At 39.7% G+C, this 66,719-nt stretch overlaps 13 protein-coding genes across 17 annotated transcripts; 6 read left to right on the forward strand and 7 right to left on the reverse strand.

The window, feature by feature from the left end:
- Positions 998-4,785, forward strand: LOC109707520 (wall-associated receptor kinase 3-like). Its single transcript, XM_020228840.1, has 3 exons — positions 998-2,058; positions 2,495-2,656; positions 3,435-4,785. Exons 1-3 carry the CDS (start codon positions 1,074-1,076, stop codon positions 4,592-4,594), a joined length of 2,307 nt encoding a protein of 768 aa, XP_020084429.1. The 5' UTR covers positions 998-1,073; the 3' UTR covers positions 4,595-4,785.
- Positions 5,407-6,715, forward strand: LOC109707878. The gene is made up of 3 exons (XM_020229402.1): positions 5,407-5,418; positions 5,748-6,491; positions 6,593-6,715. Exons 2-3 carry the CDS (start codon positions 6,042-6,044, stop codon positions 6,713-6,715), a joined length of 573 nt encoding a protein of 190 aa, XP_020084991.1. The 5' UTR covers positions 5,407-5,418; positions 5,748-6,041.
- On the forward strand, positions 8,014-11,262 carry LOC109707523 (wall-associated receptor kinase 2-like). The gene is made up of 3 exons (XM_020228842.1): positions 8,014-8,631; positions 9,167-9,328; positions 9,990-11,262. Exons 1-3 carry the CDS (start codon positions 8,409-8,411, stop codon positions 11,159-11,161), a joined length of 1,557 nt encoding a protein of 518 aa, XP_020084431.1. The 5' UTR covers positions 8,014-8,408; the 3' UTR covers positions 11,162-11,262.
- On the forward strand, positions 11,774-13,160 carry LOC109707524 (transcription initiation factor TFIID subunit 8-like). The gene has a single exon (XM_020228843.1). The coding sequence runs from the start codon at positions 12,068-12,070 to the stop codon at positions 12,797-12,799; it is 732 nt and encodes a 243-aa protein (XP_020084432.1). The 5' UTR covers positions 11,774-12,067; the 3' UTR covers positions 12,800-13,160.
- LOC109707519 (alpha-glucosidase 2) lies at positions 13,407-24,860 on the reverse strand. Of its 3 annotated transcripts, none has more exons than XM_020228837.1 (23): positions 24,691-24,860; positions 24,236-24,497; positions 24,061-24,129; positions 23,833-23,970; positions 23,612-23,729; positions 22,615-22,697; positions 22,266-22,361; positions 21,613-21,781; positions 21,397-21,539; positions 21,230-21,316; positions 20,866-21,051; positions 20,162-20,329; positions 19,095-19,215; positions 18,949-19,018; positions 18,632-18,719; positions 18,428-18,548; positions 17,427-17,620; positions 17,216-17,324; positions 16,370-16,525; positions 15,541-15,643; positions 15,169-15,342; positions 14,609-14,754; positions 13,407-14,053 (listed from the first exon to the last, which is right to left on the reverse strand). In XM_020228837.1, the coding sequence occupies exons 1-23, from the start codon at positions 24,843-24,845 to the stop codon at positions 13,863-13,865; spliced, it is 3,147 nt and encodes a 1,048-aa protein (XP_020084426.1). In that variant the 5' UTR covers positions 24,846-24,860; the 3' UTR covers positions 13,407-13,862. The 3 variants fall into 3 exon arrangements, with proteins under 3 accessions (XP_020084426.1, XP_020084427.1, XP_020084428.1); XM_020228838.1 differs by having other exon boundaries at positions 13,863-14,053; positions 24,741-24,832; XM_020228839.1 differs by lacking the exons at positions 13,407-14,053; positions 14,609-14,754; positions 15,169-15,342; positions 15,541-15,643 and adding exons at positions 15,744-15,765; positions 15,885-15,938.
- On the reverse strand, positions 26,365-31,768 carry LOC109707879. Its single transcript, XM_020229404.1, has 4 exons — positions 31,681-31,768; positions 31,076-31,098; positions 29,552-30,544; positions 26,365-26,906 (listed from the first exon to the last, which is right to left on the reverse strand). Exons 1-4 carry the CDS (start codon positions 31,766-31,768, stop codon positions 26,571-26,573), a joined length of 1,440 nt encoding a protein of 479 aa, XP_020084993.1. The 3' UTR covers positions 26,365-26,570.
- Positions 31,230-37,051, reverse strand: LOC109707529 (uncharacterized protein At1g51745-like). The gene is made up of 3 exons (XM_020228849.1): positions 36,855-37,051; positions 34,194-35,200; positions 31,230-33,082 (listed from the first exon to the last, which is right to left on the reverse strand). Exons 1-3 carry the CDS (start codon positions 37,049-37,051, stop codon positions 31,944-31,946), a joined length of 2,343 nt encoding a protein of 780 aa, XP_020084438.1. The 3' UTR covers positions 31,230-31,943.
- On the reverse strand, positions 38,846-41,614 carry LOC109708056 (transcription factor EAT1-like). The gene is made up of 3 exons (XM_020229640.1): positions 40,620-41,614; positions 39,287-39,709; positions 38,846-39,178 (listed from the first exon to the last, which is right to left on the reverse strand). The coding sequence occupies exons 1-3, from the start codon at positions 41,517-41,519 to the stop codon at positions 39,077-39,079; spliced, it is 1,425 nt and encodes a 474-aa protein (XP_020085229.1). The 5' UTR covers positions 41,520-41,614; the 3' UTR covers positions 38,846-39,076.
- On the reverse strand, positions 44,848-50,802 carry LOC109708277 (uncharacterized GTP-binding protein YjiA-like). Of its 2 annotated transcripts, none has more exons than XM_020229944.1 (10): positions 50,359-50,802; positions 49,501-49,566; positions 48,957-49,137; positions 47,784-47,980; positions 47,294-47,344; positions 47,126-47,217; positions 46,898-46,962; positions 46,432-46,523; positions 45,964-46,068; positions 44,848-45,482 (listed from the first exon to the last, which is right to left on the reverse strand). In XM_020229944.1, exons 1-10 carry the CDS (start codon positions 50,650-50,652, stop codon positions 45,345-45,347), a joined length of 1,281 nt encoding a protein of 426 aa, XP_020085533.1. In that variant the 5' UTR covers positions 50,653-50,802; the 3' UTR covers positions 44,848-45,344. The 2 variants fall into 2 exon arrangements, with proteins under 2 accessions (XP_020085533.1, XP_020085534.1); XM_020229945.1 differs by having other exon boundaries at positions 48,957-49,036; positions 50,359-50,497.
- LOC109707376 lies at positions 54,293-58,282 on the forward strand. The gene is made up of 4 exons (XM_020228611.1): positions 54,293-55,102; positions 56,463-56,518; positions 56,600-56,792; positions 57,609-58,282. The coding sequence occupies exons 1-4, from the start codon at positions 54,326-54,328 to the stop codon at positions 57,960-57,962; spliced, it is 1,380 nt and encodes a 459-aa protein (XP_020084200.1). The 5' UTR covers positions 54,293-54,325; the 3' UTR covers positions 57,963-58,282.
- On the reverse strand, positions 58,916-61,420 carry LOC109707381 (60S ribosomal protein L13-1-like). Its single transcript, XM_020228615.1, has 5 exons — positions 61,317-61,420; positions 60,584-60,703; positions 60,301-60,434; positions 59,572-59,730; positions 58,916-59,435 (listed from the first exon to the last, which is right to left on the reverse strand). The coding sequence occupies exons 2-5, from the start codon at positions 60,690-60,692 to the stop codon at positions 59,214-59,216; spliced, it is 624 nt and encodes a 207-aa protein (XP_020084204.1). The 5' UTR covers positions 60,693-60,703; positions 61,317-61,420; the 3' UTR covers positions 58,916-59,213.
- On the forward strand, positions 61,585-64,314 carry LOC109707380 (tankyrase-1). Its single transcript, XM_020228614.1, has 2 exons — positions 61,585-61,803; positions 63,315-64,314. The coding sequence occupies exons 1-2, from the start codon at positions 61,646-61,648 to the stop codon at positions 63,886-63,888; spliced, it is 732 nt and encodes a 243-aa protein (XP_020084203.1). The 5' UTR covers positions 61,585-61,645; the 3' UTR covers positions 63,889-64,314.
- On the reverse strand, positions 64,657-66,682 carry LOC109707382 (40S ribosomal protein S3-2-like). Of its 2 annotated transcripts, none has more exons than XM_020228616.1 (4): positions 66,490-66,682; positions 65,856-65,909; positions 65,582-65,713; positions 64,657-65,051 (listed from the first exon to the last, which is right to left on the reverse strand). In XM_020228616.1, the coding sequence occupies exons 1-4, from the start codon at positions 66,505-66,507 to the stop codon at positions 64,881-64,883; spliced, it is 375 nt and encodes a 124-aa protein (XP_020084205.1). In that variant the 5' UTR covers positions 66,508-66,682; the 3' UTR covers positions 64,657-64,880. The 2 variants fall into 2 exon arrangements, with proteins under 2 accessions (XP_020084205.1, XP_020084206.1); XM_020228617.1 differs by lacking the exon at positions 66,490-66,682 and adding an exon at positions 66,348-66,483.

Consider the following 66,719-nt stretch of genomic DNA (forward strand, 5'->3'; position numbering starts at 1 on the left):
TTTATTAATTTTTTTAATCACCTTCACGAAGGAGGTGGACTTCAACCATCCTCTATGGCCTTTCATCTTTCTATTCTTTTAAAAGATGCGCATAAAACAAAACCAAAACCGTGAAGTTTAGCGGTCATGTTTGAATCCAAACTAGCTGGAGATTCGCACATGACTCTACGAAATTTCATATAAATCAGACTCAGCCCTAAATGATATATATATATATATATATAAAATTTAAGGTCATAGGCGTGGGCCAATTGGCCAAGTGGTCCGAAGCTCTAACGCGTGGCCTACCTGGGAGCATGTGTTTCACAGATTCAGAATGGCCTGTAGCTGCGGGCCTCAAGTATAGACTATTGAGTGCATTAGGGAAATAAAAACTAAACTTTAATCAATTTTAACTGTCTCTTTAGTTATATAAACTGTAGATCCGGAGCGAATTCTGAAACAAAATAAAAATAAGGCAAGTAAAAAACAGCTAAAATTAAGCTTTACATTGTGTTTTGTCGACAGGACGGGCATCCATGACGCGAGCCAAATTTCATAAGAGAGAGGGGGAAAAACGACGTCAGAAGAAACAAACAAAGTGAGGACGTCCGCTCCTTAAATGCTGAGTCGACGCTCTTCATTGCTCCTTAACCCATGCCTGCGCCCACAGGAAGAAGGAAAAATTCTAGAATACATCAGGTATATTGATGATGTGGCGTAATAAATCAATCAAATATTTTTCTTTAGAGGTACATATTTCATCATGATTATAAAAAAATATTTTTATTGTACTTTTATTTGAAAAGAAAAAAATAATTATTTTGTTATTGATGACGTAGTGCAAGTGTGACAGTGTAGAATTCCTCACGAAGAAGACCCATACCTGCACCCACACGAAGAAGAATGTCGACCTCTTGATATAATTCTTATTCTTCCTCGCAAGTCTCAATATCTCCCATCGAAGTAGAGAATTAATTTAAGCGCCTTCATTAATCTATGANTCGACCTCTTGATATAATTCTTATTCTTCCTCGCAAGTCTCAATATCTCCCATCGAAGTAGAGAATTAATTTAAGCGCCTTCATTAATCTATGATTGATCGATCGATGCATATTCCACCGTTATTCAACTTCTTGCACCTAGTATGGCTGCTTGTGCCGGCATCATCCTCTTCCCCCGACTCCGTCGATCCATCGGCGCTCGGGATGGACGCCCCCAGCTGCAATTTCGACTTCCCATTCGGCGCCCCAGGCTTCTCCCAATACCGAAAGGGCTTCGAGGTGTCTTGCAACCCCAGCCTTTCGGGGAGCCCCTCGTGGCTCCAAGTCGGCTCGAAGAAGCTGCAGATAATGAACATCTCGATAGCCGAAGGCTACGTGCGCACCGGAATCACCCCATCCACGTGGCAGTGCTCTCGCTCGGGCGAGACGGGAGAGGGCATCAGCCTGGAGGGCACCCCGTTCACCTTCTCCCACACGCGGAACAAGCTGACCGTCGTCAGTTGCGACACCTTCGTCAGCTTTGCGGACCATCGAAATTCTAGCGTCTCCGTCGGCTGTGTCTCCTTCTGCCCCTCGCAGCTGAGCATTACGGATGGCGCCTGCTCTGGTGTCGGCTGCTGTCAGGCCGCGATCCCCGTGGGGCTCAAGAGTTTCGACGCACAATTCTACAGCATCCCGGACGAGATAAAACGGCGGTGGAAACTGAAAGTTAACAACACTCTGCAGCCGATGACGCCCTCCTCGTCCGGTCACCAAAGAAAGGAAGCTCCAAGTATAGTTTTCGAAAACACGACGCCGCTGTGCAGCAAGGTGTTCATCGCGGAGTATGAAAATTTCACCTTCTCGAAGAGGTATCTGGAGATCAGCGGCGACTGGGAGGACGCGCCCCTGTCAATGGTGTTGGATTGGGCGATCGGGAACGAGACGTGTGTGGATGCGAGGCGGAGGAACGCGTCTGACTATGCTTGCATCGACGATAACAGCTCCTGCTACGACTCCCCGGATGGGGTGGGGTATCGCTGCAACTGCAGTGAGGGCTATCAGGGCAACCCTTACGTCGCCGGCGGATGTCAGGGTAAGTCTAGTAACAATAAAAATAAGGTATATATATGATCATTGTCGCATGTTCAGCGTTCGGCGGCGAAGTTCAAAAATTCGAAATTCCACAAAAATTCGTTTGAAAATATTTTGACAATCATTGAACTGATAAACAATCAGCATATAATACTAGAATATATAAAGGTATAAAATCTCTATGCAATACTTTTATTTTTCATCATTTTTAAGATGATAAAAGTGAAAAATGTAAAGAACAATCTACTTAACAATGAATAATGTATACAATAAGTTTTTTAATATATTTTTATAATTTTTTTGGGTGATATCTATCTGCTAGCAAATAATTTGGCCAAATATTCAAACGACTAAGAAGTCTTGAACTATTAACAAATTTTGTAAAAAATTGAAGTCGTGGAACACCTCTAGTTAAGTCAATGTTTATATCTTCTCAGACATTGATGAATGCGCGGATCGAGACAAAAACAACTGCCTGTGGAATTGCAGGAACGAGCCCGGGAAATACCGTTGCATTTGTCCACGCGGACACCGGGGAGATGGAACCAAGTACGGAAGTGGTTGCACCAGGGAAGCCGCAATTACAGAGATTGGCCTAGGTACTCTGCTTTAAGCCCTGCTAACATTAGAGTTTATATGTTTCCCTGGTAACAATTTAGAAATGGATCACAATCTAAGCATATCAGCAACAAATAGCACAAATAGGTTTGCGCTTATTGCCTACTCTGTTTAGCTTCTGATTTTTCACTTTGAAGTCGTAGACAACTTTGGCAAAGTGTTTGACTTAAGAAAGGACTAGGACTATAAATGCAATCGGCGAGTACAGTAGCTTCTAAGCTCAAATGCATCGGCCAAAGTTGTAGAGAGAATTGAAAGATATCCGAGAGTGATTACTATTACTATTTTCTTTGTTGAGAGAGAAAAGTAATATATCATTCGTTTTATTTTTTTTATAAATAAAATTAACTGAAAATATAGAACAATCAGACTTCGAACTTGAAAACATTGTTAGCAGCCATCAAACACTTTATCACTTATATTAGAAAGGACCAATATATTAGAGAGATTTTTAATAGAGAAACTGTTTTATTCAATCTAACAACTTTGGTCAATAATATTTTTGTAGAATCTTCGATCAGATCAGGGCCATAGAGCCTCTGATTTCCTAGAAAAATGAAATGATCTCCAAATCTTTTATATATATATATATATATATATATATATATATNCTATATATATATATATATATATATATATATATATATATAAAATATATATATATATCCAACCACTCCTACAAGTGAACAAGAGAAAAGAAGAGACTGTTGGAATTTTGACATTAATTAACGAAACTTGTAAGTTTTGAATTGTACACAGCGGTTGGGCTGTCGGCTATGATTCTGATCTTCCTGGGAAGCTTGTGGATATACTGGCTGCTGAAGAAGCTGAGGCTCGGAAGACTCAAACGTCAGTACTTCATGCAAAACGGAGGCCTACTATTGCAGCAGCGAATCACATCCGCTCGCAGGGCCACCGCGAGGATCTTCACCATCGAAGAGCTCGAGAGAGCCACCAATGGCTTCAGCAAGGACAGAGTGATCGGCCACGGCGGCTACGGCACGGTATACAAAGGAATACTTCCTAACGACCAGATCATCGCCATTAAGAGATCGAAGCTGGTGGACGAAATCCAGATCGAATCCTTCATAAACGAGGTGGCCATCCTCTCTCAGATCGATCATAAGAACGTGGTTAAGCTACTGGGTTGCTGCTTAGAATCTCAAGTCCCTCTCCTGGTCTACGAGTTCATCTCCAACGGCACACTTTTCCGCCACATTCACGAGAAACCCAACAATGTGATTCCGTGGGAGGCTCGCCTCCGAATCGCAGCAGAGACCGCGACAGCTCTGGCGCATCTTCATTCGAGGGCTTCTGTACCCATCATTCATAGGGACGTTAAGTCAGCTAACATATTGTTGGACGAGAGCTACACCGCAAAGGTGGCGGATTTCGGGGCTTCGAGGTTGGTGCCTTGCGACCGCACGCACGTAACGACGCTAGTGCAGGGGACGCTGGGTTATTTGGACCCCGAATACTTCTACACGAGCCGGTTGACGGAAAGAAGCGACGTTTACAGTTTCGGAGTTGTGCTGGTGGAGCTGCTAACGGCGGAGAAGCCTGTGTCGTTTTGTCGGACGGAGACGGAGACGAACCTGGCCTCGCATTTCGTGATGCTGCTGCAGGGGAAGAGGCTGTGGGAGGTGGCGGACAGTCGGATGGTGGCGGAGGCGGGGGAAACGCAAATGCTGCCGGTGGCTGATCTCGCGAGGAGATGCTTGAGCGTGAAGGGAGAGGAGAGGCCGACGATGGAAGAGGTGGCGGTAGAGCTCGATGCGCTTCTAAGGCTCATGAAGCAGCACTTAGCATTGAGAAGAAGCTTACAGGACGGGGCGAGGCCTCTTGCTAAGCCTTTAGCTATCAATGACAATAATACTATTGACGAGGTTGGTGCAGAGAGAGTCTGTGAAGGAGGATGAGCACGGTGAATGCAATCTAATTAACAAATTAAATATTAAAGTGTATAAAATTGTATGGTGCTGTCAAAGTGAAAGTTGTAAAATGCTTGATTGTCGATTTATTGTAAAAGTGTTGTCTATTATAGAGAAAGGTGCCGTTTCACAAAAATTCTAATAAACTAAATTGTATAAAAGAAATTAGCTGTTGAAAACTTTTCCGGCTACAACCCATTTCATACCAGTCACGTGAACTTCAAATTCTTTTGCTTAACCTTCTTTCCCTCCGTGCTCTTTTATTTTCATTTGAGTTATTTTATCCAATTAAATTAAAAATTTTATTATACTAATTAATCAACAGTTTTGTACAATTTTAATTTGATTAAAAAAGTTCTCTATTATAAATACAGACAGTTTTGTATAATTTTAATTTGATTAAAAAAATTCGCCACCTTTGCAGTGTGTAAGGGGGACATGAGGAACACGAGAGTCCTTCCTCCCCCAAGGGAGAAAGGGGGACAGGAGTATCACGAGAGAGAGAGAGAGAGAGAGAGAGAGAGAGAGTAGAAATCTGTAGTAGGATTGGGAGAGAATAAAAAAATGGTACAAATTTTTTAAAAAAATTCAAGTAGTGTAAAAAATTTTAAAAGTACAAAAAGAAAATCAATGCATCTCCACTACGCTCCCACTTTTCAGTCGCGAAAGCTCCAACTACGGAGGTTCCATCATTGGGATATCCACCCCAAGAGATTTCCTTCCACACGGCTGATTGCAAGTGGATATTATTGGTCCAAAGCGCGTTTTGGAATGAAAAAATTGGACCAAACACCGACTTAATCACAAATAAGGTGACTTTTGATATAGTTATCGTTTTTAAAATTTTTAAGACGTTAATTCAATAGTGATGAATGACAATTTATTTAAATTCTTTTAGGCAACTAAATTAGTTATTTTAAAATTTTTATTTTTATTGTCAAATAAATACCATAAATATATATAAGGATTGCAAGTAATTCACCATTCATTTCTACACTATTTTATAAGTAAATTCTATTTAACGGAATGAATAAAATAGCAACTAATACCAAACAAGGCTAAACATGTAATACTTTGAATTATTAATCACGAATTAATTCCATTTATGCTTGAGATTGACATAATTTTGTTTCTTAATTAGGTCTAAAATTCTTCACCGGAGGCTATTGGTTCTATGTAACATGTGTATGTACAACGGGGTCAGGGCATATGTTTGGAAATTTGACGTCAGAAGAAGCAAACAAAGCGACGACGCCCACTCCTTGACTGCTGAGTCGACGCTCTTCGTCACTCCAGCAAGATCACCAAGATCATATCATATCACACACCACACCCACACCCACACCTTCACGGTATCATTCTTATTCTTCCCCTCACGCGCGTCTCTATATCTACCATCGAAGTGGAGAATTAATTTAAGCGCCTTCATTAATCTATGATCGATCGATCGATGCATATTCCACCGTTATTCATCGTCTTGCAGCTAGTATGGCTGCTTGTGCCGGCATCATCCTCTTCCTCCGACTCCATCGATCCATCGGTGCTCGGGATGGACGCCCCCAGCTGCAATTTCGACTTCCCCTTCGGCGCCCCCGGCTTCTCCCAATACCGAAAGGGCTTCGAGGTGTCCTGCGACCCCAGCCTTACCGGGAGCCCCTCGTGGCTCCAAGTCGGCTCGAAGCAGCTGCAGATAATGAACATCTCGATAGCCGAGGGCTACGTGCGCACCAGAATCACCGCCTCCACATGGCAGTGCTCTCGCCAGGATGTGGCGGGAGCAAACATCAGCCTGGAGGGCACCCCATTCACGTTCTCCCCCACGCGGAACAAGCTGACCGTCATCAGTTGCGACACCTTCGTCAGCTTTGAGGNTGCGATTCAGCATGTAATTTTTTGATTAACCTCTTGTTCCTAAAAAATGATACGAACTAATAATTCTTCGACAAGTTTTGATTTTTCTTATGGGTAATTTCAATTTTTTGAAAGGATTCAGCTGCATTATTCGGAGTTTCATCTATGGAGATAAGAGTAGCTTTTCATGTTATGATACAGTCAATGCTCATCAGGAACAAATATATTAATTCCTTTACAATGTTTTCTGTGATCTAGCTTAAGTTCGGAGGTAGTGAATTGCGACTACTTGTGCGCAAAGAGCTGGCGAAGAGTGATGTCGGAACTGTTGGTACAACCCAAACCATATTAAAAATTCATCAACCAAGAACTCTAACATAATTTAACAGAATCCAGTTTCTCCCAAATTAAGCTACGGATCGAATCAAATGAATCCCTAAAAACTGAGCAAGTACCCACGACCTATTCCAAATTCTATCAAACGAAACCATCATTGCTCACGAAAATCACAAAATTAACGAGATAAGATGAGTATAAGAGAATCGATCTTGCCCAAAACCTAATCCGACAACCCCATCCTTCTCATCAGATCATCAACAACACGCAAGAAGCAGACAATAGGGAGCAGACACAGGGATCACGATCCTGATCTCGGCAAACTCCGATCATGGGAAGCCCTAACCCTAGAGGAGTGGAGTGGAGTGGAAGGGAGGGGAGAGAGAGGGGGAGAATGAGAACCTTGACGATCTCGTCGCTGGGGGCGGCGATCTCGGGGTCGAGGGCGCGGATGGTGCCCTCCTCCTTGCGCTCGAGGGTTAGCAGGGCCTCGGCGAGCTCGGCCTCAACACAGCAGCAGCCCACCTCGTCCTGTTAGGGCTTCTTCATCTTAGGGTCCGAAGGTTCCTGCTAGCGCTTCGTCGCCGCGCTCTATCCCCACCTCGTCCCGCTAAGGCTTCGTCGACCGTGGCGATAGTCGCGACACGATGCTTCACCGGCCGCTGAGGAGGTCGCGGCGTGCGGAGGTTGCGGCTAGGGAGGAGCAGCCGGCGTGCAGAGGTCGCGAAGGTCGCTGCAGCGTGCGGAGGTCACGAAGGGGGCGAAAGGGTTTGGGCGAAAGGGTTTGGGAAAAGTGTTTTGTTCACTTGAGCAGGGAACTAATAAGGATTTTTCTGACAAAATTAAAAAAAATTAAAAAAAATGAACCTTTTGTGACGAATATATAAATTTTCTCGCTAAATATTTCGGGCTCTTTGGCGCCAAGTGAAAAAAATGGCGCGGTAATCAATAGCGGGGAAAAATATTTGCAACAAAAATTTTTATTATTTTTTCTGGCGAAATTATAACTATTGTCACAAAAAATTAATATTTTTGTGGCCATATATCACAAATCGCCACAAATAAATACTGATAATATTTATATTTTTTAAAAAATATGACAAAGGCTCTATTGTGACGAAAAATAATCGCCACAATAAATAATATATACATTTTATGACAATTTATTATATTTCTACATAGATGGCTAACGCATTTACTGCGATTTTCGAGACATCGCCGCTATTTCAATTTTAAATATTCGCAAACAAAATTTGCGGGGAAAAAATAAAAATCCCCACAAAAAATTTACCATTAATGAAGATTTTTAGTTGGTCACAAAAAAGTCTCCACAAAATATTGTATTTCTTGTAGTGGCTGCTGCCAAGCTACGATCCCCGTGGGGCTCAAGAGCTTCGTCGACGTGCAATTCCACAGCGTCACGGACGCGATAAAAGGGTGGTGGAAACTGAAAGTTAACAACACGCTGCAGCCGTTGACGCCCTCCTCATCCGGTCACCAAAGAAAAGGAGCTCCAAGTATAGTTTTTGATCCGCCTGATTTCGAAAACACGACGCCGCTGTGCAGCAAGGTGTTCATCGCGGAGTATGAAAAATTCACGTTCTCAAAGAGCGATATGCTGTTCGGCGCTGCCTGGGACGACACGTCCCTGTCGATGGTGCTGGATTGGGCGATCGGGAACGAGTCGTGTGCGGAGGCGACGCGGAGGAACGCGTCTGACGACTATGCTTGCATCGACGAGAACAGCATCTGCTACGACCCGCCGGGTAGGGCGGGCTATCTCTGCAACTGCAGTGACGGCTATCAGGGCAACCCTTACGTCGCCGGTGGATGCCAGTGTGAGTTTAGTAACAGTAAAATGTTATATGCCTTATTAAGGTATATATATAGGAATATACGAATTAATACAATCAGAGTATATATCTTTATATTCCTAAGTTGTTTTTAATAATGAAACTTCCGAAACCATAAAATGTTTACAAATTCTATAAAATAAATTTTTTATGCAATACTTTTATTTTCACCAATTTCTTAGACAATAAAAAGAGAAAAATGTAATGAACAATCTATTTAACAATGAATAATGTATAAAATATTAAAATATATTGATAGATTCATACATTTTTTTAATATTTTTTTATAATTTTTCGGTTGATACCTATACGCTAGCGAATAATTTGGCCAATTATTCGAACAACCAAAGAGTCTTAAACTATTAATAAATTTTGTAAAAAATTGGAGAAGTTTGTCACCACCTATATATTTTCAAGTTTTCTATCGACAATAAGTTACATAAGAGAGCACTTACAACCATATTCAGCCTTTCGGAGTCGTGGAACACCTCTAGTTAAGTCAAGGTATCTATCTTCTCAGACATTGATGAATGCGCGGATCGAGACAAAAACAACTGCACGTGGAAATGCACGAACAAGCCCGGGGAATACCGCTGCATTTGTCCACCGGGATACAGGGGAGACGGAACCAAGAACGGAAGTGGTTGCACCAAGGACGCCGCAACTACAGAGATTGGCCTAGGTACTCTGCTTTAATCCCCCGCTAACATTAGGGTTTATATGTTTCCCTGGTTCAAGTTAGAAATGATCACAATCTATGCGTGTTAGCAACAATTAATAGCACAAATAGGTTTGCTTTTATTGCCTGCCTTGTTTAGCTTTTGATTTTTCACGTCGAAGTCGTAGACAACTTTGGTACAGAGTTTGACTTAAATAAAGGACTAGGACTGTAGATGCAACTGGAAAATGCATGGGCCAACACTGTAGAGAGAATTCAAAGATATAGGAAAGAGATCATTATTATTGTTTTTAGAGACACAGAAAAGTAGTATGCTTTTCGCTTCAATTATTATTTTTTTAAATAAATTTACTAGAAAATATAAAATAACAGCTCTCAAACTCTTTTTCACCGGCGGCGCTAGGGACGGCAGGTATATCAGGGAGATTTTAATAAAGTAACTGTTTTATTCGGCCTTAACAACTTTGGTCGAACAATATTTTCTTAAAAGCTTCGATTAGATCAAGGATTCAGGGCCATAGAGCCTCTGATTCACTAGAAAAATGAAATGATCTCCAACACTTAGATATATCAAACCACTCGTTCAAGTGAACAAGAGAAAAGAAGAGCCCGTTGGAATTTTGACATTAATTAATGAAACTTGTAACTTTTGTATTGTACACAGCGGTTGGGCTGTCGGCTATGGCTCTGATCTTCATTGGAAGCTTGTGGATATACTGGCTGCTGAAGAAGCTGAGGCTCGGAAGGCTCAAAAGGAAGCACTTCATGCAAAATGGAGGCCTACTATTGCAACAGCGAATCACATCTGCTCGCAGGGCCACCGCGAGGATCTTCACCATTGAAGAGCTCGAGAGAGCCACCAATGGCTTCAACAAGGACAGAGTGATCGGCCACGGCGGCTACGGCACGGTATACAAAGGAATTCTTCCTAACGACCAGATCATCGCCATTAAGAGATCAAAGCTGGTGGACGAATCCCAGATCGAATCGTTCATAAACGAGGTGGCCATTCTCTCTCAGATCAATCATAAAAACGTGGTTAAGCTACTGGGTTGCTGCTTAGAATCTCAAATCCCTCTCTTGGTTTACGAGTTCATCTCCAACGGCACGCTTTTTCACCATATTCATGAGAAATCCAATACAGTGATTCTGTGGGAGACCCGCCTACGAATCGCAACAGAGACGGCAGCAGCTCTTGCTTATCTCCATTCGAGGGCTTCTATACCCATCATTCATAGGGACGTTAAGTCAGCTAATATATTGTTAGACGAGAGCTACACTGCAAAGGTGGCGGATTTTGGGGCGTCGAGGCTGGTGCCTTACGACCGCACGCACGTAACGACGCTAGTGCAGGGGACGCTGGGTTATTTGGACCCCGAATACTTCTACACGAGCCAATTGACGGAAAGAAGCGACGTTTACAGTTTCGGAGTTGTGCTAGTGGAGCTGCTAACGGCGGAGAAGCCGGTATCGTTTTGTCGGTCGGAGACGGAGAGGAATTTGGCCTCGCATTTTGTAATGCTGCTGGAAGGGAAGAGGCTGTGGGAGGTGATGGACGGTCGGATGGTGGCGGAGGCGGGGGAAATGCAAATGCTATCGGTGGCTGATCTCGCGAGGAGATGCTTGAGCGTGAAGGGGGAGGAGAGGCCGACGATGGAAGAGGCGGCAGTGGAGCTCCATGCGCTCCACAGGCTCATGAAGCAGCACCTAGCTTTGAGAAGCAGCTTGAAGGAAGGGGCGAGGCCTCTTGCTAAGCCTTTAACTATCAATGACAATGATACTATTGGCGAGGTTAGCGCGGAGATCCACCTTCTATCGTGCACGGATAGTCTGTGAGGGAGGATGATCGCGCACGGTGAATACGATCAAAGATACTTGATGACAAATAAACATGTAATTTTTTGGATTATTAATCACCATCTTTAATTCTATCTGTACTTGAGGTGATTGGTTTTAAATGCGCTTTAGTTTGTAAGAAGCATACGCTTTCCTCGGTCATTTTGTTGTTGAGGCTTCACCGTACGAGTTAGGATTTGCCTATAGATGTACTGAATTGAAGGCACACCAGCACAATCCTAACCTGATTTGAATAACTATTCATCTAATACCAGAGTTTCTTATAAGGGCTCGGCCGCTTAGATTGGATTCCCATTAAATTAACCTGCAACTTCTATTTCTGCAACTGCGTCCTACGAAAGATTCGACTTAACTCTAAGCCCTCGAGCCTTCCTAGTACACTTAGACTAGACCCGAGCAAAGAGCGGGCTATGCAGGGTCCAAGTATTTTGGGGCCGTGCCCGGAATTTGTTCGACCTATTCTGAGCCTGAAACCAAACCAAAATGATCGGGTTGGCGGAACCATACGGAACTGGATCGCATAGAATGCAAAAATTCTAGTCCGGAACGGATCAACTAATCAAAGAGAAAGGCGCTGAAAACTCAGACCCAGACTGAGCCTAACGCAAGCGGCAGAAACGGATGGACGGGTCGGGCCAGGTTTTTTCTAAGACATATAATCTCAATCCTAATCTTCCACAACCTTAATCCTAATCTACTTAAGATTCCGAGGCTAGCTCTCCCAAAGGCCAAAGGGTGAGGGTCGATGATGATGATCGTCATAAATTGACGGTTGAGATCAAGCCAACATACCATCCTCCCCTAGGGTTTTCCTCTTTTTAAGCTCTTTTCTCCTTGGCTTTGCCACCTCTTTCCTGGTCCCCGTCCATCGAAACCTCGCCATGTATGGCAGCGCCGGCGAACCCTAAAGAGGAGGGGGAGGAGGAGAACTCCTCCTCATCATCATCATCATCATCATCTCGTCCCTTCGCCTCCGCCGTTGCAGCGATCGCCGTCGCCCAAATCTGCGGCGGCGCCGGGTTCACCGCCGCGGAGCCCTGCGCCCTCCGCGCCCTCTCCGACGTCGCGGCGCTCTACATCGAAGCCCTCGCCCGCTCCGCCGCCGGCCACGCCAACGACCGCGGCCGCACCGACTCCAACCTGCTCGACCTCGTCCGCGCCCTGGAGGAGCTCGAGGCGGCGGCATGCGGCGGCTTCCTCGGGGGGTCAGACCCCGCGCGGCTGCTGCTGCGGTCGAGCAAGCTGATGGAGCTCATGGCCTTCGTGCGGGACGCGGACGAGGTCCCATTCGCCAAGCCCATACGGCGCCGCGCCGGGAAAGGAGGAGAGAGACGACGGGCTCCGCCGAGCTTCGTGGAGGCGGGGAAAGAGCCGCCGATGCCGCACGTGCCGCGGTGGCTCCCGTGCTTCCCGGAGTCGTGGGAGGGTTGGGGAAGAAGAGGGGAAAAGGAAATGGCGGCGAAGGAGGAAGAGGAGGAGGAGATGGCGGTGGGGACGGGAATGGATGGGGTGGTGAAGAGGGAAGAATCGGGGGTTGCCGGGGTTTTACCGGAGGAGAGGGCGAGGGTCAGGTTTCGGATCGGGGCTGGTTCTGATCGGCGAAGGCGAGGAAGGTGAAAATGGTGGAGAATAATGGGGTGAATTATTATTATTCGGGAAAATGGATATTTAATGATTTTTAATAATTAAAATTTAAATACAGCTGATTTTTGTTGGGACGGGGATTCGATCCCATGATGTGCGAGCCAAACGGTATCGTGTGCTGGACCTGAGCACCATCTCACCAGCGTAGCGGGAAGACTCGTGGTCTTCAATATTTTTAATTATTGTAATTAGTTGAATGCTTCGTTTACAAGCTCCGCTTCCATTCCCCCAACTGTTAATAACTAAGAAGAAGAAATGCTGGTCTCGCTGGGTATAGTTGTTTTTGTTTTTCCGAAATAAATTTCATGTGTTGTAGATAGCATGATTTGTTGAAGCGCGGACGTCTAATTACGGAGAATCTGTATAATGAAAATTAATAATTAGCAGAAACTATTAGGCTATTTTTTTTTTTCCCTGAATATGCTGTTACATGATCAAGATGTACTCCAAGCTAATCAACCCTACAAACCACAGTGGAAAACAGTGCGTTTGTGAGATCCGAATTCTGCCACTATCAAATATTTCCAATGTTATTCCATCAAAACATAGCAATAGAAGGGAACTCTACCTTACTAAGATCTGACAAAACGAAGCAAACCAAATGGCTGCTAAAGATAATTTACTCACTTTTATAAAAAGCCCGTACGGATGATGAGCTTGTCACTAGTGCTACACCAACATCCAAATTCTACAAGTCTATGCTTCTACAATCCGCACACACGGCTGCATTTCATTAGCAGCTAGTATTTCATGTGTTCAAGGCCATTGCACTCAATTCATTTTAAAAGTGACCATGGAGAAAAAGAGAAGCATGCCACCAACCCCAACAGTATGTTTATAAGCAGGTAAGATGCCAAAATTATGGGCACTGCCTCATAAGACATAGACTACATATTCAAAAGTCACTCTGCTGGACACCTGAATCAACGCCAATATGATGCTTCCGTATTCACGAAGAGTTGCTAAATTTTTAGGCCAGTTATATTTCCATTAATGCAGAACAACACAGAAAGAGCGCAAGGAACAGAGGGCCGGATTATATTTGCTTTACCTCGTATTCATGACAAATTCTCAAAGGAGTGTCCTTAGAAACCGGCCTCTCTTCAGACCACAACTCCAAGTTAACGGTTCCAGTTCCCCAGTGCAACAAACACTTGCTAACCTGACTCAGCTCAAAGCGGTTGATCAAACACACACCTGTGCATTTGTCAACCAGCATCCATTCCCCTGTAAGAGTAGCAAAAAAGCCAAATAAATGATGAGATGAAAAATTAAAATAAAATAAAATAAAATATTACGCATTCATGTACGTAGAAGACATAAAAATAAACCGAAGTACCAAATGCTGTTATTGAAGATAAGTAAAATTGTACGACTTTTTATCTGAACTACAGTGTGTATTCATACTAGGAGCCTGAAACTTTGAAATTTTTTATTTTACCTAACATTACAATATATTTGATTCAACTATTCCACTGTCAGAACTAAACAACATTATTAATATCTTTAACTATATATTCTATAACTTGACTAGATATCCGCAACTTTTGGACATTTTTGCAACTTTCCTGACGGAATTTGTGAGTTCTAACTAAATTTGATGGAACTTTCTATAATCGAAAGAAAGAAAAGGAAATGAGGTGAAATAATTTTTTTTAAAAAAAAAAAAATCAACTGCCACTTTCCTAGTATCCTATATTTTAGCAAAGGTCTGCATGTTTTTGTCTTAAGATGTAATAGCGTCAATCAACCAATCAATTGCACGCAAAATGTATATTTTACCATTAGGACGGAGATCTCCCTCAAATAATTGCTCTCCAGGTTCGGGGGAGATCTCATGCATCAAACCATCAATAGAGGTGAAAGTGACCAAAACTTCAGAGGGGTGTAGAAGGGTGAAAGTTGGGTGCACTCGCAAGCATACCAACCTATTACACACCAAGGAAAAAAATAATAATCATCATTTTATTAGTTTTTTGTACGCTAGAAATAAGAACATTAAGTCTAAAGATAAACATTTAGGCCGTGTTTGGATGTTTGAATAGATATCCAATAATAACTTATTCGGTATGAAGATTTTCTTCTATAATTGGAAGATAGGAGTTAGATTTTTGCTCCTTGAAGAGTTTTGGCATCCATGATTTAGTAGGATAATATAGGATAATATATTACACCTGATTTGTCTTATTTGAAAAAAAAATGACTTGAATGCAATTTATGGCATCCATTTTAAACATTTGATCATACCAATCTACCAAATACTATAAGCTTTTTGAGTAAATTGAAAGAATAGACTGAATAAGATGTTCATTTATAAAAAAGGTACGAATGGTGATATTAACCTTGAGAAACCACCAGAACCAGCTCCAACATTCTGCGCAACAATGCTAGAGTCAATTTGGAGGATCTTTCGGTCATCCTTTGGAATAGATATCTGGCGGCGAATAATCAATCCACCACCAACATCCCCCTCCAAGCAAAGCGATTCTTCCTCTCCTGATTGTTCAAGGTCCCTCCTACAAATTCAATCATCAAGGGATGATTAAAAATGCATTGATTAATTTATAATAGAAAAGGCAGGTAACAGTTTGTCCAGGTTATACAACTAGTGCTGACAATTAACATGCAAAGACAGATAAAAATACAGGAGCACAAGTTCCTATCAAATTAGCTACTTCATCAGTAACATAACAGAAAGGCCAAAAGATCCTTACCCAACAACCTTATACTCCTCAGAGCAACCAGAAGATCGGTATTCTGTTCCACTGTACTCTTCATATCCATCTCTTTCAACTCTGCTATGAAGCCACTGGGTACCTAAACCAAATATTAAAAGAGAAAAGATTTATATTTCAACTACTCTAGAAAGATAAAAACCTATAGATGTAGCAGTATACATAAATCTCTCATGCGAACTTGGTAGCTCCCCTTCTGAAGACCTGCAGCAAATACATCTCACATGAAATTTTATTTGGGATCCTAAAATGATCATGCCTTGGCAAGAAGCCAAGAGAAGATTTGGTATTGTTTCACATATTGTCACATAAAAATGAGATACCTAAAAAGTTGCTGCCAAGGCACATTCACTGACACTCCATAGTCTAGTCCATGTCTACAAAAATGGGACAAAAAGAACTATCAAAGCAGGCTGACAGTTAGGCCTGATTAAATGTTTTACCCACACAGCTAACTGACTCTGATGATTTCAAACAAATTCACCTTCTTTTTTTTCCCGGGGGTTGGGGGGGGGTGGTTTGGAGGAGAGGATGGGGGGGTTTTTAGCCCTAATGATATTGTGACAGCATAAGCTTGTTGTTTAACTACACAGTTTAGCCTACTGTCTGACCTCTTCGTAATATTTAGGCTTTAGTGAATGTCTTTGCAAACTCTTACTTAACTAGTTAACAAAAAGCCCATATCGGTGCTTTACTAGCTTACACTGGCAAAAGGCATCAAAAGTTTCCAGGGGACAAAAAACAAATCTAGACCGTCAAGCAAATGAATAATAAAGATTTTATGAAGGATGAGTGATATGACTTTTACCTGTAGGGATATGCATCATTGAGATAATCCGCCCCCCAATCCACGGTACTATTTTGAGAACCCAGTCACCACTTTTCAGATCGATAGGGATTTTTGACAGCTCAATGCCCTTTACTCCAGAAACTTCATCTACATCTGGGATAGGCTTAGCTGCTTCTGTACATCATTGTAATAGCCTTCTCATATGAGTAGAAAGACATATAAACCACAAGAAAAGAAGAGAAAAAGAACTATAGCCAATACAATTATTCTCATTTTCCGCATTTCTGTCTTCTTTACTTCTGGCGGCATACTAGTATAGAACATGCACACTAATAAAAATGGCAAGGAAATCTTGAGCAAACAAGATATGATTTACTGCCTTGTTAGCACAGCTAATTGACAAATGATATAAAATCCGTCCGACCATTTCGGATGATACTTTTCCCATTTTATATGCTACCTAACCTGATATCGTAGATGCAACGATTTAAGTGCCATGGAATGGGATTGTGCCCAAAATTCCCTAACACGGTATACCATGCTACGTGCCGTATCATGCTGATGCATGTCTGTCACAAAAAAATACCTATGTGTATTGACACACAATAGCATAAAATATTTATTTTCTTTGGCATCAATATATTTTAACTACTTATTATATATTTTAATCAAAACTTTTGCACTTTATTACGATAAATACTAGCTAATTTCAAAGAAAAAAAATTTGAGCCATGGCATGGGCACGGGGATCATATCATGCCAATATATTGTCCGCACAATCCGTGTCGATGGGCACTTGAACCCTTGCTTAGATGTGTGCACATTTGTAAATACAGTATCAAATTGAGAAGAGCGTAAAAGCACCTAAACGTGCTCTGTACTGATTTTCACTTTCTGCTACTAAGTTGGACACTTCAGATTCCGAAGGCACTATGATATGTATTTCATCTCCATCAGTGCCTTGAGAATTGATCTGCAAAAAGAAAGTTCAATACGAAATATACAGTATGCTATCAAAATAAGTGCTATTGAAAGGGAAAGAAAAGAACTAAGCATGGACTGAAAAAATACACACCATGGCACCTCCACCCAGAAGTAAATGCACATGAAGCACACGTTTTGGCCTCTTCCGTAGTCCTTCAGTCTTAGAGACTTTAACTGTCACGACTGAAGAATCTAGTTCAGCAGCATAGTAAGTCAAGAGAAAATCTCCTTTAGTGTACTCATATCCGTCGCCGTCATCCTCAAACAATACACCAGCAGCTTTACCTGGGAAAAGAAGCAGATGCTAATATAGTTCATGGCAGAAATATGGTTTGTAGCCGCACACACAAAAAAAAAACACCAAGATATTTTGCACTAAAATTGAGAAAGATTTCAACACTATGAGTGAGTGCAAAATTATTTGGTACTTGTTGACGACATCTGTCTCTCTGTTTCATATAGAACTACAATATATATATCCTTCAAAACTATACCCAAAGAAGACCAAGTAGCTGGGAATTAACCAAGGGGGTTAAAACAAATTTTACCAACAAATATGCATCCTTTAAGACTAAACCATCAATGCACATCGGCACAAAATGATGTTGAAAAGAAACATGCTATTACTTATTTATTCCAAAGACAACTATACAGCAGTGGAGTCATTTATACAGCAAACTAAAGAAGACAGTCACTTTAGACCACTGTCATATGCTTATTGCACTTTAAGCATAGCCGCCAAACATCTAATGCATGACTTTAGACCACTGTTCATGCTTATTACACTTTAAGCATAGCCACCACAGGTTTAATGTATGATGGGGCATTAATGTCAAGAAATAATACTGAGTAGCATCGAATCCACATTATTGTTGCACATGGTTTATGGTATCATCTAAATGTGTGCATGTATATTTAAGAAACACTCCTGAACCACTTTCAGTGAAAAATTACAGGGAATGCATTTATGCTGACGTCGATGGGCTAACAGATGTATATATGCAGATATTTTCTTTGTCAAGGCTACCAAGTAAAGAAAAGCCTTTATAGTTCAAACCAAACAATAGAAATACAAAAAATAACAGAAGTTACCATCTTTATCTAAAGCAACAAAAAGTGACAAGTCGTCCTCTGCTTTTGCTTCACCAACGTGTTGAATTGGAGGCCCTATGGGAAGTATTGACCCACCTTGTAGAAACAAAGTTGGCAAGTCCTGAGAAATATTTTAAGAAATATTAAAACAAAGAAATCAACAGTAAAGGAGTAAGACCTTGTAGTATATGTGAATTAACTTACAGGATGTGAATCACCAAAATCAAAAGGTAACCAGATTCCTTTTGGCAAGATGTGCGACAATTCATGTGCACTTTGATCAGGACCAGTGCTGTCAATTACACTCAACAATGTCAATAAGAAGAGCAAATGATGGTGAAAACATATTATTGTGCATTCCTCAACTACCATTTTTTCTGTTTATATTTGCCCATAAAAGGATCAAAATACATAAATTCTCAAATATGTTAATCTGCCCAAGAATCAACAGATAGTTGATATCCCAAACATTCATGAAACAAAGATGATCATTTTTTGACCCAAAAAAGAGTAAGGTATACCTAGAACATATCAGAAGTGGCCCCAGTAAAAATGAATTCTCAACTGTCCTCAACCTTGAATCTTGTGGATCTGCACAAACCAGCAAGGCGTCAATACATAATTCGTCATGCTCTCCTAACATTGGATCAAACTTGTAGAAGTTTACCAGCAAAAAAAGTTGGAGCAGCAACAGGAGTTCCATTCATATGAGACATATAAAAAAGTGTATATATGTGAGGAAGCAAGCGATAACGCCTCAACAATGCCAGACGGCATACTTCTTCACACTGCGGAATAAACCTAGGATTAGAGTTGACCAAAAGAAAACATTTTAGAAGATAAATGCTTACCCCCTTCTTTTATCACACTCACTAGGTAATTCTGGATATGTATGTCATCTATTTCTCAAAAGATTCATTTTCCTAAATTTAGAGATAATATGAAACCTAATCAAAATAATTTTAAGAAGTTTCAAATGCAAGCTAAACATATTTTGCACAGGCTTGCCATTTTTTGGCCTAATGAAAAATTCAAGTTTTTTAACTTGATCATAAGAATGTTTAACATACCAATGAATGCATCACTTGTAACATAAATTGTGGTGACTAGAGTACTACCAATCGAAATTCATTTGAAATGGACTAGATCTCCATCATGTAGCATTGGCAGGAAATGAAAGACAGATTTATTTTCAAATGTTTAAACAAATACATGCGTCATGCAGGTCTTGATCTGGTAAAGAATACAAAGTACCTAAAAACATGATTTGACCTAAAATAATTATTCAAAGGCATGTTCAATGGTGAAGGTTTCTACTCTCAAATGAAATGGCATCTATAATTGAAATAATAGTTCATTATTAGCATGATTTTACTATTAGATGCATCTCAGAAAAAGAGGAATGATAATATCAGCTTGTAAGTATCAGCATATTCATAGTATGCACTGAAGAACAAAAGTTACCTGACTTTTTGTGCTTATCTTTGGATAACAGATTGATCTTGAAATTACTAGATTAAAAAGCAGGCATTCTCTAGGATTTGAAATTCTGTCCAAAGATGTACTCACAGTTCTGGAGTCAAAAGTTTTCAAAAATGTTGCAGGATAGAATTGAAAGTGGAAAATCATTGGGCTATTTATGCTTTGTTGCTACAGTTATTTCACGCTTAGCGCACTATCAAGTGACTGAAATAAGCATTTGAGGTACTTGAAGGATAAGTATTGAGGATATACTTCTTCCCCAAATGACCAGGGCTCATGGTCAACTGTTCCCTGTTCAGTGTGCCCACGTGAGAAAGGAAACAAAGCCCCGACTCCCATCCATCTACCAAAAAGTTTCGCTGTTGCATTTCCAGCAAATCCGCCAATATCTGGCCCAGATAATGGCTGGCCACTAAGCCCCTGTCAGAAAACTAAATAGTCATTGAACTAAATATATAGAAGCCCAATATAAAATGCATTCTCCATATGGTTACATTGCTAATATTTTTATGGACTAGACCTTTCCCTCAATCCCCTAGAAATTTGTGCTTGTGTCTGGCCTCATCATGCTTGGGAAGGTTTTGATGCAATCTAGACTCAAAATCCGAATCCATATTCATACCCAACTTCTAACAGGTTTGGGACTGGGCTCAGATGAAACATAAAACAAACACAATCCAAACCCATTTTTTTAGATCAAAGCCCATTAGCAGAGCATCTAAATAGCAACCACAGGGCACCTAAGTGAATCCGAATTTCTATTCTCTGGGTCACATGCACATAGCACCTCCAAGCACCTAATACTGTAGAGCTCTTCTACACCTTAGTAGGCAGTGTCCCTAAGGCTGGCTAATGTTTTTAAGTAAACATCTGCAAATTGGATGTCATATAGACTAGAATATGCTTTGTTCCCAAAAGAGACTAGTAAGCAACTAAGCATACACAAAAAAACTTACCAATTGAAGAACCATAGATATACTCATATGGAGGTGCTCCCAATTCGACAAATTATCTCCAGTCCAGGTTGCAGCATAACGCTGACTTCCTATAAACCCAGCTCTTGTAAGAACAAAAGGTCTTTTAGTCCGACAACCCATTTTCATTCCCTCATAAGTTGATCGTGCCATCAGCATGCCATAAACCTGCATGTAGCTAAAAGTTGAGAATTATTCCAAACTTCAGTATGTAAAAAGTAATAAAAGAATTTCAGAATAAGCAAAATTGCCACAATACCTGAAATAGCTCTTTATTCATTTGAAACTTAACCAAATTCTAATTTAGTTTGACGAGATTACATGTATGCTATATATAGATAATTACATTATGATAATGAGAATGATTTTGGCAACCGCCAAGTTCATCATCTCCTCTGTGGATGTTGCTCTCTGGCATTGTTTTCGTTATGGTCTGCAAATCAACAAAAATGAATGTAAAAAAAAGTTCAACATCAACGCATGGAATTCAAGGTGAAGTCCCAGAAGGCTTACTCTAAAAACTGCAGGCTCATTCATATCGTTCCATATCCCATCAACACCGTTGGACATGAAGTCTTTTACTAAGTCAGCCCACCATGAACGTGTCTTTTGTTGTGTAAAATCAGGGAAAACACAAGGCCCCGGCCAAACGTCCCCTAAAAAACCAGTCAAAGATTGAAACTGACCTCAATTTTAATCCTTCTTATACTTTGAACTAACAAACTTTACCGACAAAAGGTTTGCCATCTGCCTTCTGAATCCAGACATCATTTTTAGATCCACTATCAAAGACAAAGTAGCCCTCCTCATATTTGATGCCTGGGTCAAGCATCCAAATTGCTTGGCAGCCAATTTTGTGGAGATCATTCACCATAGACTTTGGACTGGGGAAGCGTTCCTACAATAATACGGAGGATTATGCATATTTTGTACATTTAAGAAGTAAACCCAATATGCAGACCATGAAATATTCAAGTCAAGTACCTGAAATTACTAGGAAAGATATACATTAAATAATGATATCTAAAACTTCTAACTTACAGAAGCTATTATACAAACATACTTTTAGTCAAGAAGAAGTATGAATATCGTTCCAATCATCAGCGAAATGTAATTAGTGAACAAAGAAAAACAAATAACGATACCTTGCCACATTATTGGGAGTGGGCAAACTAAGAGATGGTAACATGTATTTGTCATACGCAAAATTGTCTATGCTTAAGCATTTCATATACATGGTTGAAAGGATGTAACCCGTTTCAAATTTTATCTGCATCTGCTGGTCGCTTCAGCTATTATGCAATTCTTTAGCATGATAAATTTGTCACATAATAAACTTTACTCACAACATGGGAAACAAAATAGAATAATAAGAATCATACATGGTCAAATGTGAAACATCGGAAACCATCCATGTAGTCAATATCCATCCATATGACATCACAAGGTATGCCTTTCTCACGAAATGTTCTAGCCACCTGTGCCAGGAAAAGAACGAAATGTAACCACAATGAGTAGGTTCTCTAGTTCAATATCAGAGTAAGACTATGCTATTCGAATGTCCAAGGACCACCATATCCAAATACATGGCAATCATAAATCTCTACTGTGAGATGAATGCAGGCACTCTTTTTCCTTTCTAGAGTAAATTTCAGAAGGTTGGGAAACTAAAACTTAAAAGGTCCGCCTCAAGAGGAAATCACTGAACTTCCATAATGAACAGTGCAGTACCTTAAGAACTTTGTCAGCAGAATCATAGCTCCAACGGCATTGATGATAGCCAAGAGACCACTTTGGAGGCATAAAAATGGTTCCTAATTTGAGGGCAATTATAGTATTTCAATCAATTTGTACAGGAAAAGGTTTAAGTAGCATCACTAATTTACTTGTGTTGCAGCTTACTTAGTCCTATATCAAGTCGAGCAAAAAAGACATAAGAAAATGAAAGGTCAACGACAATAAGGCAGCAAAAAGAATAATAGCTGTGAATCATACATTTAAGATCTGCATATCTTCAGAATAAATGAAGAATTGAACAAACATGTAAAAATTTATCTCTGTATACTGTTACTTTGTGTTGTAAGGACTAAATGTTAGAACTTCTGAAACAACAACACAACAAGTGATTTTTGAATGAGTCTGTTGAACGTCCCCATAAACTAGGTATTGGAGACCATGTTAAGGGCAATTCTAAGTTTTGAATGATTCTTGAGTGTTGTTCGGACATCTTTTCCCTTTGCTTTACTGTGGGCTGGTGTTCTAGTTTGGACAATTTTGAAAATCTTAGAGTGAGAATTCTACCATCCTTTTTTCGTATTACAGCTTGTTCTTGTTCAATTTTTAATTTGTTACAGGAAAGAATTTTCATTCATTTTTTCCAGTTTCTAAATTATATTTTGCTTAATCAAATTCATTTTTCTAACTATTGTGGATTTATTAGTTTGACTTCACAAATATACAAGACTAAAACAAGAATAAGCAAGCTATTAAGTCACCAATCTGGTTTAGTAAGGAGCATAGTTGATTCAAAACAAATACGCAGCATGTGTAAGAAGAAAAATAAAAGCAAACCACACCAAAGTTTCCATGCAAAGGTACACCGTCAATATAGTGAACAAGGAAAGTAAAAAGCAGAACGAATGAACGAACTTCCTATACATGATAATACGAAAGAAAGCAATTTGTAAGACAACACAGTGACAATTGAAGTTGGGGTTCTGAGAAAAACCAATTGCATGAGAGAGGGACACGAGGACTTCCGTGGGCGACCCAAAGGGACCAAATGTAATGATAGGGTATGGGGCCGCAGCAGTCAACCTTATAGTAGAATCCTCCCTTAGATCAATCTGTTGAAGAAGCATCAACAACATCAGATCCCAAGAATTAATTAAGGGTCATTAAAATCGCAGAAAAACCCATGTGAAAAAAGGAAAAGAAATTGCACTAGACCTCACAACGGCGAGTAGTGTCAGCTAGAACCCCCAATGCCTTCCCATCAGGAAGAAGCGCAAGAACCCAAGGATGAGACTGGTATAAAGACGTGGTCCCAGGTCCAAAACCCCAGGCGTCCGTGTTCCATGTGAAAACCTAAGATCACAATGATCAATCTACAACATCGGGAAAATTAAAAAGAACGAGAGGAAAGAAAAAAGAAAACTATCTTGCAAAAAGACGCACACGCTTCCCTGTCCGCTCGAGCTGCCCACTCACTTCTCCAGTCCCATAAAATGACGTCCCTGAAGGAAGCTGTCGAAATCAAGATATTAACAATACTCCGACTCAAAAGAAACAACATCTTCAAATATTAAATTTCGCAATGAACATCGAATGCGGGCTCTAAACGAGAACGAACCTTAATTTCCACCTTCTGTTGTCCATAAACGCACTCGAATGTGGGTACGTACTCGGGCGCCTTGTGCACCGGGATCGGCGTGTCCCTGGCCTTTGGATCCGCGAACGAGAGGCTCGGAAACGCCGCGTCGCGATCGTTCCCGGAGCAATCGAATCGGAACACCCCCTCTTCAAGAATCGGCTGGAACACCATCTTCCCCGCTGTGGGATCGGCGGTGGCGACGCTCACGCCATTGCCCATCCTCGAAGCCAACCTCCTTCGCCTGCAACCGCAGCAAAATCGCATCAAGAACCTCCGTAGACCCCGCATTAGAGGATTCTAAAGCCGACCTTCGACGATGGGAGAGAAGAAGAAGAAGAAGAAGAAGAAGAAGAAGAAGAAGAGATTGGATAGGAGTGGAGGATTCGGCGATCGAGAAGAGAGAGGAAATATGGGAGGAGGAGAAGGAGGGGCACCTGGGAAGAGGAGAGAAGAGATGATGGGATAAGAGAGATTGGGGAAAAACCCTAGCTAGTGGGAGGAGAAGAGGAGCCCTTATTCGTCGATGGTGAGAGCGGAGAAGAGGGAATTGTAATGGGGTCGATGGTGATCGGGTATTTATTAAGGCCATTATTCAGGAGAGATATTAATAAAAACTTCTTTTATAAGCGAAGTATAATAATATGATATGACCGTTGCTGTACTGAGTGTGGAGAGTAGAGACAAGAGTCTCGTGAACTCGGGACGGAGAGAGAGAGAGAGAGAGAGAGAGAGAGAGAGAGAGAGAGCGTGGGAGATCGAGAAAAGTGCGTGGTGGGACCACTATGCGGATGGTGACGCATACGACTTACCACGGGCCAGTTGGACGGTTGCCTTTTGGGTCAGCAGGGCATGACTCGCGTCCGCACGAGTCCTCATATACTTCACCGGAAGATTCAGTAGATCCACGGATTCAATGAAAATCCGGCCCAATTGGTAACGCTTAATGGGCCTAACAACATTCATATGGGTCGGGCCGCGACTGGCCCCACAGGTCAAGGATCAATATTCAGGCCGTATCCCGGTTCGGACTAGGGCACTAGGCCATTCCAAACTACAGGCCGGCCCACCACTTCTTTTTCTCATTTTTTTTGGAATTTTTTTAATTGTTTTGTAATTTTTAGTTTATTTTTAAAATATCTTCCGATATTAGCTGAAAAATTAGGAATTTAGTGCCATTCAGAACCTCCTTTTTTTTTCTTTTTTTTTTTTTAAAGCATAGTGTTATTCACCTTGGCATTAGAGGTTTTTTTTTTTTCCGACATGTACCGTATGATTAAAGATAAATAAGTTATTCATACCTGGGTTCCATTTCCCTACAAATGCTTTTCAAAGGACAAATGTATGCTTCGCCCATATTTATCCTTAAATACGTAATATTAATATTAATAGTGCACGGCATACTTCATAGTTTCCAAGATTAGTAACTGCACAGTGTGCACCCTAGGATTCCTTTCAAGGAGGACAAAACGAAGAACAAGAAAGACAAGCACCGCCAATGCGCCTCAATCTCGGGTTACATGCCTTTTCCCCCCCCATGCCCATGATTGGATTGTAAAATTATATCCCTCTAATTCAAGCTAATAGATCCAAAAACATAAGTGCATCATAAGTGTTGAATCCTGGTTTCCTGAGAACACGCAACGGAAACCCGAACCATCAATCCAAAATGCAGAGCTCATCATCTCTACAGTCGACCATTTGCGGTGAGCTAATGATCGGCCGAGCCAGCGGTCGAAATGGACTCCTCCCTTCAGATGGAGGACTCAGATCAAGTGGTTTGCACAATTGTTCGCTGAGCACTAGGTTTGCAAAGGAATTGCTCTCATCAATGTTGGACCCAAAACAAATTTAGCAAGCACGATTTAAAAACAAGTGTCTAGATATTACATGATTGAGTTATTTTTTGCCAGTGTAGCTAAGTAGACGTAGTTTATTAGGGTACTGAAATCTGTTCCCGAGGAGTGACAAAGTAATTAGCATGTACTCTCTCTAAACAAAACCGAATGAAGCAGCACAGGGTCGAAAAATCAATTCTACACATATCTCGGTAGACTTAATTTTAATCTTCATTCAATGTGAAAAGAATCAGGGAAGGAAAAAGCCGAGGCGCATTTGTAACTCTTTCGAATCGCACACAATCGCAGGTCATCACAAAATAGGTCAGAGCCTACATCAATTTCACCAGAAAAAGAAAATACATTAAAAAACAAAAACAAGAAGAAGAAGGTGAAGGATATGGCTCCTTTTTTCCCCCCCCCTCGAACATTCATGTAAGTATTAAGCCATTCCATATTTAAATGAAGGAGCTTCCTAGCTAGAGTGCTAGCATGGAGAAAGCATGTAGACTGTCCTCATTGGATTGCATGTTCGTTCCTGCACGGCCGATCGCTCGATCGTGGAAAAGCCTGAGGGCTCTCCGCCATCTCCGGCCATCTCTGGCATCAGCAAAGAGCACGCGGTTTAGCCGAAAGAGGAAGAGCCTCATCGCAAACACCATATCGGCATAAGAACCCCTCATTCGAACGGCGAGAGGAAGCTTGAGTAAGAAGAACCACAAGAGAGCAACATGGAGATGAGAGTGGCCGCCGACGGTGCTGCTTGCAGCGAGGAGCTTCAGCTTCAGCATCACCACAAAGTCTACTGCCATGTCCTACAGTTGAGAACTCAGGAAAAGGATACAAGAAGAGAGTTTATTTCATGCACAATGTCCTTCCATTTAAGGATCATAGATATAGGAGCAAGCTAAATTGCATATTTGAATTATTGGTAGAAAAAAAAAATTGAAGTATTGCATCTTCATTGAAATTTCGGACGCATATTTGAATTATCGAAGGCAATCAAATGAGAGTAAAGACAAACTGAGTCTGAAGAAACACAGCATTAATATGTCTTTTTCTACCAGAAAAGCCACCGAGTGGGGGCCTATAATTGCAGATGAATGAGTACAAGACTCCTGTCTTTGGATGATAAAGCTACCTCCTCTCTCAGCTGAGAAAGTTTGAAATTTGTGTCGGTCCTAAATTTCATAGAAACTTAAGACCCTTGGTTCCTTTGTATGTAGAAGAAAATAATTGAAGAGATAATAGAACATTATTTGAATATACAATTTAATTTACTACTACGTACTGTTAGCGGCATATTTCGGCCCACAAACAAATCAGGGCTGGAAAACTCGGCCCGTGTTTTACGACCTCAGACAAACTTAAGTAACCAAGAACTAGATTCAGAAATCGGGGAGTCGACGGCCAGATGATTTGATCATCTAATTCAAAACTTACATGAGGTCAGGACAGTTAAAGAGCAGCCCTGCCATCGCGGGGACCAGACAAAAACAGGAGGGCACGAGTTTGGTTCAAACGAAATTCGGTTGAATGTGGCAGGATTAACTGCAGAAGATAGGCCTGGACATTATCGACCAACGGTTACAACCCAAGGCTCTATAAATGCAGCAACAGAAGAAGGCGACAGGATCTCAACGGTATCCAGTTATTTTCCCGAGCAGTAGAGCTAAGATGTAATCTATTCAGGCCCTACATTGAACAATTTTTTTTCTTAAAAAGCAACTGATGATAGGTATTCCAAGTACTAGTTTAAAAAAGAGCATCTAAGCCCCCGTTACAATATTCCACAAGGAGTTTCCTAAAGAAATTTCTTTCGAAGGCACCCCTTCCTTACCCTCGGTCCGGTTGAAAATTATATGCAGATGCTGTAGAAGAATATTCCATTAGAAGTCCAACACGAAATCACTCGATCTTTTGAGTTTTGAAAATGAACTGATTAGAGATCAATCATGAGATTATTGAACTCCGCTAAAGCCCGAGTAGATAACAATCCCTCGGTAGCAAACTCCCACATGCCATTGACGAGTCGGGAGGGAACCAAACTCAAATCTATCTTGCCGCGAAGGACAAGAGAACAGGGCATCAGCGGGTGCCATCACCAAGCCAGTTGCAATACCATGTGCTTATGAATACTTAATGTCGTCCTATATTTTATTTAGTTCATACAACATACTGAGTTGCAATAGTTTTTTCTATTGATACTTAGATTTGAAAGTACAAGACAGATGGGTGATAGTAATATGGGTGATAGTAATGTAAATGGGTAGCTTAGAAGGTATATTTTGGATAGTTGGTGAAAATCAAATAAGTTGCTCCAAAATGGAGTAGCAAAATAAATAGCATACTTTTACACGGGCAATTGCCAGCTTGTGGAAAAGCCTTTAGGGATCTTCGCCATCGCTAACCATCACATGCATCAGCAAGTAGGACACAGTGTAGACAAAAGAGGAAGAGCCACATCATAAACACCATATCAGCATATGAACCCCTCATTCACACACCAAGAGGAAGTTCAAGTAAAAAGAAATATGAGAGGGCAACATGAAGAGGAGAATGGCCGCTGCTGCCGCCGTCACTTGCAGCGAGGAGCTTTAGCTTTAGCAATACCACAAGGTCTACTGCCATTTTCATCTATTATAAACACAGGAAAAAAGGATAACAAGAGAAGGGTGAATTTTCATATACAAAGTCCTTCCGTTTTAAGCATCCTAGAGATAGGGTCAAGTAAATGTGCCTTTAACATTATGGATAGGAAAAAAAAAAAAAAAAGGTACTGCAGTTTCAATGAGTTTCAGAGGCAATGAGTTGACACTCAAGAACATTGCATCGATGTTTGTCTCTTTCTCAGCCTATGAAAACATTACATGATTGTGGTGTTTGAATAATGGAGCTACCTTCTGTTTTGTCTCAGTGAACCATTGTGGTGTAGACCACTCCAACATTAATTTCATCCCATCATGATCAAGTGTGATGTTTTAATAGGAGCTGGTTCTCTAGACCAATATGATAGCACTCCTTAATTTATACACGCCATTAAAGATGAACTTCCTTTGCAGCAATCAAAATTTTGGAAGAGAAAATGCGGCATGATGTCAAATTCTAAGAGGAACATCTCTTTAATCAGTTCGACGGATGTGCCATTTGGAATATAATGAAACAAAGCTCTGAAGGGAGGTGGTGATGGTGACGGTGCTGCCAAAATACCATCCATATGATTAAGCAAGCCAATCATGAAGCAGAAGACAAACAACTATCTTTGACCTCCAATATAGATTGAAAGAGAGGCTGTATAACTTGTTCTATCTACTAAGTTTGATTACTCATACGAATCCTTGCACAAAATTTACAAGGCACAACCCTACAAAGCATATAAACCCTTAACCGAAAAGATAACTACAGTTTCCAGTTGAAGGCGAGGCTATCTAAGTAAGCCACAGGAGAGATATTATAATACCTCCAAAGGAATTCTACTATGTATCTCGACTTTCTTCAATGTGTTCCTCTTGAAATTGCAGAGAATCAGAGAATCTGGATACCAGGAATTAGTACTAAACCACCCAAGCCATATCTCTCCATCACTACTTGTAGAAGTCACAGGTCTAAGAAAATACCTTTCTTTCAAAAGACGCGGCCTTTCCACACGAAGAGTTGACACAGTGTGCTGTTTGATCCAAATCTCTCTCTCGTAATCCTTCATCACCCAAATCTCCATAACTGATTCTTCCTTAACTTGGCAGAGGCCAAGGGATCCTTCGATCTCCAAAAGATGGTTTCGATTAATCGACCGGGTCGAATTGGGGTGCGAAATTTGGCGGAATTCCTCGAGTTGGGTATCAAAAGCAACAATCCCATTAGTAGTACTGCTTGTAAAGGCATCATACTTTGATCCCATCCAGTGCAAACAACCATGGAGCAAAACGGGACAAGCTATGGAACAAGATGGAACATTGTAATCCGGCCAACCAATCCGCCTCCATGAATCGGAATCGATCGCCACGGTACACACTTCAAACCCTAATCCGGCGATGGTCAAAAGAAGTCGATAATCTCCGGCGGGGTGATGCAGGTAGAATCCGCAGAGAACACCCATTTCCGAGTTGTCGGATCTGGGCACAAAAACCCAATCTTTCGTGATCGGATTGGTGACGTAGTAGTTAGAATTCGAGGCGGATTCTCGGAAGCAGAGGAATCCGTTGCAGGAGGCGACCAATTTGAGGTTAGGGTTTTCACTACCGGGGAAACTCTTCGTCTTCGTAGGAGAGAGGGCGATCTCGTCGACGCCGTGGGAGGAGGCGTCGAAGAGGTAGAGGACGGTGGAGTCGGTGAGGTCGTAGAGGGGTTGGGCTTCTCTCCGGGATTGCAGGAAGATTGCGTTACGTAAAAATATTCTATTTGTTTCTGTACGTAATATTGCATTCCGAATATCGCGATGAGCACGATATATTTTCTGCGGTCCCATCAAAGAACGCAGAAGTATATCTTTATATGTTTTTTTTACAATTCAATTTTATCCAATAGCGTTAGATAGATCTCAATACCAAACTAAGCCGAAGTATTTTTATCCTCAACTATAATATCTGCGAATAAGATTTGGTCGGTCATGGGAGTAGGAAGGAGGAAGGGCGCGATGGTAAATTGTAGTTAATGGCACTTTGCAGACTACTTTTATTCGTTTTTAATCTGAGCACAGCTTTCTTGTTTCACCCATTCTCGAGTACAAATCACTTACATTCATTTACCACTTTTATTTTTAAATTTCTCGATGAAGAAATTTAAGATCTACGCCACATAATAGAACATACACGGATTGCAGGAAAGCAAACCCAAATAACCCTCTCTCCTGGATCCGACCCAAATACCACATGATTCTGCGTGCTCACATTTGTCATCGGAACAAATCAACAACAAAACCAGAATGGTATAAAAGTGCAAATGTTTTAGATGACATAAACTCCTGGAGCATACATATAAACCGGACCTTGCAACCAACAACAATAAATGCTGCAAATTAAAGACATAAACCTCACGTAAAATCTAAATCACTCCAATAGGCATCAAGTTTGCTCTCCTGCAGTCTCACAAAGTAACATAAGAAAGGGCAAAAAAACAGAAAAGCAAAAAAAAAGACAATATTTTCGGAAAAAACGAAAGGCATTCAAGGCTATTTCCATTGCTTTGCAATACACTACAAACAAGAGAATACAAGTTCATATATGAGAACTAATCCTGGATTACAACAAGCAGGTAATCAGATATGCTAACTCAGATATGCTAACTCTGTTCGCTGAGATTATTCGGAGATGAAGATTCCAGATGCATTTAAGTTACAGCTTTCGCATCATCTGATGTTTATGCTTCACATATACTATTTCCGGTTCTTCAAATATGCTTCTCAGCACACACTGTAACTACTGAAGGACAGAGCCCCTGATAATAAATAACTGATGTATCCCAATGTAAATAAACTCTTTTACATGATTTTTGAAAAGGTATGTAATTTGCGGAAAGGCTTAAACAACTAAATATAATGAAAGCTGCAGTTAGTACACTTTACAAGAGTCAGCCAACCCAAACGGCGAATACCTGATTGCTCCTTGGAGAGTTTGCTCCCTTCTCTCAAAGGGATCAACAGCAAGATGTCAATCTCCGCGACATTGACGTAAATCACCATGATATATTTTACACTGACCAATCAGGTCCTCATTTACCAAAGCAATCGGTTGATCAGAATCACTTACTGAAGCAACCAAGGAGATCAATTCGTCACTTTAGCTATAATAAGCCAAAATGTTCCATTTTTTTGGCAGTCTGTTTGATGTATCTCTTAAAGCTAATAAAGCTGGTACCTATGATGTATTATCTCTTACTGCCGGGCTAGCCATTTTTAAGCGGTGAGATACAGCAATTGGGGACCTCCCGACTGCTTCCAGAATCCTACTGAACACCACCTTCACAGGTACACATGTGACCAAGGGAGCTGCTCCCTCTGGTTTGATCAAGCTACCCAAAACATCCCCCGTCTCACCCCCAAGCTTCTTTTCAATAGCAATTGAAGAGAGAGTTCTAATCTTCTGGCTCGACAAGTTAGTTCTTTTAAAAAGCTTCTTCTGAAACTTCACTGATGATGGTCGATTAGCACGCGTGATACTCCTCTTTGCCAACTGGGCCTTATGATTATGGATGGAATGCTTCTTTAAATGAGGAGCCTTGATTTCCCAATCAGAATATAGAAGAGCCTTCTCGTCATCATTATCATAATCGCCCTCTAAAGTAGATGTTATGGGATTAGAACGGGGGACTCTTTGCATGGCAGTTCTTCGGCCTGTCCTCCAAAAAGGCCGTGGTGCGGTACTTTCATCAAGGCTGACATTATTAGCCATAAGAAGTTGAGCAGTGGAACCATCTTCGAGTATCTCGATTTGAACAGGATGTCCAACAATTGCTTTGCCATTCAATCTGCTCATTAGAGAAACCAGAGGAACATGCTCGCCTTGATAGCTTGCTTGCACCTTTAGATCAACATCTATCAATATCGGTTTTCGACCAACATGAGACGTCCCTTCCACTTCATAGTCTGATAGGGGGATCATATGAGAATGGTTTTCAATCAAATCAGACTCATCATAATCATAGAGAAACTCCTCTTTCACTTGGTAAATTCTTTCCGATTTAAAAGTTCTTCCCCTGCTTTGATACATAGAATCCCTAATAGAGCCATCATTATAGTTATCTGAACTCATCTTTCCATCTGTCAAATCCATAGACCTCTTAGACACATTACGGTTGTTGCGTTTACCTTTCATATGCCATTTTGAGACCCCAGCATCAGCCGAACCATCCACAAGGTCCTCATTAGAGTTCAATTGGGGAACATAATTAGACAGAGGCATCATTTCATTATTGTCCATATCTCTGAAGTCTTCTGAAAATTTAGATGCGGAAGGACCACACACGTTCAGTTCTGGTGCTAATGTCTGATTTGTATCTGCAAACATATCAGACAATCAACACTACATAGAACTTCCATAAGAAAAGGACTGCTCTAATCAAATACTCATAAAAATGTATTAAAAAGCCAATTGCAAAGAATGTAAGACGACATAGTGCAAATCAAGCGTAAAGTATAGGGCCACATTATATACACGATAGGGAATATCAAAATTCCTTAACCTTAAATAATGGCATTCCCATAAACAACAGCATTCTACATAAAGTAATCCTGGAGAATTTCAGATTAGTGCATTTAAGACATCGCGAAGCAATAATAAGAAAATCGAAAGCCAAGAGGAATATATACCAACAAAACATTAACAGAAAACATGTAAATACACCACATATGAAAATAAACTTCACATTAGCATGTGATAGTATCAAGACATGATTTCAAAGTACTAAAAAGTCAGCTTGCATCAACTGGTCATATATCAAAATAAAAATTTGTGGCACTCAGCATAGTCATGATGCACTGCAATGACTAGCTCAGGGAAAATAAAATTGATTAACTGCTACACAGGCAATAACATCTCGGCTCTGTGGCCTTGCACACGGGGTGCTAAAGGATATTCCTAACCAAGATATCATGCAAGCTCAGAAACCAAAAAGAAAAATTGAAGGATTTGTTCAGTAAACAATCATAAAGCTAGATGTGTTGTCAAACATTTTAGCACTTTATTGCTTGTTAACAAACTGAAAGGAGATAACATATGATAGCCAAGCAAACAAGCATTTCAATTTTTAGCAGCAGCAAAAGAATTAGGGTGATATCAATAAGTCTTACCATCACGGAAGCAACAGAGCAAACATTATAATAAGCTGCGTATGGCATCTAAGTATGCAGGAATAGTAAGAAAAAAGAGCTTTCCCTTTTTTCTAATACATGAAATAACTTGTCCACAGCACATGCAACGTGGTGACTTGCAAAGATGCAAAAGGAAATACCAATAATCTCAACCTCCAGATAGATAGAGAAGCTGAAGATATAGGATCCAGATAGATAGGGAAACTGGTATAGAAGAATATACAATATAATATTAAGCATCGACTTGCAATAAAGAAGCCAGATAACATAGGGGGGAAAATAATTTCAAGCCCAATACCTATGAAAAGCTCTCTCTCCTCATCCGTGTCAGTTTCTGAGCACTCCCTTCCTAAAGAATCAGACTCATTCTTTAAGCCCGAAGATGTATAATCTTCTGCCACACCAGGATACTCAAAGCAACTTTCCAAACCAAAATCATCTCCTGCAGTAGGCAACAGGTCTGAAGGAAATCCATCATTATCCATAAAATCTTGTGAATCAGCAGGTAAATATATGCAATGACTTCTTTTCGCCCGACAGATTGCACTCCCCATTTCTCTTTCTCCTTGAACAGAGACAGCACTACCATCGCGATCCACATGCAAAGAATGATGAGCTGGCAGTTTTGAACTACTTTGTAAAACCTGAACAAGTGGTCGACGCCTATCACGTTTTTTAACACTAGACTCCTCAAATGCACTGTTCTGTGATCGCTTCTTTTTAGCAACCAATGCATTTTTCTCACCACCAGTATGAAGAAAATCATCAACATGATCATAGGCGTGGTTCTGTGACATCTCCCAAGCAACAGATGGGGACAGCTTTCTCTTAGGAGCAATTCGTAGACCAAAATCCTGAAGCCCTCTCATCCTAGGAATGGTTTCTGTTGTATCTTCTTCCCATCTGAATTGCTTATTACTTCTGCTTTTGTATTCATCCTCTTGAGACCAGGCTGCTTTTTTGGGAAGCATCTGAGATTTATATCCAGAAATTTTAGCGTGTATCCCAGGCTCCTCATTTTTCAAGTACATTTCTGAAGAAGATGAGTTATAAAGCTCCTTTCTAAAAGCACCAGAAGGCTTATTGGCACCGCCATTAGAAGTGGCACCTTGTTTCTGATGCTTCTGCTCAAGCTGTTTTCTCTCAAGTTCAAGAGCATGGAGAATAGCATCTTCTCTACGTGCATATTTCTCTCTTTTCTTTATAGGAGCACCTTGGGCAGCCTCAGCCCTCTCAATACAAGCATCAAACTCACCGCATCTGAATGCCTTTACACGTTTGGATTTCTCTAGATTGTACCAGTCCCTGCATAAGAGACGACAGAAATGTGAACTTAACGAAGGACACAATTTTGCTGCTTATTTTAGAATCCTATAGATGTAACTTCTTTCTGGACCAATTGAAAGAATGATCTACAAGCACTCAAGCTAGCTCTATGTTACCTAGGCGAAAGAGAAGATTAATAACTGCACAATATTTTTTCTCAAAAAAAATAACTGCACAATATTAGCACACACAGTATGGCCAGTTATGAGTTCATCTCAACTGCAGCCAGACCCAGGAGGCCAACCTCAATATAACAGTTAGGATGGTGTTAGATCTTTTTTTCTTCCCATCATGCTATTGGTTAAATTTGTCACTAAAACAACTCATGCATTCGACAGGAGAAATAAGGCGGAAAAATGGTTTTGTCAAATCCCTGAACAAATATGAGTAACTACCAAATAAGAAAAGGGCATAGGTGAAATTTGCATAAATTTATAAGCATTTATCCAAAAATATCTCACCTATGCATAAATTTATAAGCATTTATTCAAAAATATCTTGCAAAAATATACGCCATTCTTAAAATATACCGCACTCTGTAAATTCAAAGTTGATCATATTTCTTTGAACCAAGAAGGATTTTAAAAAAAGCAACAAGCTAAATTGAAGATTAAAAAAGATTTTAAAAAAAGGTTGAGACCGCTTCTCCAGCCAAATTTATCCATTGGGCTCCACACAAAGATCCCCGTACATAGCTCATAAACTGGGTTAGTAAATCTAGAAATCTACCTCCATATCATTCACCAAAAGGTAGGAAAACTGCATTTCATTAAGTGAATTTGGAGATATTATTCATATATAATTCGGTATATAAAAGGAAACTTTGTCAATAGAGTCAAGCATACTTATTTGTTTTCAAGTTATGTTGGTTTTAAATACAATAGTCACCATATCATTTAAGGCCATGAAAATGAACATATCACAGGAATATGTTAAAGCATACATATGCATGTAAAATACATTCTTTATATGATATATTGTATCTTTTTTAATTCATACAAAATATTCTCTCATGATTTTTGGATCCAACTACACATTATGCATAAGGCAGTGGCATAAAGTAAAATCTATACGCAAAGTAACTCTCAGCTTCAAGAGAATGGGCAGCGAGTACAAGATAGCAGTAAGATGCTTTATCACTACTTTCATTAGATCTCGTATGAACTATCAGAAAAGCTAAATGTGAAAAAAGAAAAAAAGAAAGTCAGCATGCACACCCAACAGTTGTAAGTTTCTGTGATTCAAAAGCTCCAGCATAAAACAAATTCCATGACTCAATAAACTACCACCATGATCAAATTCCACCACTCACAGGGAGTAGAGAAGCCTCTCTGACCAGGGGAACAGCTCTTTACTTAAACATCATATTATTAGTTGTACAATATGTTCATTTCAAACAAAAAGAAGCTCCAACAAGAAGCGGTAGAGAAGAAGGCAAAAAAAAAGAAGAAAAAGCCATCAGGTTCTAGATGAAATATAACTAGCAACATTCATGAGAAAACATATCTGAATATTATCACTTCTTCTACACATCCAGACCCTAGCAAGCACCAGAAAAGAGCTCAGAAACCCTAATAACAGTAAGATGTAAAAACAAAAAAAATAATGAAAAAGGGGGCCAAAAGAATCTCACACGCTGGCGTCCTCCCTACCGAGGAGCTTGACCGGGGTCCCCGATCTCGGCGACATGAGGTGAGACGCCGAGAGCTCCTCCGGGCCGAGTATCCTCCCAGGCCACCACGACCCGTTCCTCCGCCGCACCCACACGATCGTCCCCACCGAGCAATCCACGATCCCTCCTCCATCCCCTCCTCCCTCATGCGTCCCCATCTCTGCAACCCCCCACCCACCCTCCCCTCCCCTCCTCGCCGCGGCGGAGGCCCTCCGATCACCCCCCGGAGAAGGCGATCACCGCCGCGCAGCGCCGCTTATGAGATCCTCCTCCGGATCCGATCGCGTTGAAACCCTCGGCGCCTAGGGTTTCCATTCACATCGAAGAAGATCTCATCCCTCTTCCTGCTCCCACACCACGCCCTCTCCCCTAGGGTTCCTCCAAAGGTCGCCGCCGCCGCCTCCTCCTCCTCCTCCGGCGCCGCCGCCGCCGCCTCCTCCGCCGCTCCGAAGCTCCGGTCTCCAAATCGCCTCCGATCGAAGGTGGTGATATTTTTCTCAGATTCGCTCCAACGTTGTCTTAACTTTATTTTTCTCGTTTATTTCATTTCCCTCGCAGCGCTCAACAATAATAATAAAAAAAATATAAAATAAAACTAAGAAAAATAAAAACGAAGAAAGACGGTGACCAGATTCGGATACCCCCCTCTCTCTCTCTCTCTCTCTCCTCCCTTTTTTCTACGAGAGGGGTCGGAGGGGAATCAGCTTATCGAGGATACGGTGCGCGAACCGGCAACGGTTCGTTTCCTTCATTCCCGACCGGGCCCAAGGAAAACCAGTCTCCGGTGCTGTTGCAACGGTGAATTATTCCACGGACCGAGGCCTATACACCAGGGTCTCCGAAAAGATAAAAACTCTAAATTTTTATAAGATATTTGATGCATAAAAAAAAAATTAGCTTTTACTATACTCAAAACTGGAAATAAAATTATGTGCCGTTATTAGATAGAATTTTTTACTTTAATATTTTTTTTATTTTTCTACTAGAAAAATTTTTTAAAGCAATATTTTAAAATAGCACTTGTCCTAATAGTAATACTGGGATAACATTTTTTAAATAATAAATATTATATATTCTACAATAAGATTAGAACGATCCTGGACATCTTGCTTATCGCATCAAAATTTTAAGGACCACTTTTTTGAGAGAGAGGGTGGATTTGTGGGCTAGGTTGAAATTGTCAATGATCCCGGTCTATAGGGACGGTTCGTGCAACAGTTTCTCGCGGCGGGCGGTGTCGGTGGAGGAATCTGGTCGTGGTGGAGTCGACTCGGATTCGTACTTGACCCGACTTCGACGGGTGTCGCTTGAACCGGGTTTTTTCAGATAAACGAACCGGGTTCGTCCGGCCTAGGGCCGGTTAGATTGAACCGTCTTGTTTGGGTCGGGCGCGTCGCGTGGTTCTTCAATGGGCCCTCCATGTTCTCCTTTCTTTGGCGCTAGGCCCAATTATTGGGGAGCACCATTTTCCTCTGTGGCTCCAAATTTAGGACTAGAATTTATAAGCATTTAGAACCGGGGATAGATAGAAGGAAATACTTTTTGGAATCAAAATTTATTTTGTTTTCCATTTTCCTATCAAAATATTGCAACAAAAATGGGTCACAGTTTCACCTGTTTCACTTGTTTCATTTGAAACATAATATTCGATATCAATCTCTATTCAACAATTAGCATGCGATTGAGTTTTTAACTCTATTTTGCTAGTTGCACCCTTCACTTCTCTTTTGATTTCGCTTACGGATGATTCTGCATAATATATAATCAAATTTCTTATAATGTATTATTGGATTTTTCGATAGAATTGCATTGTTTTATGCTCTTTGTCTTATCCAATTTAATTTATTTTGCTTCTCACTGTGACAAAGTCCTCATAACCAAACTGATTGGGAAGCAAGAAACATGACCCCATTCCACATGTGCATGTAGTAATCTTTCAACTTGTTCACTGTTACTTTTAGAAAGTATATGAGAATACACGCATATTTGTTAGCAATCTTAAAGGCAAGGAAATAAAATTGTTTAGTATGATAATAGCTAATAGTATGTGATAACAAGGACGATATGATATCGATTGAGTGCTACTGGAGATGGTTATATCTCACGTGTAACACGCCTTTAAACGTCTCATCTAACTAGAATCAGAGCAATTAGGGCCTTCTCTAAGCACCGCGTAAAAGGCCTTAAAAGCTAGTCGGAAATGTTATGGTTGGATATTGTTTCTCCATAGCTTCAATAATCTTCTTAGCTACTGCACCCGCATACACTGACGAGCCTTCGAATATCTACAGAGTACCGATTAAAAAAAAAAATTTGTTACCTTACAAACAATGCTATAAAAATGCATAAATATCATAATATATGCTGTGTGGAAATGAGAAATTAAAAAGGACCTTTGTGTTGAACATGAAGATGTTGTGGTCCCCGATGGTCGCACCGGTACTATGGATTAGCTCGAGTTGGAGCTCATCTAGGACCTTTGCGACATACAACAAGCAATTGGCCTTATTTTTCCGAGTGATCTTAATGTTCACTTCGTCATCGATGATACGAACATCTACGAAACAATCCTTGGATCTCCTTTGTATCCACGAGCTCCTCAAGGCTCCATTTAGTGGATTATCTTGATCCCCCCTAAAAGGGCTCATTGATGAGCTCTCCATGTCGCCACTATTCACGTCATTAACCATCTTCAGCATCTTTCTCCTCTCATTTCCATGTCTCTTTTGCTCTACGAGGATCTTTAATTCCTTGATTGTTCGATTTAGCTCGTTGATGTATTCAATTGCGTCTCCCACAATGGATGCTCTATCAGACTTGATTATGAGACAGAATTGCAAGGGATTAGAATACATTTGTACCGAGAACATTAGTGATCGCAAAAAAAAAAAAAAATTGTGATTTGGAAGCACCAATTGTCTTCTTAACTCCTTATGAGTATATAGATTAAGAGAATTTTCTTTCTCAAGATTGCGTAAAGGGAACTGATATTGCGAAAGCAATATATGCTATTGTGAGAACATACATGGTATCTAGTCATGTTTTGAACCATTGTGCTCTTTCAATAGTAGAAAACTGCTTTAGTAATATCAGTTGCCATGTGTAAATTGAAAACAAGGGTTTCTATCAAAGGGAGCAATAATTGACAACATTGACAGCAAGAGACACTAATTTATCACGGATATTGAATTCGTACTATGAAAGAATAGTATCACAACATTGTCCTCTTTTACATTGCAAAAAAGCTTGTGATAAAGCATCAATCCATTTATGGATGAGAGAGAGAGGGATAGAGAGAGAGAGAGAGAGAGAGAGAGACAAGTCTAATTAAGGAGGTCTAGCTCCAAATTGTATATACAGCTAGTCCACATTAAGAAGCTATAAATTAAAGAAACTCATGCTTTAACCTCCACTATATAACAAGCTATAAAGAAAAGAAATGGTTTTCTTGCTTCAAGTCAATGAGACTTTTTCTGAGAATGCTGATATGGGTGCTATATCCAGATACAAAATGTTGCGTTTTAAAGGTTTGACATATCAATTTAGAAGGGTAAGTAATTAATTACACAAAACTATTTAATTCTAATGAAAACTAAGGTTAATTATGGAAATATAATATACGAAGATTTGTCGCAACTCGAGCAATATGCAAGCAATTTATACCAATGCACAAAGATGTAAGTTTGAGTAGATAGATAATAATTGCAAAATGATATACAGCAGTACCTTTGTGGGGTTCGGGACTAATGATTTCAAAGCTGCATACTTTTCATTCAACTGCTCTCTTCTCTGCTTCTCGGCCGCGAAGTTTTGTTTCCCGTCCACCTTAGCCAGTCCTCCAATCTCCCTCCTACAATCTAGTATCGCACTACTAATTTTCCTCCCGTCGATTGGTTGGAAAATATTCCCTCCGATTCCTTCTCCAACTCCGATCACGGCATCCCCCTCATCACCGTAGAGCATCCCGTAATTTTGTGGCAATGAATGGAGAAGATCCTTTAACAGGTGAGATCGAGTAGTAGGGCAGACCACCGAATGAAGTGCCGGATCATAAAGCATCGACGCACCACCGTCTTGAATTGTTGCTCCTGAAAGCTCGTTGTATGCCTCGAACGGAAAGCCGCTCATCGGAGGATAATCCGGATTGGTAGTGCACCTTGGAAGTTTCATGAAGCTTAGAAGGTCGGTCGTGACCGCGTATGAATTTGGATAGAGGAGACCATCACTGCTTTGGATATTTTGTTCCACAGGAATAGGCAGTTGATTTTCGTAGTTCTGCTGGAGGTAGATAGCCGGATCTTGGATGTCTTGCATGGCTGGCTCCCAAGTAGCACTTTCCATCGAAGGCGTGCCGTGGATGATGTGACTATGAAGCTCTTGCTCTATATCAAAGCCAAGTTGATTCTCGAGGTGATCGAGCCCCGCGGCTATCGACGTCCCCTCTAACGACGGATAATGGTTTTGGCTCGAGAACTCTTCGATCGGAAAGAAGGGGACCTTAGTGCATTCTTTTACGCCGCCTAGGCCGTTATCAGGTAGGGGTTCTTGAGAGGAGCTATGAAATGAAGAATTTGGAACGAGGTTAGGATCATGAGAGGGATCGGTGTAGCCATTCTCGTCGAACATTTTTGCTGTTTTTATAGAATTCCACCCTCCATGTTTGTCATGCAAAGCTAAATCTAAACATCAATATCGAAAGAGGAGGCCGATGAACTTAGAAAAGCTACAAGAAAAGAAAAGGTCCCTAAGAGAACTTTGTTGTCGCAAAATTAGAAGACAACATCGAGAATTTAAAGAAAAGGAAAGGAAAAGGGTAATACAAGGAGGTAACTCAATAGGAGGAAAAGGAGAGGAATGTTTAGAGGGACATAACAGTGTTGATGATGTTGAGCTTTCCTTTGCTGCTTGGTTTCTTTTATTGGTCTGAAGTGATCGAAAGGTTCGGAGTTCAAAGTAAGGCTATCCCCCAATCTCTTTTTTTTCGTGTAGAGAAGCTGTTGCGGAGAGTAGGTTGAAATGATAATCTATTGTGCTCCGTTTAGCCCCCAACAAACTTCCTAATATCTTCTTTCCTTCTCCTAATCCCTCATCATTACTCTTCCGAAAAATAAGTTTTCAAATACCTAAACTTCGCTAAATAATCACTGGAGTGCCATCAAGCTACCTTCATACAAAAAGACCTTCAGTGCAAGATACCAACGAGTTATGCAATTATATACTCTTATTTTGTTATTAATTGAAGTACAATTACAAGGGAAAGGTATCAACAGTATTATGGAAAAAGATTCTATGCACAAAATTCCTCCAATATTTCCTCCAAACTATTTATTAGGCAATTTTTCGATAAGTAATGCAAATATTCGATAGTTGCTTACAATGGTATATGTGATTTGAGTATTTAATTTCTCGAGTATCTGATGGATGCAGCTGAAACCAAAATATAATGAAACAGTACAGCAGTTATATTCTAAGCAAATAGCAGTTGAATTTTACCCCTAAGACTTGGAAGGCTAGAGTTTTGTGTTAAAACGAAAGCATTCTATGATAGAATTGTGATTTCGAAAGAAGTTTAACATTAATGTGGGGACCATGAATGATGATCTACGCATGAAAAACGGCAATTGCAACTAATCTTGTTAGCTTGATTGATGGTAAATTATGCCAAGAAATAAGAACTATAGTCTAACCAATTAACTAATTCATAGGATTTCTAATCAATTGGACTAATTTATGTTAATATGAATTCTATATTCATTCATTTTACCATTTAAACACGGTTTGGGTGAGGGAATATCACATGTTTGCCACCAAACATGGGGAGAAGAGACTCCAAATCCACACTCTTTTTGCTTTGGCCTCTCTGATTCTATTTATCCCTTAGGAAGTTGAAAAATGCAAGCCATGCCTCCTAACTTCCCCCTTTACTATATTCATATGGTGTATTTACTTATACACTACGTCCCAAAAGTAAATGTACCACATAAGAGTGCGCTAATATTGTACAATAATCATTTTTTTCGGAGTGAAATTATTTTACAATAATCATGATGGCAAATTGGCAAGGAGTTGAGAAGTCATTTATGGGATCTCCTTGCGATAATGGCGTACAAGGATTCCTAAAGAATTTAGTTAGTCGAGATGATTGCTATCACATACGTGCCATGTTTTGTTACTTGATAGCTTAAATGTCTGTTTAGCCTTAGTCTGCAAAATTTTCTCTATTTCAAGAATCAAATAGACAAAACATTCAAACAACAAACGTTCAAGCGGTTGGCATGCTACCTATCTCTTAAAAAACAAATCTAAACTTTTGTTGCAGCGGAGGAAATTAATTGAGCTTACAAACCTTACTAACGGAAGTATTTGTTTGGATTTTCTTCACTTCTCTTGTTGTCAGAAATTGTCGAAAAAATTATAATTAAACATGAGTAAAAATAAAAATTAATAATGTTTTCTCAAACAACTTTACTCAAAAACACCTCTCCAGAAGCTTCGAGCAGACTAAACATAACTGAAGCCTTTTTAGTTACAAGTGCAGTTTTGGAGAGTATGCGAAGTCATTCTAGCTTAAGAATTCAAAAACATCATTTACTCCACAAATCGAACTTGGAGGCATGTTTTAGACTCAGATGTAGTTAATTAACCTTAAATGCAACCAATATCTTAAATGCGACCAATATGTACAAATTTTGGGAGTTCAATCCTCTAAGAAACCTACCTGAATCCAAATTCTTCACACACCTAGCCATCACTCGTGCTAAAGACCGTATCGTTTGGTTCGAGGATAACCAAAAAATGATTATTCCAGGGATAGGTATAAATTGAGGTATAAGCGGAGATTAGATCAATTTTGCGTTTGGATGAAAATTAGGTTATTCTTAAGAATAAAAAAAATAGCGTTTGGTTAGATAAGATGGAATAAGAAAGATAGTAGACTTTTATAAATAAAAAATAATGATATTACCATCTTATTATATTTGAATTTGAATTTTTAAATTTTTAATTTTAAAATTTTAACTTTGAAAATTTAAATTTTAAAATTAAAATTTAAAATTTAAAATCTCAAATTTTAAATTCAAAATTTTGAATTTTAAATTTCAAACTTTAAATTTAAGTTCAAATTTAAATTTAAAAAATATAAAATATAAAATTTTAATTTTAAAAATTTAAAATATCAAAATTTAAATTTAAAATTTAAAATTTAGAATTTAAAATTATAAACTTTAATTTTGAGATTACAAATTATAANGTGGAATAGCAAATTCCTTGCTATTTTAGGATAACCGAAAATAGTAAGGTTTGACCGGAATATTTTATTCCGGCAAAAATTATCCCCGCTTATCCCATGAACCAAACAGGGCCTTATAGTTTAGCTGCAACTGTAACAACCAAAAACCTATATAGTTTCCTGACTTTCGTCGTGGCTCAGAACCGATATCAACTAGTAGCACGCATCAAAGTGATACTCCATTTAGCATAATTTTAATGTGGTTCGTTCTAAATCCTTGCTTACACACACCTCCAAAGAGAAGTATTATCAACCTTCATCATAGAGATAAGAAATTGTTTAAAAAAAATCAACGTTTAGCTATATTTAGAAGTCCACTTTGGAGCTTCTAATTTTATTTAGAAACTGCTCCGGGTCACTTCAGTAGTGCTTCTAGCAGAATTACTCAACTTGCATACTATCAAAGAGAAATACACCCCTCAAGACCAAGCATGGCCTAAGCAACATTAGAAAAAAAAAAATTTAAAAAAAACAAAATATTAATATCTGATGATAATTGAATATTATTAACATAAAATTAGGCGATTAATCTAGCACATAGAGAAGAGATGATAAGTACATTACTTGACAAAACCAATAGGAAAGTGGTTACACAAGTAAAACACCATGCATCAATCAAGTACTTGAACATTTACTTGAGCTCACAGATTAATTTGAACTAAAATATTCAAAAAAGCAATAGTTAATTCAAGACTAATATGATTAACAAAGCAATGGTGATCTTCTATTACCACAAGAAACAAAAAGACAAGACGCCTGGCAATCTTCAGTAACACAAGAACTTTGTATAGTAGAATAGGTGTAAGGCTTCTAATAATCAACAAATCTTCAAATTGTTTAAGGCTTTTGTAGTAGGCAATTTACGAAACATTTTAGACTCAGCCCCAACTGAAGAAACATATTTCGGTTGCATAATTACATGATTTTTCAGCACCAAAAGCTTCACATACTATATCAACATACCTCACCATTCTGTTCCATGCACACATCTCTAAGGAAATTGCGAGTTGATAAATTTGTTCTCCTCTTCATTGATTCAAAGTGGTATAAGAACTTCGCTGAACTACATACCGAAGGCACTTTTTTCTGGTTCGTTGAACTACTGCAATTGAAAGGAGCTTGAAAAGGTGAGGTATGAGCGATTATCTTGTTCTTTTGCCAAGTCAAATTAAGCAGCCCTTGAAAGCTTTTCTCAAAGCAGCTTCATCCAAATTCCTTCCAATAAATACCAGCTTGTTGATCCTTTTCTCATTAGGACCCCATGGTTTCCCAGGGCATCCATCCAACATGGAGTGCACACCCTAGAAATCAAGAGAGAGAGAGAGAGAGAGTACAAGCTGTCAGTACTGTAAGAGAAATACGCATTCGGACAAACAAGCCAAGCAAAAATGAGCAGGTACCCTCTCCAACTATAGAATTTTAGAAGGCCCTTGAACATCAGTTTTCTTAATTCGAATCATCAACTAATTTGATGTGTGATTCAAGTGAACATTGTCAGATTCCATTATATGATTTCCGACAAAAAGTTTCAAAATATAACTATTCTGGCATGTTCTATGAGATTCTATCCAGAAAGTTATGAACCGGTAAAATTCTAATGGAATTTTCTGCAATTAAACAACACAACGAGTTTAAATAGAAAAATACAGCTGAAACAAAGGCCTGTACCCAAATGACCTATAGTTGGAGGGGTGTTTGCACATTCCCATTAATTTTGATTGCCTTTAAGTCCCACTGTAATGAAGAAGAAAAATAACAGAGGCAAGGTAATGGATATATAACCTGGAGAACATAACGCCCAGTAGACTCATTTACAGATATAACACCTTTCATTCTGTACAAATCATCGCCTTTCTCATCAACCAGTCTCTCTAGCCAATCATTGACCTTGGCATTGAGATACAGTGAGACGTTAGTAGATAAACCCAAAAAAAAAAAAACCAGACGAGTACCTTGAAATCAATGTGCAGCATTAAACCCCTAGAGTAAGAAAGGGGGGAAATTTATATTTCACCAGAACAATTGACACTTATCGCATGACTTGTGTAAAATGAAAACATATACTTCAAACCTAACTAGGGTGCCTTATATTATTAAATGATTCTAAAATTCCTTTTACATATTTTCCTTTCCAACTACGGATGCACCAACATCAATGCATCCAATAGTGATATGCAAAACAGCTGCTGCAACCAGCTTTTTAGAACATAGCACACCAAAATTAAAACAAAGTTGGAACTTGGAAAGTACCTCATCAAGATCCAGCATCCCTTCAGAAACTATGCTAACACTTGTCACAGAAGAATCATGGGTGTGATCGTGATGGTGTCCATCATGGTGACCTAGAAAGAGAGAAAACATGTCGATTTAAAGCTAGTAAAGATTCTACGAAATTGCTCCTGCCTGTTGAACATAGGTTTCAAATTATTCCTCAGAACATGGGAGCTGAAACAGTGCCATACTTTCATAAGTTACTACAAGAAACTATACAAAAGCATTAAGAGAAAGGATGCTGCTCATACAGAACGCTTGATTAGGAGTTATATTTATCATAAGCAATATCCAGTTGGCATTCTGATTCCCGTCACTTATCATATAATGCACAGCCTAGGGATCAATCATTCGTCTTTAATGATTCAGGTTTCCGAATGAGGCAGATCTTGATAAGTTAATATATTTGGCAAATGGAAACTACAGTCAGTATGTAAGCACATACCATGTCCATCTTCACAATGATGACTCGCTTCATGGTCTACATCGAGTTGAACTTCAGACTCAATCCTGCTTAAAAATTGATCCAAGAATGTCAGATTAAATTTCCTTGTATTAATCTTAAGCAACTACACGGTTTATCTTTTCAAGACCACAATGTGGTGATGTAAAATGAGATTCAGAAATTTCAGATACTGAAAGAAAAGGCAACAACTGGTACAATGAAAATGACCTCTCTAGGTCATATCCACCCACTCCTAGAACAAAATCCATATCAACAACTCCAAACTTCGCTTGTTTAATTTGAGCCATGCCATTAATAAGCTGCAAAATAAATAAAATAATAAGCACAGACATGACAACTCGCAGCGGTAAAACCTTTGACAAAAATAGGTTATACCTTAATTTTCCTAGTCAGCATATCCAATTCAATATCATTCACCAAATCTATCTGGAAAAAAAAAGAACACAAAGAATTCAGAAAAGTACATTGCTTCTTCTTCAAAAGATTATGAGACATTAAAACATATAGCCCTAGAGAATTATCTATTAATATATATACCCCTGCAAAATTGGAAACTTCATTTATGCCCCTCAAACTTCCTATCAGATAAAACCTTGTACTTACATAACAATTGCACTGTTCAACGGGCAAAAAAATAATAATAATCAAAACCAAGTTCCCTCTGGTATTGGATGAATCCTCAACTTAAGGGTATTTTGTGAAAGATTGCATATTTTGAGGGCAATATATGGAAAATACAAATTTTATAAGGGCATATAGGTAAACATTTGGTTTTGCACTGCATATCAAAGCCCCAAAAGTTTACTATAACAACAATATGAGAGGTGCAACATAAAAGGTCTGCTTACACATAGCATATACTTGCCTTGTTTAATATAATTCGGTCAGCATAAGCAACTTGTTCTACTGCCTCATTCACGACCCACCTCGGTTTCACTTCATTCAGATGCTGCATGGAGTGCTTGCAGTCCACCATAGTGACAACACCATCAAGCTTCACATGGCGAGAAACCAATTCATCCGAACAAAATGTCTCAATGACAGGAGAAGGCTTAGCAAGGCCTGGATAAAGAAAATCAAGAACTTCTTACATGACAGACTAACAAGCATTTGCAGTTTAGTTGCTTAATAGCTCCAAAAGCCAAGCTAAACAAATATTTCCCACCAAATCGCAACAAAAAAGGTGGTAATAGTAAGCTGTCATCAACTAGAAGTTGAAAACAGGAGGAGGTGAATACCATGGTGTTGGAGAAGAAAAATACCAAAATAATCATCTGAAAAACCCTAGGTTAAAAAGGTATGAGTATGGACCTTACCTGAACTACGGACCATTTGAATTTGGCTAACCCATTTCAAAATTTTGATTTTACTATGTAACCTTTCAATTTGTTTGATTTAAGTCAGTCAATGATACTTTAACTTTAAAATTTGATTTTGTTGTTTAACTTTACAAGTTTAGTGAGTATATTTTATGCAATTCTTACAACTATAAGTTTATTAAAGTAAGTAATTAGCTTAAATTTTGGAGTCAAAGTGCCGTCGACTGACTCAAATCAAACAAATTGAAAGATTGAATAGAAAAATCAAAAGTTTGAAAAGTTGGGCAGCCAAATCCAAATAGAACATAGTTCAGGTAAGGTCCATGAATTTTAACAAAAACCTATTGGCTGGCTAAGAGATATCAACTCTATTGCCCTGAAAAAGTGAGTAATTTAAAGTAAAAGGAGAAAAAAAAAAAAAGAAAAAAAAAAGAGACATCAAGTCAAATAAAAATGGAACTTTTGCACCGAAAAAAAAGAGGGCAACATGGCAACAATTAAGTTTGATATGCTAATAATGAGAAAGAGTAAGTAATAACTTTAATATATCAAGACTCAAATATTAAGTAGGAAATTAAGAAAAGCAAGTGCAAATAATTAACGTCCATAAGTGTTGAAGCAGTTCGAAGGCTGGAACAAAGAATTGGAAACTACAGAAGATAAACAACCAGCAAAAGCATTCGCATTTCATATTCCAGAGCTTTGACCAATATCTCTACCTGTTGTTTCTATAACAATATGATCGAACTTCTCCCGTTTTTCCTTAACCAACTTCAAAAGCATCTTAACAAGATCCCCTCTGACAGTGCAGCACAAGCAGCCATTATTAACCATCACAATGTCTTCTGCGACAGATGAATGACTAGCAACAAGCGAACTATCAATATCAACCTCCCCAAACTGCGACAGTACCACGTCAATCCATGAAATGAATATTTTCACCCAAAATTTGTCTTGCGTGTAGAGATTAAGTAGAAAATTCATTATGAAAAGAGACAAAAGAGGGAATAAACTATCAGAAATATGCCAATCAAGTGAGTCAAGATTTGATGCTTTTGCTAAACTAGTTCTACCCATTCATATAACCATGCTGTTTCAAATTTCTAAAAATAATAACCACCAAAGCCGTTCTGCAGCAGGAGATAAGGCTCACAAGATATAGCACTTTGTTCTAGGTAATTCACCGTAAGCAAAATAATCAGCAACTAAAAATTACAACAGAAAGCCATTATTATATAGGGATAAAGAAAAGCCACCGTGTACCTCATTTTCAATGACAGCGATCCTCTTCCCATGCTGTGAAGTCAAAATATGGTTCAACAGAGTTGTCTGCATATAAATTACACATCATGCTTTCTGTGCTGGAATACATATATATTTTCCAAAGAAAAAAAATTATCAGAAGTTCTTGCTATATCACGCTATATATCACTATAGACGGAAAATATCATACGAAACCTCTGGGGTTAACGGCTCTCTTTATTTCATCATAAGATGTTTCCTTTGCAGGATTAAGTTCCCAGCACATCCCATAAGATGCCAAGCTTGTTTCAGCATTAACATGGTATGAGTACCTCATCATATGGGAGAACATGTTCCACAAGCTAACCTCGTCTTACAGGGGAACATGTTCCACAACCCAGAAGTCCGTTTCTGTGGAACCTACGGACAAGTTCCAAAAACAGCACGACACTCGAACAATACTCCAGGCTAATAGCATTACTTATTCGATACATAATTTCTCAAAAAAAAAATCCTAAAAAATACTAGACCCAATGGTTGACAAGAAGAAGCACATTGCAAGCGATAAAGGTAAATAACCAAATAAATAAATAAATAAAGATTCTAACATAGTCGGTTGCCTCGGTTGCCTCTCAGAAGAAGCCCAGGGAGGGGAGGAAGAGTCCTATGATTACTTCCTTTCTCTCTTTAGAACCAAACAACGTAATTTGATCCGCACAAGAACCAGAGACAGAGAAAAACACATAAGTTCCCTTCAAAGATAGAATCCACCTCCTATATGGTATTCTTAGATCTTTAGGGCGCAACTGGATCAAGGCCAATAAAAAATGCAAGAGCCTACTAAAGAAAAATTATCGAATCGATTGATTAGAATCTGACCTTTCCGGAGCCGAGGAATCCGGTGATCACGGTGGCGGGAACGCGGGTGTCGAGATCGAGGGCGCTGGAAACGGCTTCGGCGAGATCGGCCCTGGGTCGTGAAGCGGACACCATCGATCGCGAATCGGACGGCCGATCGTGGGGGGAGAAGGGACGGGAGATGAGGGAGTGGAGGCCTCTGAGGCATTGGGAGATTGAGGCGGAGGGGGCGGCACCGATCGGAGGGAGGGAGACGGGTTGGAGAAGATGCGCTAGGGTTTTGGAAGCTCTCGGGATCAGCAATTTCGCAGCCATGGCGAGGAGAGAGAGAGAGAGAGAGAGAGAGAGAGAGAGAGAGAGAGAGAGCTTAAACCCTACACGGAGGTTTCTTGTAGGAGAGAGGGAGGAGGAGGAAAGGGATGCCTTAAACCCTAGTGAAGGGTTCTTGTACGAGATATACACGCCGAACCGGAGGGATCCTACAACTGTCGTATAATAAAACTCGCACAATAGAGAATTAGAGATGAGCGAGATCTGAGCCCAGCCCGATTCAGAGAGGGCCGGCCCTGGATTGTCCAAATTAATAAATATATTAATTGTCCATATCAACTGTCGTACGATCAATATGTAAATATGTAAATATATATATATTAAGAATCAAAAAGCTCCTATGCTCTAATGCCCTATGTACTTTTCCTTTCTGTTTCATTCTTCTTTCTTTTTTCTTCTTTCTTACTCCTTTTTTCAATCTTTTGCCGCTCTCTCGGAGGTCCAAGCTGCTTCCAACTTATATGCTCAGTTTATTTAACCTAATGAATGAAGCAGGTAGCTTGCTACCTATTTTCTCAAAAAAAAAAAAAAAAAAAAAAAAGAATCAAAAAGCTCCGATAACCTTTTTGATATGTTCTAAATAATAATTTCGTTGGGCAGTTATGACTATTTAATATTCTCTGCAGTAAGTTTTTCCAAAAATTTATTTTATTTTTATATACAAACTATTTGTGATTATAGATTCACGTCCAAAAGTTAGACCTTGCTAAGCATCTTAAAAAAAAACTACCATAAATAGGTCAATTGGGCTTTGCGCTAACGGACCCTTCATGGGCGAAAATGTTATGACCAAACCCACTCCAACCAACCATATTCACGGGGAAATTTAAAGAAAGCAAAATTGACCAGTAGCATTTCCGGCGCACAGCTAACAATAAAAGCTTACCCCAGAATGAACCACAATAACGCTCCTAATGTTGCTGTCCGTGAAAATAAAATCGTCAGCAGATCTCATATTCAGAAATTTTTTCAACCGAACTCAAGGAACTAACCAAGTCTAATTTCAAACTTTGATAGCGAATTCCCATTTTTGGTAGTTTTGGCGGAGTCACATGCATATATAAACCGCAACTAGGTTTCATAAACAGAAATAAACTACCACAGTTACAACATCGGTTGAAATAAGAGTACTGATGAAGAACAGCAATCCTCACTGGTAAATTTTTAGTTTTCTTAAATATTATCAATTATCACCCATTTGAGTATCTAATCTTAAAATATTTTGATCTTACTATTGGACCGTTTAATTTATTGATTTAAACCAATTAGTGACTCTCTAACTTCGAAATTTGAATACATCATCTATCTTTACAGTTAGATATTTTATGCAATTTAAGCAACTGTAAGTTTATTAAAATGAATAACTAGTTAAAATTTTATACTCGAAAAATCATCAAATTACTTAAATCAAATAAATTCAAAACATAAATACTAAAATTAAAATTTTTTAAAATTAAACAGTTAAATTAAAATGATATATAGTTAGATAAATTTGTAGGATTAATTTCTTAAAGATCCCTGCAAAGAAATCAAACAGAAAATATATATTCCTATAAAACTTTAGTTATCGGATTTATTCCTTCAAAAATTCTTTGATTTGTAAATATATATTTTCAAAAGTTCTAATTCGTTCATATATTTTTCTACCATTTGATTTAACATTAGGTTATAAAATAACTATTTCGTCCTTATAAATTTGTAAAAAATTATTTTTCCCTCCCTCCTTGCCTTCGCCGAAGCACTTGGGGGATAAAAAAGAGAGGATAAGAAAGATGACATGATTCAACATTTGGAATACAAATTATATATATATATGGGATAAAAATATTATTTTATCTCTTAGTTAATTGTGGTTAATTTTTTTTATAATTATCCAAATTTTGATAATATAAGTATATATTTGCAAACAAAAGAATTATTGAAGAAATAAATCTGGTAACTTAAGTCTTATAAAAGTATATTTATTATTTAATACCTTGCAAGGGGTATGCAATTATCCCAAACGTATATATCTTTACCTATTTTACAAAAATTAATCAAGAACATGTAAACACAACATCGGACGAGGACATTACTCATCCTAACAAGAGTTGGTGGCAAACAGAGCCATTCGCGTAGCCAACACAAAAGACGTGCGACCACGGGATTTGCGGGATTGCCCCCTCCTCCGTTGCTGTTGTATGTTGCGGTGTGCTATAGAACAATCGCTCCACTGTAGAGAGATAACGACAAGTCACGGTCACGGTCACGTCCGTCGTTGCTGACCCGTTACCGCCGTTTCAGCCGAAGAGAAATTCCCCTGGGCTTGGTACACCGCATCATCGGTGGATCGCAAAAATCTCGACCGTACATGGTAGAAGTAATTTCTCCCACTCAATGGTCCATTGGTCTGCGTCGGACTAATCTTAGGCCGTTGGATGATTTGGGATATTGTTGCCTCTTCGGGATTTGCGATGGCTGAGTACGACAGCGACCCCGAGGAAATAATAATGCACTCTATAACTTGCGGAGCAAACGCGGTGCTCGTGTTGCGAGTTACTAAAATTAATAATAAAATCAAAAATTAAATTGAATTGAATTTGAGGAGAGTCCGTCGCTTTCATTTCCTATGGGCCATGGATATGCATATATGCATATCGTGTGGGTTTTTTTTTTTTTCAGATAAAAATATTTATGAAGCTCGTCTAGAAACCGAGTGGCGTGTGACTTTTGTATTTTGTGGTGAGGAATTGCTGGGTGGAGATAAATGCAGCATTTATTTGGTCCTAAATCTACACTTCTTCTGCACTCTCTCCTACTTCCATTCCTACGTTCTTTGAAGCTTCAGCCTCCTTGTTTGTTTCATAATTGTGTTAATTTATTTATGGTAAGATCCCCCCATCCACAAACAATATTAATTAGCAAAACATGGGCATTGTAATTTGCAATATTAATTCTCACAATAATGCAGGTCACTCTACCTCCCTAAGATATATATATATATATATATATATATTAAAAAATAAAAAAGTTTAAGCTGACAAACTAAATTCTATATATAAAATATACATATTATAAAGAAAAAATAATTAATTAAATCAAAAATAAATTATATTTTAAAAATAAACTGATATATAGAAAACAGGTAGAAACTTTTAAGTTGACAGATATAATTAGAAAAAAACTAAAAACAAAGTACTATCCAATTAAACAACCTGTTTAGTTGTGTAACTAAATAGTGAAATACAAACTCATATTAAAGCTATAGCAGGGGAAGGAAGAGAAAAAGCAAAAAAACAAAGGGAAAATTAAAAAGGAAGAACAGCGTCGCTATCAGTACCGAGACCTCATCATTTTCCGGTAAAGAAAACAAAAAGGTCACCATGCCTTTCTCACTGCCCGCCTTTCTTCTGGAAATGTATGAAACTCCGCTCCGCGCCAACGCCCTCGTCACCCATCACATGCAACCTCCTCCCCACACCCTTTTAAATCCTCTCTTCCTAAAATACCCCTCCGAGGTTCGCTCGAGCCTGCCTCCTTAACTACCCCTGCCGCTGTAATAATCTTATCTAGAGAGGGGTATAAAGGTAAAAGCACCTGCCCTTCCGACCTATTTAATTCTCGCACATGGCTCAAGATTCCCAGTTCCCGAGCTCTCCTCTACTCGCCTCGCTCTCTAATGGCGACCCAAGCGGACACGGAGGCGAAGCCAAAGCCAAAACCAAAGCCCTTGACCTCCGCAACCTCGATTTCGGAGGAATCGAGCTCCCTCCTCTCCTCCTACCTCGGCGTCGGCTTCGCTGTCTTCCTAGGGTTTCTCCCGAAGAACTCCTTATCGTACGTCGCGTCGCTCCAGTCGCGGAACCGGATCCTGGCGCTGAAGCTGTTCCAGGCTGAGGAGCAGCTACGGCAGCTGCGGTCGCGGCGGAAGGAGGACGCGAAGGCGAACGCCAGGGTGGTGGAGATCTTCGCCGGCCACCGCAACGGGTGGCGGGAGGAGGAGCGCCGCCTCTTCGGCGAGATCGAGGCCGCGGCGGAGGAGATCGCGGGGCTCCGGGCGCGGCTCGCCGAGGCGGAGGCGGCGACGGCGGAGATGAGGACGTGCGTGGAGCGGCTCGAGCGGGAGGTGGCGGAGCGTGACGAGATGATCGAGCTCTTGGCGAGGAGCAGGGACGGGGAGGGGGAAGACGAGGATCTCGGGGAGAAGGAGAAGGTAAACGGCGGGACATGTGGGGATTTCAGGGGGACGGGGGCGAAGGTTCGGGTTTCGGAGAGGGCGGATCCGGCGCCGGAGGCCTGCTTCTTGGAGCGCAATGGGGAGTTGGAGTTGGATGAGATCGCCGCGCTCTACGCGCAGCAGAGTGGCTTTGGGACGGAGCTCTTTCCGCCGCAGGTCCATGCGGCGGCTCCGGTGGTGGCGTCCAAGCCATGGATCGAGAGGTCGAACGGGTGGCAGGTGAGCACAGGAGTATTAACCTTAGCTTTCCCGAGTTTTCAAATCGAGTGTGTGTGTGTGTACCTTTTTTTAAAAAAAAGAAAATTCTTCTAGTGAGCTATAAATTTATGAAAAATTAAAGGAGAAAAAATAATAAAAAAGTTTGGATGAGCTTTAGGAGTTCAGTGTTAATGTGATGCGACTAGGAGTTGTTTGATAACCGTATAATACAGGAACTAAAAGGCGTCCATAATGTTTCTCGCCGTTTAAAAACTTATTCTTCTTATTATTACTACTAATTTATTTTTGAATATACCGGGGATCACGTCGTTTCTTATTTTTGTTGCTTTTAGTATATTCGGTGGAAGGAATTGGGCCTGGGGCAACATTTTTATGAGCTTTATTCTGTCTAGAAATTCCTCACTCTTTCTTCACGAAAAGTATTCATTTTGATGTTTTTGCTAAGCACGATCTCTGATACTTTTTTGGGTTTGTTTTTAGGTCCTGCTTTTGAATTCATAATTTTTGTGAAGTTGACGATGACTAACATCTAAATTTGCTGAATCGGCAGTAATGAATGCTTTGTGTATAATCCCATTTCCCCAATAGGGTTTATCCTACTGTAGAGTTCAGGTCGCTCTAGCTGATTTATTTTATGTGTGAAACAGCTTTTATCGCCGCTCATAGTAACTAACCATACCTAGTCTGCAGTTGGTGATGCTAGAACTTAGTTACCTGGGCTATTTAGCTGTTATGGGGCTATCAAGGTTAATACCTCACCAATATCCTTTACCCCTGGGAGTGGCTCCAATGCTATATGTAGTGTGGCCCAATTAGTGCACTAGTAATTAGCAACTTAATGGCCTTCACTGTATGGTCCAAAGTATCCAAGTATAATATATGAATACTGCCACTCTAGCCTCTCTTTATCCAACCATGTTTCATTTTGTTGTCTGTCGTGAAGCTATTTGGAGTGTGACAGTTACTTTTTCTTATTTATATTGTAGGGTGAAAATCTTCCGTAATTATTGTGGCTCTGAAAGTTTCCGAGGCTTGCGCTTATTTGACTCGTATAGTTTGATACCAGAATACGAAATATGAATCCTGGCTTTTAGCTCATATTTTTAGGATTCAACTTAATACCTTTCATGGTTGGAAGAATCAATTGGATCAGTTACTTTTTTTTAATACTAAGAATGTAGATGCCACTACCAATGATCAAGTTAGTAATCTTTTAAATCACTTGAACTTAGTGCTGTCACATGCTTCTTGTCCTGCTTTTGCTGTATTATATTAAGGATGAATGTTTTTTGTCCTGCTCATGCTAAGGAGCTAATGTCAACAAAGAAATTCTTACTTATCTGATCTTTAATTTTGGTAGGACACACAATATGATTCACTAGAGTCAACATACAACATAAAGCATCTCGTACCAAGGTAAAATTACAGTTGAGCAGTTCAATTTCAGATATAGCGAAATTTTTGATTTGGTACTTAATGTTTAATGCATCTTTTCAGGAGGGAGTCCCCTTGGAAGGTTGATGGTGAATCATCAGGAGTCCCTGCTAAGCTCAAACTACTCGAGCAGGAATTAATTAACCTGGAAAAGGTGGGAAAAGGAGATTTGTCCAAGATACCAACATTGATGAGAAAACAGGCTAAAAGATATCAATCACTTGCTGGGAAAATTGATGATCTGTGCAGAAGAATGGTAGGTTCAAATCTTCCAATCCTCAGTACTTTGTTGATATTTCTTACGGTAGCATATTTCATCTACAGTTGCCAAAAGAAAAGAAGATTAAAAAGGGGGGGGGAGGGAGGAGATTGTGCTTGTGTGTGTGTGTGTTCTAATTGTATAGTCACACTTGGTGTCATCTGCTATGGCAGTTTCATATGGACCTCCTGATAATTTAGTTAATGCTGGAGCACAATTCCTGTTTTGCCAAATTATTGTTCCAACTTGTAAGAAAAGAAATGCCAAAGCTAGATGATGATAAGAAAAATGATGAAAGGCATATATTACAGTGACAAGTAGTCTGAATATAGTGAAAATCCACGCTAGCAGTTTAGTTCTGTATTGTCCGTAGAGGAGACTAGTTCTTATTATTATTACCAAGTCAGACTAGCTCTTATTATTGCCAAGTCTCTCAATTGTAGCATGTCTCTGAAATCTGTGGTAAATCTATTATGAACTATCAAACTGCCAATCTTAGTTATACTAGTGGATACTTTATAGAGTAAAAGAAGCTATATAAAGTGTTAAGCTTAAGGAAGTGACAAAATCAGTTGTCTCATATTGACACACACTGCTGATATTACCTTCCAAATCCATTCCCTCTGTTCCGGATAACGCCAAGATTGTTTTTTGTTGTAATCAAATTTATCTTAGCTGACCTTAATGATGCAATGCTTATTATGCTCTTCCAAAGTATATTTTGCTTTGTGTATACTTGCAAAATTTGTACTTCAGATACCATCTCCTAGTGACGTAATGCTGTATTGAGCTAAAATTTCTACTCTTCTCCAGCAAGTTACTGATCCGTGTGACCCGACCCTCAGCCCTGAGTTCCGAACTCAACGGCAAACTGAATTCTTGCTCGAAGCATTCCAGCTCCAAAACCGTGCCACAGAAACAAGAGACAAGCTTAACGCTCTCCAAACTGAGACCGCAAAGTGCAGCTTCGGGGACGAATTAACAGCGCAGGCAAAGTTGAACACGAGAAGATCTCTCGATTCCATCAGGAGCAACTTCAAGGAAATTCAGAGAAATCTGGAGATATGGTTGGCGAGAATTATGGGCGACCTGGAGGGCATCTTGGCCCGGGACGGTGCTTCACGCGTAAGGGATTTCTATTTATCTCCTTACCCCTTTGTGCGATAAATTTATGCCACTATGCATTGATCTAGTTAGTATTCCCTGATTGACCTTTTGGTGCTAGTTAAGTTGTATAGGTGACTTCTACCTATTTCGGAGCACTAACCGCATTTTGAGATATGCGTAGGCTGTAAATGTGCAAATGTGATATACACGGTGCCTGTTTTTAACGAGCACATATGACATGCGCTTGTATATTCTTAACATTTGAGAAAAAACTTCATCCCCGCCCATTGTTCCCCGTAATTAAGCTCGTTAACTTCGTATAAACATGTACCCATTTTCAGTTCCCACTTACGAGATAACTATGTGCTGTTTTTTTTTAAGTCTTCGTCTGTATTTAGCATCTTTGCAATTTCCTAGCAACCGTAAGCAGACCATAAACAATTCTAGTGTTTGCTATTTATTAGCTAAACCTGAACAGTTTGCTGCATGTGGGGTTGGTTACGTTACTCGCGTGGGTCTTTAATTAATGTACTAGGAAATAACTCTTGGAGGCTACCTCCTATGTGAGGGGAGTTTTTTTTTTTTTTGTCCGTAGCCCTAAGGACTTGAATCATCGTAACAGCTTGTTGCGTAGTGATAGCTAACAGTTAGATAACAATGAATGCCTTCAATTATTGCTGGTTGGTGGATTAGGTATGGTTTGGCTCACATCGACGGTAATCGCAGCTGGGCCATAGGCTGCAATAGGACGCAGCACTTATGACGTAGGCCTAGTAAAGACCTGTTCTAAAGCCATGCTATTTGTGCTACGAGTAAGATCGCCCACGAACTGCTAATAAATTTATCACATGCGATTAGAAATGAAACTTCATAGTAAAAACAAATGAGACGTTTACGGCGGTTAACAACAAGAAGCATAATTCTCCTCACAAATGTTCATCACGGACAAAGTAAATGCTACTTATAAGCAAATACAACTATATAATGAGGCAAATTGTAGTACTACTGCAAAGTACTACGGCAATTAACCACAGCATTTGGGTTGCTTCTCATTACCGAGAAAATAAACCAAACAAGATGACAAGCATCACAATTCCTCGCCCGAGAATGTCCAATAGCTTCAGGTCATAGTAACCTCAAGATGGCAAATAATTGAAATCAGCAGAACAAGGGCAAAATTCTTACAAGTTATGGCAAAGATTTAAGAATACTGTAGATGTACTCCTAAGTTCGACAAAAAAAACCCAAACAAACCAACAGTCAACTACAAAGAGACATAGCAGCATGAATAAAAGTGCGAGCTTCGTTTCATTATTTCTTCTCCTCCTTTTCTGCCTCAGCAGCCTTCTTCAACCTGACTCCAACCTGGCGCTGGTTCATCCTCTCAACACGGAGCTTGGCGTAAGCCTTGAAGGATTTCATCTCATCTGTGACCTTCACGAGCTCCACAGATGGTTTATCATGAACAATAGGCATGTATTGTCCCTGTACCTGAGTGGCAGTTGCAAGCTCCTCAGGAGCAGAATCACCAGCCTGAAAGAGAACAGGGAACGGTCAGAATGTGCCGAGTCATATTCACAATCAATGGCATAAAAGCAGCCTTACAAATTATTAATAGACATACTAGCTAACATCAATCAAATAAATACTAATTTTTCGTTTTTATTACCTTGAACTTGCGGGCACGCCTCGGGAAGATAACTAACTTGGCCTTGTAAGTTTTGAGCCTCTGAATGTTTGCTTGGAGCCCTTCGAGGGAGCGGTTCTTCCTGCGGTGGTCTACTGCAATGCCAATGGTGGGCGCAAGCTTCTTTGGGATGCCCGCTGCCTGCGTACATTCAATGCATGTCGCCGCAGATGTATAAGTAACAAATAGTGACGAAGGAGCTCATCAAAAACACAATTAGAAAAACAGCATAGACTGATAGACTTCATTCACTCAGCTCTATCCACTTGAATTCCCAATCAATGCACCCAAGACCAAATCAAAGAGTGGAAGTTCAATATGTCATGAGGAGAAATATGCAGGTAAAAATATCAACATTACTTTGATGTTTTGATTTCCAGGCCACATTTTCCATATTGGAAGACCTAAAGCCAAATATCAAAGGCTATCATCTTAGGGTGCAAGAGAATGCAAATAACTCATTTCCAGAATCATTTTCCAGTAGCGAGTCAAATCAAAAAATGGGTTTGTTTACGTGTCCTATCCTAATAGAAAACAGAATTACACGCCAATTTTGAAACTATCTTGTGAAGGAAAAAAAATATTGATGTTTTATCTCTTAACAAGGATCCATAAAATCGGCTGGAGCATTTGATATGTTAGCTTCTCTACTCAAGAGTTCCTCTAAATTATGTCATGCTATATTAACTGAACCACAAGAGTGTATCTTACCTTAAGCTCCTCAAGCGTAAAACCTCTGCCCGCTCTAGATTTCATGTTGTACTTGAGAGTTTGACATTGGACAATCGGACGGAGAGGTCCAGCAGTAGGACGAGGGAAAATCTTCACAGCCTTCTTCTGTCTAGCTGCATAAACAACGAGTGATACAAAAAGAATATAAGTGTATGTACTCACTAAATTCGGATATGAGTGAGTGTGTGTGTGTGTGTGTGTGTGTGTGTGTGAGAGAGAGAGAGAGAGAGAGAGAGAGAGAGAGAGAGGGGGAGGGGCCTACCCATGCGTCTCCTGGTCTTGCGGGCAGGCTGGTTGAACCAAGTCCTTACATAATTTTGCCAGTGCTTCCTAAAGTGCCCATTCGGCACAACATTGTTATGTTTGACCATAGTTCCTTAACCTAAACCCCCAAAAAAGACAACATTTGTAAGATGTTTTGCATACGTAGAACTGATTTTGATAGCAGTATTATCTCCATATCATACTAAATTTTGCATCCCACGATTTCTTCTAAAATTACATACTACCTCTACGTAAAACAAACCACTGTCCCCAAAATGAGAGTAACAATGGGACTTCGAAAGCACATAAAAAGCAAAGACAAACTAGCGCTTGTTTGCACCAAAAAAGAAATTGCTTGTTAAGTCACAATCTCGACAACTCTAATACATACCAAGGCACTCATAAACTTTAATCTGATTATAAGAACTCTAAAAATTATGAACATCCTACAACTCCACCGTTTCACTAAACTCCCCTGACAACAAAGCCAACATTGTAATCTAGTTGATGTTCACATTATACTAGAATAAGCACAAACATGTTTGAATTATTCAAACGCTAATACAATAATCTGCATACAGCAATCTTTTAAAAGATCTACGTATACAAAATTAATGTTACTAAAAAAGCAAAATTCATACAAATAATAGTCGAGATAATATCTCAAATCAGATCCCAACATTCAAAGCATCGGAGAGGGCGATTAAAAGAAGGAATCGACGAGATCTCACCAGAGGGAGGCGCTTCCGCCGCGGCTTTGGAGCTCTTTCTCCTACGCCTGCAAAAAACGCCGCCACGGAGGAGAGAAGAGTGTTGAAACCCTAGCTATATATATATATAGAGGAACATATGATGCGGTGTGGATCGACTAGTCTAAGTGGATCCGAACCCGAATTCCTGTACCCGCATCCGGGAGTAATGAGCCCTTCGAATAATCTCGGCCCAGCCCACTGTTTTAATGGGCCGGGTCAAAACCGCGCCTGCTAATAAACGAGATCCGGCCGAAATTGCCGCAGCAAATACACCACACGGTCCACACCACAGCGTTGTCACCACCGCGATGGGAAACCCTAGTCGAAGGGGGTCGGCGCGCGGCGGAGGGGCCGGCGAGTCGGAGATCCACGCGGCGGCGCGATCCGGCGATCTCCGCACGGTGGAGTCCATTTGCAACTCCAACCCCCTCGCCATCAACTCCCGCGACCGCCACTCCCGTACCCCGTATCCTCCCGTTCGGTCCTTTCCTTTTACCTTTTTGAAATCGTTTATATAGAGTTATAAATTGATTCAGGGGAGCTAGGGAGTAATCTTTGTTGTTCTTATTGATCGATTCATATTGCTTCCCTTTTTTTCTGTTAATTTGTAAGTTCAAGTTGCGATGTTAACGGATTTTGAGATGACCCATTATGCCAATTCTGTGAAGGAAACTTCTTTTCTCTTTTGCGGCATTTTGGGGACCGTTTGGTTTGATGTAATTAGAAAGACAGTGTATATAGAAAAATGCATGCAGTTAGAGATGCAGTAGTTATTTATAAGTACATATATCTCATTTGGATAGATGCAGTAGAAAGTGTTGTAATTATAAATAATTTCATTTGGTTGCATGTGGTCAAGTAGTACGTTTGTAAAATTTTAGCACTTTATATATGGTGATGAGATTATCTGTAATATAGAAAAAAATTGTTCAAAAAGTAATTAAGGAGATAAGCTTATCTCTTATTTAAAGTTACTCTTCTCAATTGCTGCAGTTGGAATTGCGACTAATTTTGACGTAGTTCCAACCGTTGCAATTAGGCCTTCTCATCCAGTTCCAACTACAACACTTAGATTCAAGTGTATCAAATCAAACGCCGAATTTGAGTTTGTATATAGTTATAATTGTAGTGTAGTTACAACTATATATAACCAAGCAGCCCCTTAGAGCTGAAAATTGTAAGCTATAGAACGAATACGTTGGTTAATTTTGGCAGGTTTTACTTTTGATGGTCTCACCTTTGGATGGAATTTGGCTTTTCTCGTTGTCATCTAGGTTAAGGGAAAAGTCGAACGCTTTTTATGTAGTGAATACTATTCGCTTCGAGAGGTAGAAAATTGAGGTTATTTTAGATTTCTCACTTCATATCATGGAGCGTGCTATTGAGGCCTTCTTGCCTGTGTTGCATGGTTATAATCTTATCATTTCAAACAAAAATGTAGAGTATTCCCGGAATGTCACAAGTTTGTTAGTCATAACCCTGCGCCCCCCCCAAATAAGATGTGAAATCTAAATATAAACTAGTTATGGGTAGTTGATTTTTCATGTTTTCTTTTAGATTGTATGACAAAAATCTGTGCTTTTAGTTGATTGGTGAAAAGTTATTCTTGGAGGTTATACACGAATATTAACTGGTATATTGCTGACTAGTGGTTTTTTTTTAATAATAATCAGATATTGGTTCTTATAGTTTGGTTATATTTGACTACTGCAGTTTCTTATAAACCACTATGCACAAGTTACAAGCTGTATGAAAATTTTGAATTTAGGTTCTGGACCTGTTTCCATATTTTCAAACTCTAATTGAAGTGCAGGACGGTTTGTGGCAACTGCTGATGTTAGTAAATTACTTTGCCATATGAAATAAACTACGCATTCATCTGTTGCAATGCAAATGGTTTGCTATGCAAACTCAACTCTCAGCCTGTAAATGGAGACCTAAGTATTATTTCCTTGACATCACTGATTCTGAACTGAGACTCCATTTAGCTGCATGGGCGGGGCAAACTGAGGTGGTGAGTTATCTATGCAAGCACAAGGCCGATGTGGGAGCAGCTGCGATGGATGATACAGGAGCAATACACTTCGCCTCACAAAAGGGCCATACGGAAGTAGTTCGTGTGTTGTTATCAGCTGGGGTCTCTATTAAAGCTGGTAATAGGAAAGGTATGACCCCGCTACACTACGCTGCTCAGGGATCACATCTCGAGTTGGTCAAATATCTCGTGAGGAAAGGTGCGGATATCAAGTCGAAGACGAAGGGCGGACAAACTCCTCTTAATCTTGCAGAAAATGAGGAAGTCTGCGCTTTCCTGAAAGAATGCGAGCAGTCTTTGAAAAAAGGCAGTGAGTTGAATCCTAGCAAGAAAGCTGATGAATCTGTTTCAGAATCATCTGGAAAAGATAATGAAGCTGGAGAGAAGAAAGCTGCTGCAATGGAGAAGAGGAAAGGTGAAGAGATTAACGAAGAGAGCTTTTTGGAACCAAAGAAGGCCAAAGTCTCTCTCGAGCACCTGATTAATGAAAATGATGAGCAGGATGCAGAAGAGTAATAGTTCTGATTAATTTTGGCAGAATTCACTTATACTTAGAAGAGGTTATTTTAATTCGCTTTCTGAAGTTTGGCCGGTAGAGCAGGACAGAGTTTAATTCTTGTACAAGTGCAGATGTGAAGATGATTACTTCCTCTTCTTCCGTGTAAATTGAGTTACAGAAATCAGTATGGAGTTTAGCATGTCATCATTAACTCTCCAGTTTATCCGTGGATGAAATTCATAAGAGTCAATTTGAGAAGTCTGAATCTCTCTTTGATAGAGGAGGATTCAAATCTGCCTTCAAGAGCATTTTTCAAACCCTCCTCTTAGTCTGTAATATATATGTATAATAGTACGAACTAATCGTTGGCATGAAGAGTGCATGGTAATGGCTAATTAGATCATTTGAGTTGCTTCGTGCCATGGTAATGGCCAGTTAGATCATTTGATTTGTTCAGATTTTCAACTCTCTCATCTTCCTTGTGCTTGCATAGGTATGACGATTGTTAGGCTGACATCTGGGAGGTCTTGTACAAGTGGAGCATACTGCAACTTATAGAGAGATTTTCAGGCATGCAAAAGTTTGGATTTGCAGTGCGAATTAAGTGCGCTATGCAGAAGGACGAGCGTTCTCTGTTCCGTGGTTTAGTCATAGCTCTCTAGACAATGGAGAAGCCATTCTTGCTTAGTTGCACGGTTTCCTTCAGAAGGTTTCTTCAGCGCTCGTCTTAATGTAAGCAACAGAATTCCAAACTTTAACCTCACAGCAACCACAGACAGATAACGGAAGCAAACCAAGAGAGCTCTACAAATAAATTTAGATGAAAAATATAAGCTAATGGTAGCAAAAAAGATACCACATCACTGCAATTACAGAGACGTGGTGATAAATCACCGTGGTATCCTACCTTCTACTTCTCCTATCAAAAATAACACCAAAAAAATAAATGAATAAAAAAAAACTCAACATTATTCAATGCCTAAATCTAGGACATGAATCATCTCAAAATTCATTGGAGAATGAAATTTCGGGGGGCACGAGAGCGGGCCTCATGAGTCATGAACTCCTCTTCATCCTTGGGGGCGTGGATTGTGACAAGATCAGGCAATGGAGTCTTGGGGCCCTGCTTCCCTTTCGGCTCCCAATCTAGCATGATCTTCACCTTTATGCCAAGAACTCCCTGGGGGAATTTAGTTGATAAAAAGAAAAAAGAAAAAAGAAAAACCTCTTAACAGAATAATAAGTGAAAGAATATAATATCCAAACATACGACCTAGTTGCAGGAATTCAAGAGATTTCAATCAAAATTACACTGCAATAAATTTTCACAACAAATTATACAGAGAAATTCTAGATAATTTTAAGAAATGGATACTCTTCCAAATATTAGTGGAGAATATAACAAACATGCACTATGCAGAATCCAACATATACACCCCTCATACTGACCTAACATTAGTTGTATTATTATTCAAAACAGTAAAGCATCCAAATCATATAAACTACATGTAGATAACCTCAAAGAGGCATCTTAAATGACGAGAAACATGCCATTCAGCTATATGCTAAACAGCTAAGTGCTATATAGGCAGCAGGACCACCAAAAATTACCAAAGTTAAGAAAAGTCCTTATCAATATGTTTAAGAGCATTATTTGCACGTGCCCCTCTAAGAAAAGTGAAGAAATACTAAAAAACTTAGACAACTGACCTGCCTAAGCAGAACATGCCTCACAGCTGAATCAATGTATTCCTCAACTGGCTGTCCAGAGGAGATCATGTAGCCGTCCTTGAATTTCATGGACTTAGCACGCTGAGCCCTAAGCTTTCCACTCACTATAACCTGATTAAATTCCAAGTGATCAGTTAGGAATTGTGATGTCTCCAGTTCTGGAGAATTTAACAGAAAGCCTATTACAAAACTTGATGTTGTAAAGAGATGATAAAATCACTCAAGACTAGACTCTTTTTTTTTTTACACTAACCTCACAACCTTTAGCCCTGCTTTCCATGACAAATCGGAGTACACCATAGCAGCCCTGTTAAGATAGCAACTATGACACATCAAAGAAAAGAACATGTTCGTCTAAAAAGGAACAACATCCAGAAGTCAGAGCTGTAAGAACAAGGAAAATATTGTATAGCTAGTACTAATTTCTCCTTGGCTCTTGGTCCAGCTTGCAATTCTAGGTAATGTTGAAACAAAGACTAATTTAAAAGTTTTGCGACAAATTAGATAACTAATCCAACACATGTAACCTAACATTTTCAAAACTAAATGTGCTCATATTCATAAAAAACACTTTATATGCTTCTAAATTGAAGGAAACCACAAAACATGAATCAGCACTTATGACTAACGAATATATTTTTAGAGTTGCATACCTAGAAAAGCACGTCTAAAAGTTTAAACTTCTTGGATATAATCAACATTACAGTCCAATACAAATCAATAAACATTCAAAGCTCAGATTTACCAGCACAAGAAATCAGGTCGACATTTGAAGAGAAAGTTAAAACACATAGCAGTAGCGAGAAGGAAGCGGGAATACAAACTAATACTAGAACATTTATAATCTGTAAATGGAAAAGTAGGGGGGGAGGTCCTTTTTAAATTACCTTCGAACTGCAAGGCATCCGAGAAGCTTGTACCTCAGAGACTCCGCTTGAGCAGTGGCGCAGAGCCCTTGAATCACTTCTGGACCACGGACGTCAATTCCCTTATCCTCCTACCTTTCTCGCCTCAAGGAAATCAAAATATAAGAGGCATAAAGAGTGAAGGAATTCTCTTCCTTTTCTGCAACTGACTCGATCCGCTAGCAACAATAACTTATTAGGCCTAAACCACC

Source organism: Ananas comosus, linkage group 3 (genome assembly GCF_001540865.1).
Source record: "Ananas comosus cultivar F153 linkage group 3, ASM154086v1, whole genome shotgun sequence".
In the NCBI taxonomy this organism is placed as follows: Eukaryota; Viridiplantae; Streptophyta; class Magnoliopsida; order Poales; family Bromeliaceae; genus Ananas; species Ananas comosus.

Excerpts from the sequence above, each read along its gene's own strand:
- LOC109707520 (XM_020228840.1), top strand. The coding sequence starts at position 1,074 with ATGATTGATCGATCGATGCATATTCCACCGTTATTCAACTTCTTGCAC. Across the intron at positions 2,059-2,494 it reads CGTCGCCGGCGGATGTCAGG|ACATTGATGAATGCGCGGAT; the intron begins GTAAGTCTAGTA and ends ATATCTTCTCAG. Across the intron at positions 2,657-3,434 it reads AATTACAGAGATTGGCCTAG|CGGTTGGGCTGTCGGCTATG; the intron begins GTACTCTGCTTT and ends AATTGTACACAG.
- LOC109707523 (XM_020228842.1), top strand. The coding sequence starts at position 8,409 with ATGCTGTTCGGCGCTGCCTGGGACGACACGTCCCTGTCGATGGTGCTG. Across the intron at positions 8,632-9,166 it reads CGTCGCCGGTGGATGCCAGT|ACATTGATGAATGCGCGGAT; the intron begins GTGAGTTTAGTA and ends CTATCTTCTCAG. Across the intron at positions 9,329-9,989 it reads AACTACAGAGATTGGCCTAG|CGGTTGGGCTGTCGGCTATG; the intron begins GTACTCTGCTTT and ends TATTGTACACAG.
- LOC109707524 (XM_020228843.1), top strand. The coding sequence starts at position 12,068 with ATGGCAGCGCCGGCGAACCCTAAAGAGGAGGGGGAGGAGGAGAACTCC.
- LOC109707519 (XM_020228837.1), bottom strand. The coding sequence starts at position 24,845 with ATGGCCTTAATAAATACCCGATCACCATCGACCCCATTACAATTCCCT. Across the intron at positions 21,540-21,612 it reads AGATGGCAAACCTTTTGTCG|GGGACGTTTGGCCGGGGCCT; the intron begins GTAAAGTTTGTT and ends CTGGTTTTTTAG. Across the intron at positions 15,644-16,369 it reads AATGATGCATATCCCTACAG|GTACCCAGTGGCTTCATAGC; the intron begins GTAAAAGTCATA and ends TATTTGGTTTAG.
- LOC109707879 (XM_020229404.1), bottom strand. The coding sequence starts at position 31,768 with ATGGTGATTTACGTCAATGTCGCGGAGATTGACATCTTGCTGTTGATC. Across the intron at positions 31,099-31,680 it reads ACTCTCCAAGGAGCAATCAG|CATTTATTGTTGTTGGTTGC; the intron begins GTATTCGCCGTT and ends TTTAATTTGCAG. Across the intron at positions 26,907-29,551 it reads ATAGTAGAATTCCTTTGGAG|GACATGGCAGTAGACTTTGT; the intron begins GTATTATAATAT and ends TCTCAACTGTAG.
- LOC109707529 (XM_020228849.1), bottom strand. The coding sequence starts at position 37,051 with ATGGGGACGCATGAGGGAGGAGGGGATGGAGGAGGGATCGTGGATTGC. Across the intron at positions 35,201-36,854 it reads GGTAGGGAGGACGCCAGCGT|GGACTGGTACAATCTAGAGA; the intron begins GTGAGATTCTTT and ends TCTCTTATGCAG. Across the intron at positions 33,083-34,193 it reads GGAGAGAGAGCTTTTCATAG|ATACAAATCAGACATTAGCA; the intron begins GTATTGGGCTTG and ends ATATGTTTGCAG.
- LOC109708056 (XM_020229640.1), bottom strand. The coding sequence starts at position 41,519 with ATGTTCGACGAGAATGGCTACACCGATCCCTCTCATGATCCTAACCTC. Across the intron at positions 39,710-40,619 it reads TAGTCCCGAACCCCACAAAG|TCTGATAGAGCATCCATTGT; the intron begins GTACTGCTGTAT and ends CTCATAATCAAG. Across the intron at positions 39,179-39,286 it reads TCTTCATGTTCAACACAAAG|ATATTCGAAGGCTCGTCAGT; the intron begins GTCCTTTTTAAT and ends GGTACTCTGTAG.
- LOC109708277 (XM_020229944.1), bottom strand. The coding sequence starts at position 50,652 with ATGGCTGCGAAATTGCTGATCCCGAGAGCTTCCAAAACCCTAGCGCAT. Across the intron at positions 49,138-49,500 it reads TCGCTGTCATTGAAAATGAG|TTTGGGGAGGTTGATATTGA; the intron begins GTACACGGTGGC and ends GTACTGTCGCAG. Across the intron at positions 46,069-46,431 it reads GGATGCTGGATCTTGATGAG|GTCAATGATTGGCTAGAGAG; the intron begins GTACTTTCCAAG and ends CTCAATGCCAAG.
- LOC109707376 (XM_020228611.1), top strand. The coding sequence starts at position 54,326 with ATGGCGACCCAAGCGGACACGGAGGCGAAGCCAAAGCCAAAACCAAAG. Across the intron at positions 56,519-56,599 it reads ATAAAGCATCTCGTACCAAG|GAGGGAGTCCCCTTGGAAGG; the intron begins GTAAAATTACAG and ends GCATCTTTTCAG. Across the intron at positions 56,793-57,608 it reads ATGATCTGTGCAGAAGAATG|CAAGTTACTGATCCGTGTGA; the intron begins GTAGGTTCAAAT and ends ACTCTTCTCCAG.
- LOC109707381 (XM_020228615.1), bottom strand. The coding sequence starts at position 60,692 with ATGGTCAAACATAACAATGTTGTGCCGAATGGGCACTTTAGGAAGCAC. Across the intron at positions 59,731-60,300 it reads TTACGCTTGAGGAGCTTAAG|GCAGCGGGCATCCCAAAGAA; the intron begins GTAAGATACACT and ends GAATGTACGCAG. Across the intron at positions 59,436-59,571 it reads GGCGTGCCCGCAAGTTCAAG|GCTGGTGATTCTGCTCCTGA; the intron begins GTAATAAAAACG and ends GTTCTCTTTCAG.
- LOC109707380 (XM_020228614.1), top strand. The coding sequence starts at position 61,646 with ATGGGAAACCCTAGTCGAAGGGGGTCGGCGCGCGGCGGAGGGGCCGGC. Across the intron at positions 61,804-63,314 it reads GACCGCCACTCCCGTACCCC|ACTCCATTTAGCTGCATGGG; the intron begins GTATCCTCCCGT and ends TTCTGAACTGAG.
- LOC109707382 (XM_020228616.1), bottom strand. Across the intron at positions 65,714-65,855 it reads GCAGGGCTAAAGGTTGTGAG|GTTATAGTGAGTGGAAAGCT; the intron begins GTTAGTGTAAAA and ends GAATTTAATCAG. Across the intron at positions 65,052-65,581 it reads GGCATGTTCTGCTTAGGCAG|GGAGTTCTTGGCATAAAGGT; the intron begins GTCAGTTGTCTA and ends AAATTCCCCCAG.